We start from the raw sequence: 72,089 nt of genomic DNA, 5'->3' as shown, positions 1-72,089 counted from the left end.
GCAGGGCTTCCACTTGTCCAAGGATCCCGCCAGCTCCATGGAGCATGCAGTCCTGGCAATGCCTCCCTGCTGCTGCCATCACCATGACCTATCAGTCGCTAAGTGAGCAATTCTATCTGATATTTCTTGAAACTCTCCATCTGACTCCATTTTTATTTTGACTGCCCAGACTATCCAGGGTCAACAGCAGTCAAGGCCTCTTTGCCATGGCAGCGACCCATGAGTCAGCCAAGATGAGCAGACAGGCTGCCTGAAGAGCCCACTGGGACAGGGCCTTCTGAGCTCCACTGGGCAAGCAGGTGGCAGCAGGTAAATGATCAAGTGAACTGATTCGTGAACATTAAAATGAAGCAGAAAACACTAGAAGTGTGTGTGTGAATGCATGTGGGTGAGTGTGTGCTTAACTTTAGATCCCAATAGGAACACATGTGCTTTTCAAATGCTTATGACACACACAAATTGACCATAGATTTGGCTGCAAAAAAAAGTTTTTAATAAATTTCCAAAGATAGAAGTCATATAGAGCACAGTGTTTATCGAAATAAATTAAAACTGAAAATGATAACAGAAAATAGAAAAAAAATTCTAAGTACTTAAAAATGAATACCTCTCATAAATATCTTGAGTTTTTAAATATATTCCTTTTATGGCATAACTAGAAATGGATCACTATCATCAAAGGAATGCATTGTATATCACTATTTGTCCAAAGTGGTAAACTGAAGAAAACTTGTAGCCTTAACACTATTTAATTTAAAATTAGAGTGATTTATAAAATGAAACATTCAATCAAGGGGGCTAGAAAAATACCACTAATCATAATGCAAAAAGTGGTGGAAATGAATTAATACATATAAAAGCATGAATTAAATAAATTACAGAAAACCAGTATACTTGATTTAATGAGGAAATATCTACTTCTTTGCAATAACCAATAATTGGCACATCCTGGATAAGTCTACCAAAGGGAGAAAAGAAAAAGAAAGAAAAGAGATGTAAGAAGAGAAAGGAAAAAAAACATAAAATTAAAATAAGGACAAGATGTATAACCACAAATTAAAATAATTTGCTAGGTTCAGCTTGATACTATAACCATTTTATAACAAATAATTTGAAAAAGCTAAATGAAGGAATTGTCTTCCCAACTGTTATAGAGTAATACTTCCCAACATTTTTCACACCATAGAATTCTTGGAAAATGATAATGTTGCATGGCACAGTAGTGTGAAAGAAAAATTTTACCTGTGCCTGGAAGCAACAGCCATTAAAACTCTGGCCATCTCAGCACATCTGTTACCCACTTATGGCAGGCTGGTTGGAAGTTGTATTCTAAAAGTCCTAGTCAAGGCAATATGCCAAGATTAGGGGGAGACAACGAGGAAGAAAATGCTAAAATGAAGAAACAAAATTATCACAATTATGATTTTTGCAGATATTATTATGTAATTAACTTGATAGAGAAAAAATAGGGAAAACCTCAACATAAACTCATAAGCAGAAGAGTTAGGAGTGGAACTCTAAGTTCAGAATCAGTGGATACAAGCAACAGGAAGAAGCATTGGAGATAGTCATCAGAATGATTAAATAAGGTATTGCCAATGGTTGACCAATCCCTTTTCCTATGCTTATGCTGAGCACAAGCTCATTCCCTGTGAAATTAAAGTAGTCAGTGTGGCCCCTAGGAACAGAGACTCAGGGTAATTTTCCAGGTAGGGTGGGCAAACCGAGATGAATGGATTGCACCAACAATCAAAAAAAAATTTTTTAATTATTGACTTACCCACATGGCATGTTCTACTCCTCCAAATGATAAAGGGAAGTTCATCAGAAACCACATACATAGGTAAATACAGAGAAATTATCAATCCAAAGGTGAGATGGCAATCAAAAACCACCAAGCATTTGAGGAAATTTTATGCCTTAAAAGAGAGAAACTGGACAGGTGCAATGGCTCATGCCTGTAATCGCAACACTCTGGGAGGCCAAGGCAGGAGCATCACTTGAGCCCAGGAGTTCCAGACTAGCCTGGGAAACATGACGAGACTCTGTCTCTACAGAAAAAAAAAAATTTTAATTAGCCAGGCATGGTGGTATGAGCCTCGGCTACTCAGGAGGCTGAGGCAGGAGGATCTCTTGGCCCAGCAGGTCGAGGTTACAGTGAACCATGATTGCACCACTGCACTCTAGCCTGGGTGACAGAGTGAGATCCTGTCTCAAAAAAAAGAAAGAAAGAAACAGAGAAACTTAATTTCATTAACAAGAGATAATACCTAATAAAACAGATCACAAAACAAAAAAAAAGTTAAAATTACTTCAATTAATAGAAGCACACATTATTAAGAAGATTACTTATGTACTTTAAATACTTGAAATTGTGATGACTGAAAAATATTTGAAACTTATTAGATAAAAGAATGGGCTGAAAAAGGGAATAGATATGATTGAAGAAGGGACTGATGGACTAGAAAACTAAAATTTCTTTTTACCACCTAAAAGCAGAACAGAAAGAAAAGATTTGGAAAATAAAAAAGTGGACATGCAAAAGGTATATTCAGAAACTCAACCCCTATTTATTTAAATAGAGTTCCAAAAGGGGAAAATAGAATGGAGGAGAGAAAACGGTCAAAGATAACTTTAAGAACATTTTACACAGCTTAAGAAACACAAAAGTCTTCAGATTTAAAAGTCCCATTGAGTGACAAGCATGGTAAATGTTACAGAGCCATAAATCCAGATTCCTCCCATGGTAAGTTTCAGAGCACCAAGAATGGAGTGTAATATTACAAATTTTGGGCGCGGTGGGGGAGAACATAATTTGACTCTAAAGAAATAAAAAGATTAATCCCATGCTTTTCTTTAGCAACAGTTTGTGATAGAATGCAATAGGCTTTCCTCAAAGTTCTAAGAAAAGTTTATTTTGAGCCTAAACTACATTTAGTCAAACTAGCATTGAGATGAAGTACAAAACAAAGCATTTCAAACATGCAAGATTTCAGGAAGTTTATTGCTCTCAGGCTCTCTCTGAAAGAAACCCGGTCTCTACTAAAAATTCAAAAAATTAGCCAGGCGTGGTGGCAGGTGCCTGTAGTCCCAGCTACTTGGGAGGCTGAGGCAGGAGAATCGCTTTAACCTGCGAGGCAGAGCTTGTAGTGAGCCAAGATCGCGCCACTGCACTCCAGCCTGGGCAACAGAGTGAGACTCCATCTCAAAAAAAAAAGAAAAGAAAAGAAAGAAATATTCAAGGATATAGTCCAGTAAAAAAAAAAAAAAAAAAAAAAAAAGAGGATTTCAAGTCAAAGGGAAATCATACACACAGACACAAGTGATGAAGTAAAACTCAAGGAAATCATATAATTAAACACAAACAATTATTGATGCAGGCTGCAAAAAAATGAGTTTGGAAAGAAATCTCAGTGTCAACTAGAGAGATAATAATATAAGGCAAGAGAGTGGGTTTGGGGGAGAAGGAAATAAAAGTGTACTGAAGTTTTGCCTTTTTTTTTTTTTTTTTTGAGACTGAGTCTCACTCTGTTGTCCAGGCTGGACTGCAGTAGCGTAATCTCAGTTCACTGCAACTCCCACCTCCCAAGTTCAAGAAATTCTCATGCCTCAGCCTCTGGAGTAGCTGAGACTACAGACACGAGCCACTACACCCAGCTAATTTTCGTATTTTTAGTAGAGACGGAGTTTCACCATGTTGACCAGGCTGGTCTCAAACTCCTCATCTCAGGTGACCCGCCCGCCTTGGCCTTCCAAAATGTTGGGATTACAGGCATGAGCCACCGCGCCTGACCTGAAGTTTTAATCTTGTTGAGGGAAAAGGATATAGTGAATAGATATATTGATTAATTATATAAATCAACCTAACATATTTAACATTCAAAATTCTTAAAATTAAAATTCCTTAATTGTAATTTTAAAATTCTTTAAAATTGTGTTTCTATTTTAATTTGGTTGTACTTTTTTCTCAATTCTTGAGATAATCACTAAGGATAGATACTTTTACCTCTAGAAATACTCTTTCATTTCATAAGAGATTATTTCAGAAGTTATCTTCAGCCCCCATGGCACCCTCTCACTCCCCTTAACCAATCCATCACTAATGGTCATGCCGGTTTCATCCCAATACCTCCCCAGTCTGTCTGTCTCTTTTGTAACCACCATAGCTCAGCCCATCATACCTCTTACCTGGACAGCCTCAATAGCTAACTGGAATCCCCATATCAATGTCTGTTTCCCATTGCCTACACTGCAACTTCTCAAAGATCTTTTCAAAATGCAAATCTGTTCATGTCTGCTCTTGGCTTAAAACTTTTTGATGTCATTAGGTGTATATAAGAGACTTCAATTATAATCAAGGTCATATTATTTAAAAGCATTATCCAATTATAGCATTATATTTAAGTTAGTAGTAGTTACGTGGATATTTATTACATTATTCTCTGTCATCTATATATGAAACACTTCTCACATGAGAAAAACAGCCAAAAAGTTAAAAACAAACAAAAAATCAAAATCAAAACATAGCAACAGAGATTTTTCAATTGCATCCTTAATGAAGTATTACAGTTTTCTATATCCAATCCTTGCACATGGGCCATGCTAATCTTCTCTGTATCCAATTTTAGCACATGTGCTCCCAAAGCAAACACTATATGTCTAAACCCAAGACCTCCTCAGTTATGATATTAACACTTCTCATACTTCTTTCAGTTCTTTGTCTGAGATTTCTTTTTGCCACAGAGCTTTTGTTGTTTCTGCCCATGGCTCTCTCTCCCACCTACTCTCTACAAACTCCCTGGTTAATTCCTATTTAAAATTCAGATTTAAATGTAAATATCACTTTCTTGGAGATGTCTTTCTTAACCTGTCCAGCCTAGGTCAAGATAGATAGATCAATAGATAGATGATAGATAGATAGATAGATAGTCTTATTGGTTTGCTTTACATATTCCTCCAAACACTTATTGGCTTGTGATGATGCGCTGATTTATGTAATTAGTGTATGTATGTATTTTGCCGTTTACTATAACGGCAGGAACATACAGGCAGGAACAATATCTGTTTTGGTTCCTTATTTTCAAGTCTAGCACGGAGTGACCCCTTGGTAAGTGTGAGTTGAATGAAGAAGAAAAGAGATATGCTGTGCCTAGGATATGGTCAAAACTTAGAACCTCGAGTTAAAGGAAAGGGTAGTCTATTGCCTCTTCTGCCACTTAGCTTTGGACAATGCATTTAAGCCTTCCCAGCTAGGTTTCTTCATGAGTAAAATGAAGGTAATAGTAGTGCCTCTGCTACAGGACCGTTAAGAGCATTAAATGAGAAAGCACAAAGAGCTCAGCAGAGTGCCCGGCTCATAGTAGACACTCAAATCATTATTTATTATATTTTCATACTTCTGTATTTTTCTTTTGTTACAAAATTTTCACACTGAAATGTTCTCCCTCTCTGCTCATGCTCTTCCTACTGTGATATGTTGATCTTTTGTGTCAAACTTGAACTGCTTTCCATTTCAGGCCATCTGTAGAGCATTTGAATGATAGGAGAAGGAGATGATGGTGCTGCCATGTATCTGTCAGATGTGTCACTCTCTGTGAAGGGCTGGGTTAGCCTGGCACAGACCTAAGGTTCCACGGGCTGCAGGGAACCCACCCGAGGTAGAGACTTCTGGGCTGGGACCCTTGTTCTTTCCTTTCACTCTGTCGAATCCTTGGCTTTTATTTTTCTTCAGGGAAAACATGACTGTGTTTTTCTTGTAGATTTGTTTTGTTTTATTTTTACTTCAGATTCATGTGCTTATATTGGACAAGTCTTAAAGCCTCCATGTGTTATCCAGGGAAAAATGTATTGCTTTTTATTGAATTGAGACTGATCAAGCTATCAAAAATTCGTGCTTGGCTGAGGCTGTCTTAAGTTTGGTCAACTTCTCTAGGTTCGGCAAGATTTTGTAACTATTACTGAAGTCTGTGGTGGCAAAGGGGCTCCGTGAAGGGAAACATCTGGATTTAAAGTAGACTTTAATTACATTTCACACCCCTGCTCTAGACCAATGTTTAACCCCAGGGAGAAGCTTAAAAGTGTGACTCCTTTTGAAACTCAGGAGTCATTTTAACCTAATTGCTCCCTTATAGCTTAAAGCTAACACCTAAGCCTTTAAGAATAAACTCATAGTCCCTGATTCCTGACTCTATTTGCCCTGAGTAAGTGCTCCCACAGGATCTGCACACTATCGCTAATTTCAGTAAATGTTTTCATGGTCTTGGCTGTAGAGTTAATGCCTAACAAGTTCCAGAGGAACCAATTTCCTGCTGGAGGAAACTTCCTTACCAAGTTTCCTAATTATTCCCAGTCATTGCCCTGTAGAATCCAACTGGCCAGGGGAGGTTGTTAATAGGCCACAGGTGGCAGCTACAGTTAGGTTACCAAGGAAACAGATCAACCATGCAGAGAGCGATGTTTGACACAAGGAGACCAGAGGCCTGTAAATACATGTATTTCCTGCTGCCTCTTGTTTCCTGAGGTGGGGGGAGTCAGGACATACATCCTTCCTCTCAAAGTCATTGAGAAATCGACTATAGTGAATTCTCCAAGCCAACGTTCTGAAACTTTTCGTCTCAAGACTCCTTTATACTTCTAAAATTTCTAGAAAACCCCAAAGAGTTTTTGTTTATGTAGATTATAGCAATTCATATTTGCTATATTCAATATTAAAGCTAAGACATTTAAAAACGTTTAACTCGTTCAAAAATAATAATAACTCTGTTACATGTTGACAGAAATAACAATTTTTATCAAAAATATTTAAAAGGATGTTATTGTTTTACATTTTTGCAAATCTCTTTAATATCTGGCTAAGAACACAGCTGAATTCTGTCTGTTTCTGCATTCAATCTGTTGTGATATAATGCATCATGTAGCTTCCGGAAAACTCTACTGTACATTCTTGGGCAAATGAGAGATAAAAGGCAAATAATATTTTTAAATTACTATGAAAATAATTTTGATCTCACAGTACTCATACAAGTGTCTCAGGGTCTCCCAGAGGCCCCAAAACCAACTTTGAGGACCACTATTCTAAACAAAACTGCACTAAAAGATGGTCATTGAATAGCTTTATCTGAATGAAACACAAAGCAAAGCAATAGACTGAGAGACAAGTTTGCAATTATGAAGGTGGGAGCATCTGTGCTCTGCTCTTCATATTTCTGCTACTTTCGGCCATCCCGACCTACAAGGACTTCCAACCTCCTGTCCAGACATCCTTATAATGACATCTGGCCCTAACACCAAAAATAGGTTTGCTACAATTTTCTTTTGAAACAGTGACTTGAAATTCTATAAACTGCCAAGTATCAGCAGTCCATAGAGTTTTTTAGCAAAGGCTACAATGTTAGGGAAAAGCAGGTAATATTTGGCAGCAATAATCACAGAGACTGAACGAATTTTCATTTGTAATAAATGCCTGATTTTCCCCACTTTTATAAAGGCATGTCTGAGAAGCCAAAAGATAGGGGAAACACGAACTTTCTAAAAAGAATTGCCCTTATGTACTTCCCAAAAGTGGCTGTATCTTATGCCCAAATTGCATACGATGATGGGATTCTATGGATGCCAAAAGAGTTGCACAAGGACATGTGTGTCAGACCTCTAAGAACATCCAGTATTGATTTGAACAACTCTGCCCACAATCTCTGCTTAAGACCTATTATTCCAGGCATACAGTCTACCCAATCTGGCCACCTCTGTAAGGCTGTTTGAGCCTGGGCTACATATTGGAGACAAGATCTTAGTGCACAGTCACTAACGCAATGCCTGGGGCACTTAAGCCCAACATGGGGGTACTTTCAGTTCCTGTTCTTTTATCACATGAGAGGCAGTAGAATACACCTACTAGTCAAAAGCACACACTCTGAAGTCCAAGAAACCTGTGTTCTAGTCCAACCCTGTCACAAAATAATTTTGAATATTTGGGCAAATTATTTAGTATCTTTCAGCTCCTTTGTCAAATGATATTGTTGTGAAGATTAAATGAGTTCGTACATGTAAGGGACTTAGTAAGGTATAGAGTATTCAATAAACACTGGTTATTTTTTTAAGGGACGGGGTCTCCCTGTGTTGCCCATGCTGGTCTGGAACTCCTGGGCTCAAGAGATCCTCCTGCCTCAAACTCCAAAAGTGCTGGGACCATAGGCATGAGCCACCATGCCCAGCCTATACTAGCTACTATTAAAATACAAATTTTATTTTGTTTTGCCCATGTGTTACATTCTTCAGTGACTCCCTATACCTTTTTAAATTGAGTTGGATCTCTTTTTCTTAAGTCATAACATTTTTATGGTGTGGCATCACTTCCTGCCACCCCCACCACTACCAGCGTTGTATGCAGATGTCACACAATTCTACTCAGAGACGTTAAACTCCCTCATGCTTTCCAAACACCAGCCTTAACATAATGTAGAGTCTTCTTTCTTGTTTTTCCCGTATAACTAACTCTTACTGCTCTTATAAACTGTGACCACAATTGTCCCTATCATGAAGCCTTTCCTGACCCTTGCCTTTTTTTTATTATTTTGGGCAAATTCTTTTTTTTTCAATTTTTAAAATTTATTTTATATTTCAATAGGTTTTGGGGGAACGGGTGGTGTTTGGTTACATGAATAAGTTCTTTAGTGGTGATTTCTGAGATTTTGGTGCACCCATCACCCATGCAGTGTACTCTGTACCCAGTGTGTAGTCTTTTATTCCTCACCCCCCTCCACCCTCTTCCCTGAGTCCCCAATGTCCATTGTATACTTCTTATGCCTTTGTGTCCTCATAGCTTAGCTCCCTCTTATGAGTGAGAACATACAATGTTTGGTTTTCCATTCCTGAGTTACTTCACTTAGAATAATAGTCTCCAATTCCATCCAGATTGCTACGAATACCATTATTTTGTTCCTTTTTGTGGCGAAGTAGTATTCCATGGTATATATATACCAAATTTTCTTTATCCACTCATTGACTGATGGGCATTTGTGCTGGTTCCAAGTTTTTGTAATTGCATTTGCAAATTGCACTGCTATAAACATGCACGTGCAAGTAACTTTTTCATATAATGACTTTTTTCCCTCTAGGTAGATACCTAGTAGTGGGATTGCTGGATCAAATCGTAGGTCTACTTTTCATTATTTAAGGAATCTCCACACTCTTTTTCGTAGTGGTTGTACTAGTTTACATTCCCACCAACAGTGTAAAAGTGTTCCCTTTTCACCACATCCATGCCAACATCCATTAATTTTTTATTATGGTCTTTCTTGTAGGAGTAAGGTGGTATTACATTGTGTTTTGATTTTTATTGCCCTGATCATTAGTAATGTTGACCACTTTTTCATAAATTTGTTGGCCATTTGCATATCTTCTTTTAAGAATTGTCTATTCATGTCCTTAGCCCTCTTTTTGATGGCATTGATTGTTTATTTCTTGCTGATTTGAATTCTTTATAGACTCTGAATATTAGTCCTTTGCCAGATGTATAGATTATGAAGATTTTTCTCCCGCTCTGTGTGTTGTCTGTTAATGCTACTGATTATGTCTTTGCTGTGCAGAAACTTTTTAGTTTAAGTCTCATCTATTTATCTTTGTTTCTGTTACATTTGCTCTTGTGTTCTTGTTTATGAAGTCTTTGCCTAAGCCAATGTCTAGAAGTGCTTTTCCGATGTTATCTTCTGAATTTTTATGGTTTTAGGTCTTAGATTTAAGTCTTTGATTCATCTTGACTTGATTTTTGTATAAGGTGAGAGATGAGGATCCAGTTTGCAAGTTATCACAGCACCATTTGTTGAATAGGGTTTCCTATCCCCACTTTATATTTTTGTTTGCTTTGTTGAAAATCAGTTGACTGTAAGTGTTTGACTTTATTTCTGGGTTCTCTATTCTGTTCCATTGGTCTATGAGCCTGTCTCTTTACCAGTACCATGCTGTTTTGGTGACTATGGCCTTATAGTGTAGTTCAAAGTCATGTAATGTGATGCCTCCAGATTTGTTCTTTTTGCTTAGTCTTGCTTTGGCTATGCATGCTATTTTTTGGTTCCATATGAATTTGAGGATTGTTTTTTCTAGTTCTATGAAAAATGATGGTGATATTTTGATGGGAATTGCATTGAATTTGTAGATTGCTTTTGGCAATGTGGTCATTTTCACATATTACTTCTTCCCGTCCATGAACATGAGAAGTTTTTCCATTTGTTTGTGTCATATATGATGTCTTTCAGCAGTGTTTTGTAGTTCTCCTTGTAGAAGTCTTTCCCCAACTGGTTAGGTATATTCCTAAGTATATTTTTTCAGCTCTTGTAAAAGGGGTTCCCTATTTGATTATCAGCTTGGTCGCTGCTGGTATATAGCAGAACTACTGATTTGTGTACATTAATTTTGTATCCTGACACTTTGCTGAATTTATTTACCAGTTCTAGGAGGTTTTAGGCTGAGTCTTTAGGGTTTTCTAGATATATGATCATATTATCAGCAACAGTCTGACTTTCTCTTTACTGATTTGGGTGTCCTGTATTTCTTTTTCTCTTGTCTGGTTGCTCTGGCTAGGACTTCCAGTACCATGTTGAATAGATGTGGTGAAAATGGACAACCTTGTCTTGTTCCAGTTCTTAGGGGGAATGCTTTCAACTTTTCCCCACTCAGTATAGTATTGGCCATGGGTTTGTCATAGATGGCTTTTATTACCTTAAGGTATGTCCCTTCTATGCCAGTTTTGCTGAGGGTTTTAATCATAAAGGGATACAGGATTTTGTCAAATGCTTTTTCTGCATCTATGGAGATCATCATGTAATTTTTGTTTTTAATTCTGTTTACGTGGTGTATCACATTTATTGACTTGCAGATGTTAAACAATCCATGCATTCCTGGTATGAAACCCACTTAATCATGGTGGATTTTTTTTATATGCTGTTGGATTTGGCTAGCTGGTATTTTTTTGAGGATTTTTGCATGTATGTTATTCAGGGATATTGGTCTGTTGTTTTCTTTTTTTGTTATGTCCTTCTCTGGTTTTGGTATTAGGGTGATACTGGCTTCATAGAATGATTTAGGGAGAATTCCCTTTTTCTCTGTCCTGTGGAAGAGCATCAAGAGAATTGCTACCAATTCTTTGAAGGTCTGATGGAATTCAGCTGTGAATCCGTCTAGTCCTGGACTTTTTTATTGTTGGCAATTTTTTAATTACTATTTCAATCTCGCTGCTTGTTATTGGCCTGTTCAGAGTTTCTATATCTTCCTGGTTTAATCTAGAAGGGTTGTATATTTCTAGGAATTTATCCATCTCCTCTAGGTTTTCTAGTTTATGCACATAAAGGTGTTCAAAGTAGCCTTGAATAATCTTTTGTATTTCTGTAGTATCAGTAGTAATATCTCCTGTTTTGTTTCTAATTGAGCTTATTTGGATCTTCTCTCTTCTTTTCTTGGTTAATCTCACTAATGGTCTATTAATTTTATTTATCTTTGCAGAGAACTAGCTTTTCATTTCATTTATCTTTTGTATTTTTTTTCATTTCAATTTCATTTAGTTCTGCTCTGATCTTCATTATTTCTTTTCTTCTGCTGGGTTTGGGTTTGGCATGTTCTTGTTTTTCCAGCTCCATGAGAGATAACCTTAGATTGTCTATTTGTGCTCTTTCACACTTTTTGATGGAAGCATTTAATGCTATGAACTTTCCTCTTAGCAGTGCTTTTGCTGTATTGCAGAGGTTTTGGTAGGTTGTGTCACTATTATCATTCAGTTCAAATAATTTTTTAATTTCCATCTTGATTTCATTGTTAACCCAATGATCATTCAGGAGCAGGTTATTTAATTTCCATGTATTTGCATGGTTTTGAGGGTTTCTTTTGGAGTTGATTTCCAGTTTTATTCCACTGTGGCCCGAGAGAGTACTTGATATAATTTCGATTTTTTAAAATTTACTGAAACTTGTTTTTGGCATATCATATGGTCTGTCTTGGAGAATGTTCCATGTGTTGATTAATAGAATGTATATTCTGTAGTTGCTGGGTAGAAGTACATTATCTGTAAGTACTGTAATGTTCTGTAAGTACAATATCTGTTAAGTCCATTTATTGCAGGGTATAGTTTGAGTTGCAGGGTATAGTTTAAGTACATCATTTCTTTGTTGATATTCTCTCTTGATGACCTGTCTAGTGCTGTCAGTGGAGTATTAAAATCCCCCACTATTATTGTGTGGCCATCTATCTCATTTCTTAACTCTAGTAGCAATTGTTTTACAAATTTGGGAGCTCCAATTTTAGGTGAATATATATTTACGATTCTGGTATTTTCCTGTTGGACTAGTCTTTTTATCATTATATAATGTCCCTCTTTGTCTTTTTTAACTGCTATTGCTTTAAAGTTTGTTTTTGTCTGATATAAGAATAGCTACTCCTGCTCACTTTTGGTGTCCATTTGCATGGAATATCTTTTTCCACCCCTTTACCTGAAGTTTATATGAGTCCTTATGTGTTAGGTGAGTCTCCTGAAGACAGTAGAAGCTTGGTTGGTGAATTCTTTTTCATTCTGCCATTCTGTATCTTTTTTTTTTTTTTTTGAGATGGAGTCTTGCTCTGTCGCCCAGGCTGGAGTGCAGTGGCGTGATCTCGGCTCACTGCAAGCTCTGCCTCCCAGGTTCACACCATTCTCCTGCCTCAGCCTCCCGAGTAGCTGGGACTACAGGTGCCCACAACCATGCCCAGCTAATTTTTTTGTATTTTTAGTAGAGACAGGGTTTCACCATGTTAGCCAGGATGGTCTCGATCTCCTGACCTCATGATCCGCCCACCTCGGCCTCCCAAAATCATGCTGGGATTACAGGCATGAGCCACCGCACCTGGCTGCCATTCTGTATCTTTTAAGTGGAGGATTTAGGCCATTTACATTCAATGTTAGTATTGAGATGTGAGGTATTATTCTATTTATCATGCTGTTTGTTGCCTGAATACCTTGGTTTTTTTTCATTGTGTTATTGTTATATATTGTCCTGTGAGATCTATGCTTTAAGGAGGTTCTGTTTGGGTGTATTTCAAGGATTTGTTTCAAGTTTAGAGCTCCTTTTACAAGTTCTTGTAGTTCTTGCTTGGTAGTGGTGAATTCTCTCAGCATTTGTTTGTCTGAAAAAGACTGTTTCTTTCCTTCATTTATGAAACTTAGTTTCAATGGATACAAAATTCTTAGCTGATAATTATTTAGCTTAAGGAGGCTAAAACTAGGACCCCAATCCCTTCTAGCCTGTAGGGTTTCTGCTGAGAAATCTGCTGTTACTCTGATAGGTTTTCCTTTGTAGGTTACCTGATGCTTTTGCCTCACAGCTCTTAAGATTCTTTCCTCTGCCTTGACTTTAGATAACCTGATGAATGTGTGCCTAGGTCATGATTTTTTTGCAATGAATTTTCCAGGTGTTCTTTGAGCTTCTTGTTTTTGGATATCTAGATCTCTAGCAAGGCCGGTGAAGTTTTCCTCAATTATTCTCTCAAATACGTTTGCCAAACTTTTAGATTTCTTTTCTTCCTTGGGAACACCAATTATTCTTAGGTTTGGACGCTTAACATAGTCCCAAACTTCTTGGACACTTTGTTCATTTTTTAAAATTCTTTTTTCTTTGTCTTTGATTAAGGGATTAATTCAAAAATCTTGTCTTTGAGCTCTGAAGTTCTTTCATCTGCTTGTTCGATTCTATTGCTGAGACTTTCCAGTGCATTTTGCATTTCTCTGTGTCCTTCATTTCCAAAAGTTGTGATTGTTTTTTATTTATGCTATTTCACTGAGGATTTTTCCTTTCATATCCTTTATCATTTTGTTTGTTTGTTTGTTTCTTTAAGTTGGATTTCACCTTTCTCTGGTGCCTCCTTGATTAGCTTAATAATCAACCTTCTGATTTCTTTTTCTGGCAATTGAGAATATTTCATCTTGGTTTGGATTCATTGCTGGTAAGCTGGTGTGATCTTGGGGGTGTTAAAGAACCTTGTTTTGTTATATTACCAGAATGTTTTTTCTGGTTCCTTCTCATTTTGGTAGACTATGTCAAAGGGAAGATCTGGGACTCAAGGGCTGCTTTCAGATTCTTTTGTCCCATGGGGTGCTCCCCCACTTCCCCTAGGGATGGGGCTTCCTAAAAGCCAAACTGCAGTGATTGTTTTTGCTCTTCTGGGTCTAGCCACCAGCAGAGTTACTGGGCAGCAGGCTGGTACTGGGGAGTGTCTGCAGAGTCCTCCGATGTGATCCATCTTCAGGTCTTCAGCCACGGATACCAGCACCTGCGCCAGTGGAGGTAGCAAGGGAGTGAAGTGGACTTTGTGAGGGTCCTTGCTTGTGTTTTTGTTTAGTGTGCTGGTTTTGTGTTGCTTGACCTCCAGCCAGGAGGTGGCACTTTCAAGAACGCATCAGGTGCAGTACTAGAGGAAGGATGCAAATTGCCCTTGGGTCACGTGGTTAAGTATTCAGATTTCTCAAGCCATGGGCAGGGCCATAAAGCTCCCAAGAGATATGTCCTTTGTCTCTGGCAACCAGGGTGGGTAGAGAAAGACCACCAGGTGGGAGCAGAGTTAGGTGTGTCTGAGGCGCAGCCTCTCCTTGGGTGGGGCTTGCTGTGGCTGCTATGGGGGATGGGAGTGTGGTTCCCAGGCCAATGAAGCTATGTTCCCAGGGGGATTATGGCTGCCTCTGCTGAGTCATACAGGTTGCCAGGGAAGTGGGGGAAAGCCAGCAGTCACAGGCCTCACCCAGCTCCCATGCAGCCCACAGTCCTAAAAGCTAGTCTCACTCCCATCATGCCCCCCCAGTAGCACCAAGTCTATTTCCAGGCAGCTAGTGACCAGGGCTGAGAACTTGCCCCAGACCACCAGCCTCCCTACTTAGAAAGCAAGCTGACTCAGAGTTTTTTAATATCTCAGAGAGCCTGCAGGACCGATCCAGTTCCTTCAAAGGATCTGTGGATTTTCTCAGCTTTCCTGGTATGTTCCTGTGGTAGTTCTTGGAGCAAAAGTTCACAAGGTGAGTCTCCACATGCTGCTCTGTCTGTCTGAGTGGGAGCTGCAAACTAATCCTGCCTCCTATCCCCAAATTCTTTTGACTCCTACCCTTAAGTGATCAATTTGGGAAGTCTCATCACACAAGTGTTAATGACAGTTTTAACACTCAACACAACGCGTTGTAATACTTTCTGTATCTACTTCAGGGATTTAATTGTAAGCTCCTAGAAATGAGTGGTTGTGCCTGATCTTTGTGCCTAACATCTAGCACAGCAACTGGCACATGGTAGGCACCCAATAAGTGGTTTTCAACTTATGAACACATACTCAAATTAGATAACAGACATAATCCATTACTGTGAATGTGTACCATGTGGGGTTTAGGATTTGTAATTATGATCATGGTCATGATATGGGTGGTGCTGGTGGTGGTGGTCATGGTGATATTCATGGTGGTGGTGATGGTGGTGGTGATGGTGATGATGGTGGTGGTGGTGTTGATGGTGGCAGTGGTGATGGTGATAATCGTGATGATGGTGGTGGTGATGGTGATGGTGGTGATGGTGGTGTTGATGGTGGCAGTGGTGATGGTGATAATGGTGATGATGGTGGTGGTGATGGTGATGGTGGTGGTGGTGGTGGTGATGGTGGTGGTGGTGGTGGTGGTGGTGATGGTGATGGTGGCAGTGGTGATGGTGATAATGGTGATGATGGTGGTGTTGATGGTGATGGTGGTGGTGGTGATGGTGATGGTGGTGGTGGTGATGGTGATGGTGGTGGTGGTGGTGGTGATGGTGATGGTGGCAGTGGTGATGGTGATAATGGTGATGATGGTGGTGGTGATGGTGATGGTGGTGGTGGTGATGGTGATGGTGGTGGTGGTGGTTGTGATGGTGATGGTGGTGGTGGTGGTGATGGTGGCAGTTATGATTATGGTGGTGGTGATGTGCTGGTGATGGTGGTGGTGGTGATGATAATGATGGTGGTGATGGCAATGGTGGTAGTGGTTATGGTAATGATGGTGGTGATGGTGGTGGTGATGGTGGCAGTTATAATTATGGTGGTGGTGATGGTAATAATGGTGATAATGGTGGTGGTGATAGTGGCTGTTATGATTATGGTGGTAGTGATGGTGATAGTGGTGGTGGTAATGGTGGTGGCAGTGGCGATCCTGGTGGTGGAGATAGTGGTGATGGGTGGTGGTGGTGGTGGTGGTGGTGGTGGTGATGGTGATGGTGGTGGTAAAAAAAAAAAAAGAGCAATACTGGGACGGTGGGAAGGGAACCTCAGCCCTTCTGCTCCTAAGCCTAACAAAAGATACACCTACACCTATTAGGGACACGAAACTTTCCACTACATTTATCACCTACCCAAATTTGTTGTTCCCAGAATTGATGTCATTGATACTATTGCTTTTTGTGAGCTGATGTGAGAGAAACGTTGGTAAACCATAAGCAAGTTTAATTCCCTGGACTTTCAGCAGTGAGAGTATAGCAATTACACACTTTAGCCATTAGATGGCAGTAAGAATTTAGTCTATCTTTTGGCATAAAGTGCCAACTATTTCCTGGAGCTTTTATTCATCTAGGGCTTGGAGGCTTCACCCTCAAGCTTCTTCTTAGATCCACTTCCTTTGTCCTTGCTACCCTGTCCCTTGGTCTCTTAATTTGAACTGCTTGGTCTCTGAAAGCCCTGTAACATCATGGGTCTCTACTCTTCCCTCTGTTTTGCACATACTACATCCATTTCTGTCTGTCTCTTCCTCAGATACAAACCACATCAGCACAGGGCCTGTGCCACACTGATTCAATCTCTCTATTGGATTTTTTTCATGGGACTTCAAACATTCTGCAATCTCTCCAGCTTAAGAAGATCCTCCCTGGATCAGGCAGCCCTCTCTAGGTATTGCTTTCTAACTCTGTCTCCACAACTCAGACCTCCATTTTGAGCCTGACCTATATACCCCAGCTATCTACTTGACTGATTTCATGCAGGCATCTGAATCTTAGTCATTCAAAACTGGATTTCACCCCCAAAAGCCCTCTCTTCCAGCGATCCATATCTCAACAAATGGAACTCCCATCCACTCTCTCTCCCAACCAGAAAGGTGGGCTTATCCCTGACACCTCTTTCTCCTACCCTCTCCCCACATATAATCCTTACCAAGTCCTGTCAATTTGATTTCTTAAATATGGGTATAAACATTCACATTGCTGCCTTTCCACTGCAGAGGTGTCATGGATAAGCCCACCTTTCTGGTTGGAGCAGAGAGTGGATGGGGGTTCCATTTGTCGAGGTAAGGAACACTGGAAGGGAAGGCTTAGTCCAAGCTAAGCTAAGGTGAAAGTCCCACTCTCAGCTGGGCCACAGCAATTGCCACTGCCTTGCCTATTATCTTCTCAGCAGCCAGAATGATGTTTTAAAATACAAATATGGCCATGTGACTACTCAGTGTTAAACCTTTCCCTGGCCACCTATTGCTAGTAGGTGAAGTTCAAAGTTCTTATTGTACCTACAAGGCTTTGCACAGTCTGCCTTCAGCTTATTGCTCCACCCTACTCCTCCCTCTCCCTTTCCAGCCCTCTCCCGTTCCTGAAGTAGCATCAAGCTACTTCATATTCATACCTTCAAACACTTTATTCCTTCCAGAGGAACTGCTCCCTCCTCCACAGCTGGGCCTGGCTAAGTCCCATCATCCTTTAAAACTCCATTTAAGTGTTACTTTCTCAGGGAGGCCTTCCCTGTCCTCAGCACCACTCCTCTCCCCGCCACCCCTCCAGATTAGATAAGTTCTTCCTATTATAATCTCAAGGTATTTTGGGTTTTTTCTTTATAACAGTTATCACAATTATAATTATGTTTTGTTATGTATTTATCTAATAATCATCTCTCTCATTAGACTATCTTGCTTATCTTTGTGTTCCCAGCACCTGGCACAGTGCCTAGTACATAAAAATCGTTCAACAAACATTGTTGGTTAAAGATTAAATGGCTTTTTTTTTCTCAAACTGGCCATTCTCACTCTCACAGTGTCTTGGCAGAAACTGCTAGAAAGTAACAGCCCAACACACACACACACACACACACACACACACACACACACAGAGAGAGAGAGAAGGAAAGAGAGACATACACCAAATATACTCTCTATACAAATAACACTCATCCTTCACTACTTAATTCAAATGTCACATCAACAATGCAACCATAAGAAAAAACTAAAAATAGACATTGGCTTTGGGATGGGAGAAAGGGCAGAATCAGGAAGCATCTTGAGGATATTGCTGATGAAAGTTTGAAAAGCTTCAAGGAGATTGTTGATGTAGAACTTGCAGACAGTGAGGAAAATGTTATCAGATGCTGGATTAAAGAACACCCAAAAGATGCCTTGGCCAAACAGTTAACAAAATCATCACTGCAGCAATGTAGAAAATAAAAATATATCAATAAAATGGCAAATCTGACTAAGGATATTCCCAGGCAGAATATCATAAGAGCTGATTTCTTTAGCTGCATATAATAAAATACTAGGAGAGAAAAATGAGCTAAAGAACAAACTATTCAGTTTTTTAACAGAATATAGAGAAAATATAAAGGATCCGGAACTTGCTATATTCAAAATAAATATGTCCCTCATTCCCAGTCTCTTCCAGTGAATGATTTTAAAAGAAATAAATGGTTTGGGGGCAAAGATCAAATTCAGGGAGTGGTTGTAAGACCCTTTGTTAAAACCTTAGAAAAACCTTTAACATAAAAGAACTCCATCCTGCCTTATCAACAGAATACTGTGGAAGGAAGTGACATTGCTCCAGTTTCTTGGATCAGACCTTGAGTGACTGGCAGCTTCCAGAACATTCAAACACTCACCATGATACATGTCATTTTTAAAAGGAGGGGTTGGGAGAGTTTGTGTGTAAATTTTCTGTTGATGATCCCCACTAAAGTCTTGCTAGGTCTTCTCAACAGTTCATTACTGTAATGAACAACCAAGTTATTTGCCTCGAGCCTGGTCAGGAGTCTACTGAAATAGCAAAGTTATGTTAATGAAAACAGTGAAATGATAAAGTCATCTTAATGTAGACAATAAGTTATATGGGTTTGGTAGTTTGGGTCCCTAGAGTTTTCATTCTATATGAATTAATATTAAAAGAGCTGTCAAAATAAAAGTTGCACTGGGCAAAGTTGAACAGGAAGAGATAGTTTATTCAGGACTATTGCAACAAGGGACAGAGATTAAACTCAACTCAGCTAAAACAAAAGCCTGGAGAGACTTTAACAGCTGGAGTAGAGGGAATCATAAGACAATGGTGTTCACCAATTGGCCGTACCCAAAGCAAGCTTTCTCTGCTTATAACAGGAGGTACTTGTATAACTTGGAGCAAAATGTCTACTGAAGTTAGGCTCCTACCCTCCCATGGAAACTGGAAGATAAGGAGCTATTTCTTTTGATGTTTACATTTAAAACTAGTAAGAGGCTTCTAAGCAGATTTACATACATTTCAAAGGAGGCAGAGAAAAAATTTTCAATTACAAGTTTTCTCCAGTGATTTAAGAAAAGGGAGGTCAGGGACCTAAAGTCAGGAAAAAAAAAAAAAATACACCTGTCTTAAGTTTACTTAAGCTGAGGGGAATGTTGAAGGCCATCTCGATCAAAGCATTCCTGTTATTTAAGTTGAAGGAATTTCTCTATTTCTGCACTGTATTATTTGGGCTACATTGTGCTGTTGTCCTTATTGCACAAGCTTTTGGTGAGTTAGTTTGAATAATGTGTCTATATGTAATTTGAGTTGGGAAATAGGTGGAAACAGCCCAGTAAAGAAATGTCAAGTAATGCCTTCACTTAATTAATTCTGAGCTCTTTCAGATGCTCCTTTTCCCAAGAAGATGTAAAAGTATAGTAATAGACACTAGGGCTGGGCATGGTGGCTCACACCTATAATCCTAGCACTTTAGGAAGCCAAGGTGGGAGGATTGCTTGAGCCCAGTAGTTCAAGACCAACTTGGGCAACATAGAGAGACTCTGTCTCTACAAAAAATAAAAAATCAACTGGGTGTGGTGATGCATGCCTGTAATTCCACCTACGCAGGAGGATTGCTTGAGCCTAGGAGGTCAAGGCTACAGTGGTACCACTGCACTCCAGCCTGGGCAACAGAGTCAGACTCTGTCTCAAAAAAAAGAAAAAGAAAATAGATACTGGGAGCATGGCCAGTTGTAACTATGCAAGGGAAAGGACACGCCTATTAGCTGTTAGCAGTGAGCAAATCAAGGGACTTCAGAAACCCAAAAGACTCCTTGTGTGAAGAAGTTGGCTGCAGAATTTGACCCCAGCCTTCACATGTCACAGGCTAAATTAGTTTGCTATGGCTGCTATAGCAAAATATCACAGACTTGTGGCTTAAACAGAAATTTATTTCTCATAGTTCTGGATGCTAGAAGCCCAAGATTAAAGAGTCAATAGATTTTGTTTCACCTGAGGCCTTTTTCATTGGCTTTGTTGACCTAAAGGAAGAAACTGAGGCAAAGTAAATATAAGCAGAGAGTTTATTTGGGGCCAAGTTTGAGGATTGCAACCCAGAAAACACAGATTCAAGTTGCCCTGTATATGTGCTCTGGCTAACAGCATTCATAAGTTATACATACACGTTTTCATATACCTTTTTGTATGTATGCTATATTTTCAAAATAAAAATAAAGACATGACCTGCAGAGTGTAATCATAGGCACAAGGAAGAGTGGGGGGCTTTGATAGAGATGTTAGGTCAGTGGCAATGAAAATCACACCAATGTATATTCTATGGTCAAGTTATTAATCCACAAAGTATGGATTTAATTAGTTAAACTCCCAAATGACAGTCTTTCCCTTCTTAACAAGTTCTTGGGAGCCACCTTTTTAATCCTCCATTCTGATTACATTTCATTAGGATAAGCATTTGAGACATCTTTGCTGGCTTTTTACCACATGAGACATTCAAACAAAGTATAGGTTTTTTATTATATCCTTTGGAAATAATTATGACAGACAATAAGTTTCACATACCATTAATAAATTATGTGGCCCTGGGCCAGGTGTGGTGGCTCATGCCCGTAATCCCAGCACTTTGGGAGGCCAAGGCAGGCAGATCATAAGGTCAGGAGATTGAGACCATCTGGCTAACATGGTGAAACCCTGTCTCTACTAAAAATACAAAAAAATTAGCTTGGCATGGTGTTGGGCACCTGTAGTCCCAGGTACTGGGGAGGCTGAGGCAGGAGAATGGTGTGAACCCAGGAGGCGGAGCTTGCAGTGAGCCAAGATTGCACCATTGCACTCCAGCCTGGGCAACAGAGTGAGACTCCATCTAAAAAAAAAAAAAAAAAAAAAAAAAAAAAAAAAAAAAAAAAAAAAATTATGTGGCCCTGAAGAATTTACTTAATTTGAGTGACCCCATTTCCTCATCTGCAATTAATAGCAGTGTGGCAAAGACATTTATTGCTATTGATGATAACCTTGCCTTTAAATGATTAATTCCTGACATGGGTGTGAGGGGCATGACTGAAGACTCACTCATGTCTGTCTGGGCCTGATAAACTTTGCATACATCCCATTCTTCAAACTGCTATAAGCTACTTTTCTCAGCTAGCAGATAGCCATCTTCTCACTGTGTCCTTACGTGGCCGTCCTTCAGTCTGTGTAATGTCTGCATTCTAATCTCCTCTTCTTATGAGGATACCAGATTTTTTGGATTAAGGCCGGCCCTAGTGACCTTATTTTATCTTAATTACCACTGTAAAGGCGCTAGCTCTAAATATAGTCACATTCTGAAAGTTAGGACTTCAACATATGAATGTCAGGGGACACAGTTCAGCCCATAATGCAGAACATGACTAAAAGTGAGACTTGACTGTCACTCATGTTTGAAATGCTTGTTCCCTGGTGTCACAAAGAAATAGCACTTGAACATACATTTGATTTTCTCAGCAAGGCCATTTTTATTCTCTACAGAAAGGGTACACTCACCAGCAGTTTTGCCATAAGAGTACACCAAACAAAGGAGACAGGGTTATTTATAACCTGACGCATCCACCCTACTGCTGTGTCTGGTTTCCATTGGCTGGAACGGGACCTCACTGTAACCCACATGGACCTAGGGGGACTGAACAAAGGGGGCAAACGTGGGAATAAAACACAAGAGACAAAAGAGTACATTTGGAAGAAGGGGTCAGAGGGCACCTTGCCTCTAGTGGACAAGGGCCCTGAGCTTTACACAGCCCTCCGTATTTATTAGGCAATAGAGATAGCAAGAAGGGGGAAGTGGTTGTTGGCCAGCACTTTATTCACAGCAGCCTGGCAAGACTGCATGCTTAGAACACTATGCACTAGATCTCTCAATAGGTAACTTCAGGGAGCCTGGCACCAGGGAGTGAGGCCCTCAGCAAACCATTTGGTGGCAGGGCAGTGTGAGTTTGGCCACATCCTGCATTCATGATAAACAGTTTGCTTTTTAATCATATAGCCTCCAGCAGAATACTAAGTTGGTCATGTCCCATGGGCTTCAGCTCCCTGCATATCCCACTTTTTGTTTATGTATTAATTGAAAGAATGTAAGGACAGACTGGGTAGCTCTCATTCTCTGATTGGGGGTCCATCCAATTTTACAGAAAACATAGCATTAGAACAGTGTTGTGACTCTGGCCGGCATTCTCTCTGTCTTTGCACTCAGGCTCAGCTGTCTCATGGCTCGTACCAGAAGGACCGGGCCCATGGTTGGCCACGCTGGGTTCCTCCAGTCTCCCAGTCCATGGTCACACGCATCTTGAGGGCACCCACAGGGTTTGTCCATCTGTAAAAACACAAGTATATCCTCTTCCCCATGTCAGTAAATCCACTGAACCTTTACATTTTCCTTCTTCCGGGGATTTCCATAACACTTTTGAATAAACTTTCCTCTTTTCCTCTAACATTTGCCAATGTCTTTCTAGTGGAGTCTTACCATCCATACTGGGAGTCAAAAAATTTAAAGTAGAGGCTGGGCACGGTGGCTAATGCCTGTAATCCCAGCACTTTGGGAGGCCAAGGCAGGCAGATCACAAGGTCAGGAGATCGAGACCATCCTGGCAAACACAGTGAAACCCCGTCTCTACTAAAAATACAAAAATATTAGCCAGGCATGGTGGTGGGCACCTGTAGTCCCAGCTACTCAGGTGGCTGAGGCAGAAGAATGGCATGAACCCGGGGGGTGGAGCTTGCAGTGAGCGGAGATCATGCCACTGCACTCCAGCCTGGACAACAGAGCGAGACTCTGTCTAAAAAAAAAAAATTTTAAACAAGGCTAAATGTGATTTTGATTGAGGTGGTAGTTGGCCTCCTATACCCCCTTTTTGTTTTTTCAACATGCATTGTAATGTTTGATGTGCCCACTCTATAATGCCTTGTCCTCTAGCATTATAAGGAATTCCTCTTTTATGGGTTATAGCCCAAAGCTGTAAGAAATTTTGAAAAGCATGACTAGTATAAATGGGTCCATTATCAGTTTTTAATTGTTTAAGTATCCCCATATGAGCAAATGATGACAGACAATGTCACCATACATGACCAGCTGTCTCATCTGTTTGGTGTGTAGCATGCAGCATCTATAGTCACATGAACATAGCTAAGCTTACCAAAGGTAACTGTGTGTGTAACATCCATTTGCCAAATTTCATTTGGAGCCAAACCTCATGAGTTACAGCCTTCTACAGGTGTGGCTTCAGGGACATGCTGGCAAGTAGGACAGGCTTGTATTATAGCCCTAGCTTGGCTGCAAGATAAATGGAACATGCAAGTAAGGGTGGAAGTATTTTGGTGCAGAAGCACATGAGATGCTTGAGCTTGCTGAAACACAGAACAAATCAATTTATCTACTTTATCATTCCCTAGGGATAATGGTCCAGGAAGTTGTGTGTGAGAATGAATATGAGAAATATGAAAAGGAGCTGCATGAGAATGAGTAACTTGTTGAAGTCTTAAAAATAAACAGATCTGGGTCTAGTGTACTTTTAATTGTAGCAGTTTCTATGTGACTGGCTGCATTTACAACATAAGCTGAATCACAGACAATATTGATAGGATCTGAAGCTGTGAGCTGTAAAACCTGAATGACTGCAATTAGCTCTGAGCATTGAGCTGCAGCCCCAGAGGTCATTATTATTTGAGTATGTTTAGGTCCATAGATAGCAGCATGACCTCTGGAAGAGCCATCAGTAAAATAAGTCTGTCCACCTGGAATAGGCTTGTGATGAGTAATCACAGAAAGAATGAAAGAATGGATTTTATAAAACTATAAAATTTTGTCTGAGGGGTAGTGATTATCTATAGCACCCGTGAAATCTGCAAAAGCAGTTTGCGAGGCATTTGACATTTCCCAAGCTGTGGCTTGTTGCTGGGAGTCCAAAGGAACAATAATTTTGTCAGGGTCATATCCCGTAAGCATTTTTGACCTATGCCTGCCCATAGTCACAATTTGTGTAATTAAAGAAAGATAAACTTGCAAGGTTTTGACTGTTTGATTAGGTAGAAAAAGCCATTCTATTACTGTTGCAGACTTGTCTATGAACTGGCCCAAAAGTCCTGTTGGAGAGTGGGGGGTAGGAAGAATAAACAAAAGCAAAGGTTTTTGCAGTTGTAGCTGTGAGTCATGTCTCTGCTGTAACATTTTCTCTGCAAGCCGTAATTCGGCTTCTGCCTCTTTAGTTAGTTGCTGCGGGAAATTTAAAGTAGAATCTCCTTGCAGGGTTTGGTAAAGATGTGTAAGTTGATAGGTAGCAATACCTAACATCGGCTGTAGCCCATTAATATCTCCTAATAATTGTTGAAAATCATTTAAAGTCTGTAACCTGTCTTTACAGAGAACTACTTTCTGAGGCCGTACACTTCTCGCCATAAAAATAATTCCTAAGTATTGGTATGGGGAAGTTGTTTGTACCTCTTCTGGAGCTATTTTGAGATTCCATTTAGTCAAAGCCTGCTTTGTTTCTCTGAATAACTGATGTAGGATTTGATCTATAGGAGCGGCCAAAAGAATATCATCCATAAAATGAATGATGTAAGCAGTAGGAAACATATTCTGAGACTCCTTTAATGCCGGTCCTACAAAATGTTGACATAGCATAGGACTGTTAAGCATGACTTGGGGGTAAAAATCTCCATTGATAACAAGAAACAGGTTCTCTTTGATTAATAGAAGGCACAGAGAAGGTGAATCAAGGCTTATCCTTCTCGTGTAAGGATATAGTGAAGAAACAATCCTTAAGATCTATTAATACAAGAGGCCAGACTCTTGGAATAGCCACTGGAGATGGTAAACCTTTTTGTAAGGCATCCATCCATTTTATATGTGTATTAATAGTTCTTAAATCATGTAGCAGTCACCATCTTCTGGACTTTGTTGGAATAACAAACACTGGAGAATTCCAGGAGCTAACTGACTCCTCTATGTGTCCAGCATCCCACTGATCTTTTACTAGCTTTTGAAGTTTTGTGTCAGCTTCTCCTGAGATAGGGCCCATTGATCCACCCATACAGGTTTGTCACTGAGCCATTCTAATGGTAAGGCAGTGGGCAGAGGAGAAATATCAATGACCTCCATCAGAAATCCTGATGTCCTAGCCCTTTGCTATCTGTTTTTCCAGTTACTGCTATTGGGTTAGGATTTCCCTGAAGAAATTTTCCTAAACCTTTTCCCTTCTAATATCCCATGTTCTTTAACATTTTAAGTTCTGGGTTATCAAAGGTTTCATTTGTAAGTCTCATATCTCATGCTGTAAGTAAGTCTCGACCCCATAATTTGATGGCTATACTTGCAACATAAGGCTGAAAAGTACATGACTGTCCATCCAGACCAAGACAAGATAAAATCTCAGCATGCTGTTGAACACTTTGAGCTGTTCCTACTCCCACTAGGGATGTAGAAGTTAATTGTAAGGGCCAGGATGGGGGCCAATTGTCTTTACATATTGCTGATACATCAGCTCCCATATCCATAGGCCCATAAAATGTCTGTCCTTTAATTTGCACTACACAGGTGGGTCTATTAGAGGCTATGGGTTGGGATAGATAGATTTCCCCTGTAGTTGTGCTCCCAAACCCTTTATTTCCTCATTTCTCCTTTCATGGAGAAGGGTGTAATTTGCAGGGAATAAGCAATAATTGAGCAATATATTCTCCCGGTTCAAAAACCCAAAGATCTTGTGACATTAAAACTACTTGAATTTCTCCTTCATAATTGGAGCCAATCACTACAGTAATGCCTTGCAAGTTAAGGCAGCTTTTGCCTAAAATTAGTCTCATATATCCTGCTGGTAAAACTCCCCAAATGCCAGTGGGAACTTTGATAGTTTTGTCTCCACCAACTAACGTGATTCTTTCTTTGGCAGGTAGATCTAATCCTGCACTTCCTGGTGTTCCTGGGGTGAGGGGATCAATGTGCCTCTGGGAACCGACCTCTGAAATGGGGTTGAGGTCTGGAATGGGAATGCCCTTATTGTTTGTGGGGTCCGGGTCCAGGCCCCCATCTCGTTTCCCAGCAGGGGAGTGCCATTCTGATGAAATTTTGAGTGGCACTGATTAGCCCAGTGATTTGCTTTGATACAGTGAGGACAGAATCCTGGTGTTTATTCCACTGGGTGGGGCACTGCATTGTAAGGTCCTTTCTGTCCTGAGATCTGGCAGCATTCCTTTTTAAAATGTCCAGTTTTTCCACAATTATAACATTTTCCCGTTTTGGGGTTTGACCCTTGGCTCCTTTTAGATTTGTTAACTGATAAATTAGCTATTGCTTGTGCTAACATTGCAGAGTGATGAAGCTCAGTTCCTACATCTTGACAAGCTCTGAGAAAATTTCCCAAGTTTTTTGTACACCTCACCAGTGCCAGTGCACATTTACAATCGGTGTTTGCATTCTCAAAAGCTAGAGTTAAGGTTAGCATTTCTGCAGCCGCAGTATGAGGAATCTGATGCTTCACTGCCTCTTGTAATCATGTAAGAAATTGCGCATAGGGTTCCTGCAACCCTTGCATGATATGTAAAAAGGATTGTACTGGGACTCCTTCTTCAGGAATTGTGGCCCAGGTGCATTTAGTGGCCTGTGCACACTGCTGATAAGCAACATCTGGGAGTCCCATTTGAGGTTCCAGGTCTGAATAAGGGCCATTACCTAATAGCATATCCTCTGGGATGTCTCCATTTCCAGCAGCACGGTTCTGTGTAGGCTGGTCTGCACACATTTCTTGCCAATTTAAATTCCATGTCAGATATGCACTAGCCGACAAGCAAGTTCACGCCAAGTGTTTCACATCAAAGGGTAAAAGATGCATAGCACCAAACACAGATTCTAGCAATCCTAAGGTGAATGGGCTCTGTATGCCATTATTTACCACACTCGCTTTTAATTCCTTTAACAAGTTAAAATCTAGTGGAGTGTGTTCATGAATAACCTGCTGTGCATTGTTAGGATCAGGCCTTATGGAAATAGGAAGAATGTGAGGTCCTAAGGGCTCTCCAGCTATGGAAGCAGAGCATAAAATTCTTTGTATTGGGGTCTCTATTTCTGCCACCAAAGGAGGTGGTACAGATGTTTCTGCAACTGCAGGAGGCAGTATAGGCCAACTTTTATCCTCCCTCTCCTGTTTTTTATTTTCAATTGGAGCTGTGGGTGGGACAACAGATTCTTTCAGATTTTTAGATTCAGCCTGCTGTCCCACAGAATAATGAGATAACAGCAGAAGTACAGTACAAACTAAACTCCAAGTGGAGAAAACAGAAGAATCAACTTTAAGACCTTTTTGATGAGCCTGTTTTAATTCTTCTCCTGCTCTATCCCAATTTTCCACATCAAGAGTGCCTGCCTGTGGAAACCATGAGTTATGCATAATAACTTTTTGTGGCTTCTGCAGGTTAGTTAGTGTCTGAGAATTAACCTGAGCTCCAGACTGTCTCAACAGAACTTTAAGCAACTACACATAATGTTTTTCTTCAACAGACAAGTTATTCCCCTTGTTACCCTGATTCAGAAAGCTTCCCATTCCCAGTACTTCTATAAAGCACTGCTCCCAGTACCTCTTTAGGACACTGACCTTATATATGCTGCTGGCAGACTCATCCTGGGGTCCCTGTTTGCCTTGTCAATTTCAGTTTCTCTGCTCCAGCAGACCTTTTTTGTTCACATCCTCCAAGTCCCGTGTTCGGACACCACTTGTTGACATCCTTGGAGTCCTTGTTCTGGGTCACCACTTGTTGAGAACCCAATTCTGTCACTGTTTGGGGCACCACTATGTAACCCACACGGACCTAGGGGGACTGAACAAAAGGGGCAAACACGGGAATAAAAGACAAGAGGCGAAAGAGTATATTTGGAAGAAGGGGTCAGAGGGCACCTTGTCTCTAGTGGACAAGGGCTCTGAGCTTTACACTGCCCTCCATATTTATTAGGCAATAGAGATAGCAAGAAGGTGGGGGGTAGTTGTTGGCCAGCAGCTTGATTCACAGCAGGCTTGCAAGACTGCATTCTTAGGTGCTAGACTTCTCAATAGATAACTTCAAGGAGCCCAGCACCAGGGAGTGAGGCCCTCAGCAAACCTTTTGGTGGCAGGGCAGTGTGAGTTTGCCCACATCCTGCATTCATGATAAACAGTTTGCTGTTTGATCATATAGCCTCGTGAAATGCTGAGTTGGTCACATTCCAGGGGCCTTCAGCTCCCTGCACCTCACATTCTGTATTTGTCCTGATTACCTAGCAAGTTAGAACTTTTTAAAAGAGGCAAAGGCAAAGGAGAACAAAGGAGGAAGTAACTTATGGAACGCTGAGAAAGGTAAAAACACCTCCAAATGAGGAAGAGGAAGAGACTATGACTTAATGCTTGCTTGGACCAGTGTAAGCATGCCAGGGCAAATATTTAGGCTAAATTGTGGGAGCTAAGAACACAAAGTACATTGATTTCTTTATTATAGCTAGCAGATATCTAAGAATGTTTGCACGGGTCTTTGAATAAATTTTGTTTCTGAGAGAAGTTACTATTTATTCCTAATTAGATGGGGAGGAAAGTCTCTTTGAAGAGGAACCTCTATTTTACTTTTTACAATCGGAAGTCCAGGCAGCTCTGCTGGTAGTGCAGGGAGGCAGCTCTACTGGGGGTGCAGGGAGGCAGCTCTGCTGGGGGTGTGGGGAGGCAGCCAGGCTTTTATTGCACTTCTATCTACTGGCAGCACACATGGAAAGGAAATGCTCCCAGTGGCTAGATTCCACCCATTGTATCATTGGACTGAGTGAAAATATTCAGAACTCTAATTTAAAAAATGAATGCGTTCATGAAGATTACTAACCTAACATCCAGCTGAATAATAATTAAATATATGGGGCTAGCCTGACAGAGGATGGAAATGCTTTCTTTAACTTTTCTGTTTGAAACATTGCTGATTATTTTATGTTTTGTTTTCTAGAGTCAAGAAAATGTCTCTTTTTAGCTAATTATAGCTTACAGCAACTGGGTAACCTTTTGTGAGCAAAATTAAAACATCTGCCTTTGTCTCTACCTGATTTCTCTAAAATTTGGAAACTATTCATGAGTATTTTATTTTGTGGCAATATAGTTATTTGCATAAGATCAATAAGAATCTGTTTTCTTTTGTAACAGAACACATTGGACACACTGGTTATTTTACCAAGGCTTTGGCTGGAATGTTACATTTTTGAATGTGACCAAACTGCTTTGAGGAATTGAGGCTGACTTTATAAAGCCAATAGACATGGGAAAGACTGGCCTCATGCCTTGCCCACATGGTTCCCTTACAAGGTTCCTCAGCTTGTGGTAAGTAAAGACTATCATTTTCTGATGCAACCAGGAACCACAAGATATTTTGGGTCATTGAGAAGATAGGAATTCACTCAATTTTTACATATGTTGCAAGCAGTCCCATGGTGAATCCCTGGCTTGGCTTACTAGTCTTGAGAGGTTTTAAAAGTATAATCTGAGATTTCTTATGAAAAAGTTCTGCAAAGTCAGTGGAAAAGAGCCTATATGGCCAATCATTCTTCTAGTTGCACATTTTGCAAACAATCAGGCCAAGTATAATTCTAAAACTTATTTAGCCAATAAATTTGTCCTACTAACATTTATATTTGGTAGGAATGGGGAACTGGGAAGAGAAAAAATTGTTTTAGAAGGAAACTATACCATCCATCTTATAAGATTCTAGCCTTGACCATTGTTTTTTAGTTGTTTTTTTAGTTTTTACTATTTTTCTACAATTTAGACTGAATTCTGAATAATTTCCCAGCTCTAACAATCCTCCAAAGAGGAAATTGGACTTAATTTCCTTCATGATATTTTTAGTTGACTCCCCAGTAGAATAGGTTTTGTTGTTGTTGTTCTGATATACAAATTCTTTTTTTAATTATAATTCCTACGTGCATTACATATATCTCTTGTTTTACTTCTTCCACAAAGACTAAACTCATGATATTCTGAAGACTAACAATGATTCAACAAGCAACAGCAACTACATACTTGACTGAGGTGCCATTTTTGCCACCTGTGATGCCATCTCAATTTGGCTTTTGACAGTCTTAAAATTCCTCATCGAAACATTTCCTCACCTCTCCTTCCCATGTGAGACAGCACCATCATGAGCCTTCTCAAACTGAAGGAGGAAGGATATTGATCACTCTAACCTAAGCAGAAATTGATCATTAATGCTTCCATGGAAATATTTTTGATCAACAGGTGGGAAATGAGAAAAAAAAATTGCTCAGAGCCATCTAAGTTATGTGGAGCATACAAAATTTGTCAGGCCCAGAGAGATGTGAGTATGGCTATGGGACCTCAATCACACCTCTCACACCCATATCCAGGGCCAACTGTTTAAAGACATTTTGTTCCTGACTAGCTGCTTTGCCCATTATCTTCATGTTCCTGGAATTTGTGATACAAAGAACAATGTATAACCAATCAATAGCTTATGTTATTTTAGTGTAAATTCTTGGTAAACAACTTGGGAACTGCCTCTTTGTTTCCTTTAAAAACCCACTTGTAACTGCTGCTCATAGTGGTGTATATTCAGAGCAACTTGCATCTACGCTGCTGAGTTGCAGTGTTCAAGCTTGGTCCAAATGAACTCTCTACTTATACTGTTTGACTCAATTTTTTTTCTTCTTTCAGTTGACATATCAATGCAAGGGACTGGAGCAAATGTGCCTAGACTGAAACAGATTAAATGCAAGAAAGAGAAGAAAACTTGAAAATATGCATTATCATTGTAGAGAGACTCAGTGATTTTTAAAAGAGCATATTCTCAAGAAAAAAAGATCAATTTTAAAACAATATAGGGGAAATCTTAAAATGGTTTTAAAAATAACTCTGTGGAGAAATGGAGTAACAAAATAGATAACACTGAATACCAAATGATGAGTTAGAAATTCACAGAATGAATTTGATTGAAATTCACATAAAATTAATGACAAGTAAAAATTATCATGAAATAGATAGGAGACATGGAGAATTGATCTGATAGCTCCAATACTCATAGGAGTTTAGATTAAGAAAGCAGAAGTGGGGTGGAAACTATACACAAAAATAAAAAGGAGCAGAAATAAAAGCGAATCTCATTTTTGCTACACTGGAACTAGAAAACAGTGAAATAATGTCAGAGTTTCTTTTTTCTTCTTTTTTTTTTTTTTTTTGACAAAGTCTCCCTCTTGTCCCCCAGGCTGTAGTGCAATGGTGCGATCTCAGCTCACCACAACCTCTGCCTCCTGGGTTCAAGTGATTCTCCTGCCTTGGCCTCCTGAGTAGTTGGGATTACAGGTGCCTGCCACCATGCCCAGCTAATTTTTGTATTTTTAGTAGAGACAGCTTTCACCATGTTGGCCAGGCTGGTCTAGAACTCCTGACCTCGGGTGATCCACTCGGCCTCCCAAAGTGCTGGGATTACAGGCATGAGCCACTGATCCCAGCCTGTTGAGAGTTTCTTAAAGCATAACTATTGAAACCTGGGAATTGTATAGCCAACCAAACCTGTGGCATATAGAAAAATTATTTTAAAATAAAAGCTTTAGGCAAAATAAATTTAACAGAATTTATTTGAGCAAAGAACAATTCATGAATCAGGTATTGGGGCTCAGGAAGTGTTGCCCCAAAGACTGGCACTTTGATATGCTGAGAGGCCTAGAAGCTGCCTCAGAATCAAGGTCCCTCTAACCTTGTCTTACCCCCTGACACATGCCTGCAGTGCAGGAAGGGGCTGTCTCTGGGATTTTCTTATCTGTCCCAGAAAGCTTCTTTCCAAAAATAATGCAATTGCCTTTCTTCTCCTTTCTGAAATATCATTACATATCACAAAAAAAGGAGACAGGAATGCAACCTCACCTGAAAGGACTTTTTCATAAGAAAATTACCATCTCTCAGGTTCATTCAAATTCCAAAAAGAATCATTTACAAGTTAATTTCTGTGCATTTGCTTCCCCTAATAATCATTTGCTACCCCTCAAAAGAATTGTCTACATTCCCCATCTCCCTCCCCTCCTATGAAAAGGGTATATAAGTTTCTGTGTCCCATTGGGTTATTGGGTAATCATTCTCCTGCAATTCCCCCAGGCTATACACGTTAAAATAACATTTTGCATGCCTTTTCTCCTATTGATTTGCCTTGTGAGTTGATTTTCAGCAAACCTTCAGAGAGGGCTACTGGTTGCCCATTTTTATGGTTATTTCTTGATTATATGCTAAACAAGGGGTGGATTATTCATGAGTTTTCCGGGAAAGGAGTGGACAATTCCTGGAACTAAGGGTTAATCCCCTTTTTAGACCAAATAGAGTAATTTCCTGACATTGCCATGACATATGTAAACTTTCATGGCACTAGTGGGAGTGTCTTTCAGCATGCTAATGAATGATAATTAGCATATAATGAGCTGTGAGGATGCCCAGAAGTCACTCTCCTTGCCATCTTGGTTTTGGTGAGTTTTGACCAGCTTCTTTACTGTAACCTATTTTATCTGCCAGGTATTTATGACCTGTATCTCCTGCCAATCTCTTATCTCATGCTGTGACTAAGAATGCCTTAACCTCCTGGGAATGCAGCCCAGTAAGTTCCATCCTTATTTTACGCTACCTCTATACAAGATGGAGTCACTCTGGTTTAAATGCCTCTGACAACTCCATTTTGGTTTGCTCTATTAGGGCACAATGCAGGAGCTCAGTCTAAATCAATAGCCTCCTGTAAATTTTATTTAACAAAGACAAATGGAAAACCGTTTTAGACATGCAAGGATGCAGAATGTATAACAATTATACAACGTTTGAAAAATAATAACTATTGGAGAAACTGAAACCAAATAAAAGTTCATCTGATAAAAACAGCTGAAGAAAAGGGAACATGTAGAATACAAAAATGATTAGCCATTTTTAAATCAGAAAATCTTATAGTTCAATTTTAAAATAATTTGAGTCATGTATAACAACATATAATGCAATAATAAATGAAAGGCTATGAAAAGAGGTATAATAGAAAAAAATAACAACAGTATTATGCTAAAATATCTGATTATTTTCACAAACTTGGGAATGATAGCTGGGGAAAACAAGAAAATGTTTGCTTAAAGCCTTACCAATTAAAGGAATTACGTAAAGGTTCTGCTCTCCAACCCAGACAAACCACAAAATAGCAAATGTTAAAACTCAACATTTGTTAAGTGATTATCATATGCCAGGCATAGCTCTAAGTACTTTACATTTATTATTAAATAACTCCTTCAATAAGTCTCAAATATTTAAACTGTCCTGTAGGACAGGGTTACTGCAAGTGTAATTCTGGATCAGCAAGACCTAAGAGCTTGTTAGAAATGCACGTTTTTGGGCCCCACCCCAGACCAACTGAATCCAAATCTCTGGGGAGATGTCCATGAATCTGTGTTTTAATCAGCTCTCCAGGTGATGCTTTTGCACCCTAAAATTTGAGAAGCACACATCTCCTCAGTTAACGTGCTAGGATGAACTGGTATATTTCAAATGCATTAAAAGTTTACCAGGAGATATTGATCTACTTAGACTTCTGAGAGCCCAGGCAATACCTGAAGCAACAAGAGTCCCAGAACACTGTCACTGGTCTCTCTGTGGGCTTCTCAGAAACTGGCTGAAACAGATGTGTGTCTGATGGGACCCTCTGTTCCCCACAGACAGTGAGCACTTTAAGTGATGTCTGACATCACCACTCTGCCGGAAGCCACTGAGTGAAGGCTAGGAGATGCTTTAAACAATGTGCTGCTGCCTTGGTGGCTAAGAGGTTCCAGGTGCCCAGAGGAATGCAGCATACACGCAATAATGTAGCTCATTCAGAGAATCAGAGTGGGCAGTTATCAGGTAGGGGCCTCTTGTGGGCACAGCTCTACAAGGTGGCCCCAAATCTCTGCCTTTACATAGTCTTATGCTCATTTCCATCTTAACTACCTGGTAGTAACTGCTCTTTCTTTGCATGTGCGTGCTGCAGAATAGCACTTCCTTATGATGAAAGAAAAACTTAAGTACATTTCAACTTTTAAGAGTTTATCAGAACGTTCAGAGATTCAAGAATGGGGGCAGCACCAGACCACAAGGGGCTATCACTCCATCAGGAAAGGCAAGAGCGGAAACTTTATAAAGTTTCTGCAGAAGCAAGACAAAGAAAATAATTTTGATTGGTTAGAAATTAGTTGGTGGTTTGTGATTGGTGCTGTTTCTAGTTTCAATTTACTGATTACACTGGACTCTGGTTGGTTCACATACGAATTTAGAGTGCCAAAGCCACCTTAGTCTAATGGCCTCCCAATTAGATTCTTTTAACAATTATCATTTTGAAATATTCAACATGAAAAACATTGAAATAGTTATGAAATCCATTCTCACTATCACAATAAATTGTAACATTGCACTTGCCAGTGAAAAAAAAAGAAAGTGTTAGATTTTTAAGTTTCATTGGTGCTGTTTCTAGTTTCAATTTACTGATTACACTGGACTCTGGTTGGTTCACATAGGAATTTAGAGTGCCAAAGCCACCTTAGTCTAATGGCCTCCCAATTAGATTCTTTTAACAATTATCGTTTTGAAATATTCAACATGAAAAACATTGAAATAGTTATGAAATCCATTCTCATTATCACAATAAATTATAACATTACACTTGCCAATGGAAAAAAAAGAAAGTGTTAGATTTTTAAGTTTCATAAACCAAAAATAAAATTCTAAGGCCCCAACCTACTAATGGACTCCCCTCTCAGCCACTGGCATTCCAAAGTAAACCTGAAAAACTAGTTCAGACCATGACGGGAAGAGGTAGGTTAGACATGTGTCATTATAACTTCCTCCTTTTGGAATTCAGACGTAGTTGACCAGCACTACCATTAAAACAGAGATCTTAAGACAGAAACAGACTCTTTGTAACAGTAAGATACCAAATTCAAACCTGATTCTAGTATGGTGATTCATGACAGATAGTAGGTCCTGAAAGAAATTGAAATTTTTTTCCCCAAAATATATTTCTTTGACATGTTCTTAAATGGCATGGCCCTGCAAAGCTGTCTCTTGTGTGGAAAATCCACATTCTGTAGAGAATCGTCTTCCCTTTCCATATCTTTTCCCTGATCCAGGAGAGAATTAACTAAAAGTATGGAACATTTTTAGGTCTGATAAGAGCTCTGAAGACTGGTACCTGGGGGCTCCATCTGCATAATAAAAATCTTGGTCTCCACAACTTCTTATCTTAACCCAAACACTCCTTTCTATTGATTCCAGGCTTTAGATAATAACTCAATCAATTGCTAATCAGAAAATCTTTGAATCTACCTGTGACCTGGAAGCTCCCACTTCAAGTTATCCCATGTTTCTGCAGAGAAACACTGTACACCTCCTTACACATATTGATTGACATTTGCCTGTAACTTTAATGTATAAAATCAAGCCATAAACCAACTACCTTGGGCACATGTTCTCAGGACCTTCTGGGGCTGTGTTATAGGTCATGGTCATCACATTTGGCTCACAATAAATCTCTGCAAATATTTTACAGAGTTTGACCCTTTTCATCAGCACTTTTTATCAACTACCTTGTCAGAATGGTTTGTTTTGTTTTGTTTCAGAGACAGGGTCTCACTCTGTCACCCAGGCTGGAGTACAGTGGCAAGATCACAGCTCACCCACTGCCTTGGCCTCCCAGGCTCAAGTGATCCTCCTGCCTCAGCCTCCCAAGTAGCTGGAACCACAGGCACATGCCACCATGCCTGGCTAGTTTTTTATTTTTATTTTTGTAGAAACGGGGTCTCCTTACGTTGCCCAGGCTGGTCTCATATTCTTTGGCTTAAGTGACCCTTCCAGCCCAGTCTCCCAAAGTGCTGGCATTACAGGCATGAGCCACCATGCCTGGCCATTTTTGTATAAATGACAACTATCAAAACTGTAAAGGGAACATCCCTAAGATGTCTTGATCAGAAATTGCATGTTGCAGTTTCAAGCATAGAAACTGATATTAGAAAACTTTACTTGTGGAAACAACCTCAAATTTCTTCTCCTAATTTCTGAAAACACCTTATTAGAAGTATACAAATTTAATATTTAATGTCTTATCTAATACTTTGTTAATCTTATAATTATGGCATATAAAATAAAATACTTTTTTCATCATAAAGATGTCCCCAAATGCCTTCTTGTTTACTTATCTCTGTGTGCCATGAATTGAACAGTTTTGAATATTGTTTATGCTTTTGATTGCACTGAAAGCTGGTGTTTTTACTTACTTCTGTATTTATGTAAAATTTTAAAATAAGCATGTATACTTTTGTGATTAAAACTTATAAATATTTAAAGTAAATTAAAATAAATAGTAAAGTAATATAGCATAATAGCATTTAAAAATGCATAATCAGCAATATTTTCTTTAAAAATAAATAATATTTCTAGCTTTCTTTTGATTAGTGAAAAATGAAAAAATGCAAATTTAAAAAAGAAAAAGTAAATAATACTAGATTACAGGTCACAAAACAGATATTCTGGAATGCTATGGTAGAGCAGGTCAAACAATACAACCTTCCTTATTGGCAATTTGACAACACGCATCAAACATCTGAACGATGCTCAAAACCTTCAACCCAACAATCCTTTTTCCAAAATCTAGTCTAAAGGAATTAAACAGTTAAATAATTTTACTGCAGAAAATTTTTAAATAATTTTTTTGCAAGAAAAATGCTGTGCATGTAAATAGCAGTGCTTTTTATGCCTTGATAAAATTCAAAACACCTTAAACATCCAAAAATAGGGAATGAGCAAATAATTTTCCATGTTCTGATGAAAAATTATGTTTATGAAAACTGTGATAACATAAACAATGTGTAAGTCACTAACTTAAATAAAACAAATAAAATACACACTTGAATAATCCTATGATCCAAGTTATATAAAAAGCAAGATATATCTTCAAGAAAAAAAAACACTTGGAACTCAATAAAATTAGGTGCAGCTTTTCATGGTAGAAACTTTTTTTTTCTGCTTATTTTCTTTGAGAAGCATATATTGGAAAAAAGTATTAACTTTTATATTTGAAACAAGCTTGTGTGATTTGCTTTCTGTTTCAAGTTTACTTGGAACATCAGCCACCTCTAAGCATCTTTAGTGAAGGGGGTTATAAAACCTTTAAATTTGTCCATATTATTGGTTGCTGTTTGCCTGGATTTTCTGGAAGAAAACCGTAACTCTATTTCACTTCTAGGATATTATTTTTCTTGTCAAACTTTATTCATGACTACCAGTATTACAGCTCCATAATTTCTTTTTCAGATCTAAACAGAAAAAAATATAATTTAAAATTTTCTAACCTTAAGCTTAAATATGTAGTGGAGAAAAATGCCAAATTATCCACTACATGTAAGTTTTCCTAAATCTATTTTTTTTGTAACAATAACAGTCTGGATTGGGTTATGCTGTAACAGAAAACCTAGCAAATACTGGATTAAACAAAGACAAGGTTTATTTGTCTGAAGTAACAGTCAGTAAAGAAATAGGCAGGAGAGGAATGTTAAGGTCACTATGTAATGCCGTCATAGACCCAGGGGCCCTCTAGCTTTCCACTTGGCCTCTGTAGGGCCTGGCTTTTCTAGCCATGCTTTAACTCTCATTGCAAGATAGCTGCTCTATCTCTAGCCTCAAGGCTGGTTTCAGGTAGAAGGAAGGAGGAGGTTGAAGAGCAAAAAGTCCTTATTAACTAAGTCACATTTTTAAAGAGTTTTCATAGACACCCTACTCAAGGATGTCCACCTATATATCACTAGTCAGAACTATGTCACAAACCACACTTGTTCAAAAGAGAAACTGGGAAATTGGTTACTAACTGGATACATTACTGCCCTTAAGAAACTTGTTTTTTTTTTCTACTTAAAGAACAAAAATGGGGTTTTCTCTATTAAAGAAAAAGGAGAATGGGCATAAACTAGACAACTAGCAGCAGTAGTAGCCACGGTGACTATAACTAAAAATCACCATGAAGAATAGTATGCCGAAATGATATGATTAGGCTATTATGTGTGAAGCATACTAACAATTTCTATTCATCAGAATAACATAAAAATTTTAAACTATGACTAAATTTACTAGTGATTATTTCTATCTCCTCACATAACATCACAAATGTATAAATTCCCAGCATATACTTCGATTCACACACACATACACATGCACATGTACAAATTTAGAATTAGAGTGACCTAATTTCTTATTGTAATTTCATAAACATCTTGCCAATCCAGGCTTTTATTTATCACAAAGGCAATGAAAGAAGAAAGCATTGAATATAGTAACCTTCCAGCATCTAATGACCAGTACACTGTAAATCCTTCAAGAGCAGAGACTATTTCCTGAGATTTAGCTCTCTTAAGACATTTTTATAAAGAATTTTTTAAAGAAAAAAATTGGTTTACAGAATCAATGTACAAAATGAACTAAAGAATGGCTAAAAAGACTTTCTGTATTTAGCTTCCTTTGTTTGCTTCTTTGCTGATTTGTTCGTTTTACATAAGCCTTACTTAATTGGTTCTTTTAAAAGCTATCAGAAGGAAATTTCAGGATATCAAGAGATGGGATCCAATCAAAGACTTTTGCTGAGGGCTGTTTGGTGCCCAGATGAAAACAGTATTATACAACATTCAGATATTACCGATAGGGACAGGAGGCAGCCAAATGCCTAGGCAGATGGGGTGGGTTCCTGGTGAAACCCCACCTCTAAACAAAAGACAGTTTAAAGCCTGAAAGCCAAGCTGCAAGTTAAACCCTAGGACCGGATTGAGAACTTATCTTCCCATTTCGCATACTTTCCTCTGATTGGTCCCCAATCTTCACCTATTTTACATATACCTACCCTTTCCTAATTGGTTTTTCTACACTGTCATGCCCACCTTTGAGTGGTGTCTTCACTTTAACCTTTTTTCATACTCACAAACCAGCATGTACTTCCCATTTTGAGTCCCTAAAAGGTCCTGGACCCAGCCACCATGGTGGGGCTTTCCTGCCTTCCAGTAGAGGAACCACCCCCCACATCCCCTCTCTGCTGACAGTTGTTCTGTCCTTCAGTAAAATTCTTCTCCACCATCCTTACCCTTAAATGTCCAGCATATCCTCATTCTTCCTGGGTGTGGTACAAAAGCTTGGGAACTGCTGAATGCAGGTACAAGCTATAACACAGGCGAGCTGGGGCATGCCAGGTGGGCTGTTGCCGGGGTCCCCAGCTTCCAAAGTGACTGAGAAGAAAAATCCTGCATCATTACCCACAAGGTTCCAGCCTTCTTCTCATGAAATTTCTCTCTTTTTGAAATTCAAATAGATTGGCACCTTCACCTTTGTTTTTGGCAGAAGTAGTAGTGAAGAAAAAAAGGGTTTTCCATCAAATGAATGATTGCTTTGTAGAAGTGTTCTAACCGCTTTATTACCCCACCTCCACCCCCAGAGCAGAAAAGAAGGGTGTTGTCAACTCCTTTGATATGGATTTAATGAGTAGAACCCTTTCTATTTATTATAGCAATATTAAAATAGGAAGCAAGAATGAAATGTTATATTTCAATGTTGCAATGTGTCTAATTATTCATCTTTATATATAACTAGAAAGACTATTACATGATTATTTTATATTGGAAAGATGCACATAAATATTAATATGACCCAAGGATAATAGAAAATGGGCAGAATGAGGTAATCATATTTATGTCCCACAACAAAAATACACAATCATTCATTGTTTGGCCTGTATGAGGTGCATTTTTGCCTTATGAAAGAAATTTGACCAAGTTTCAAAAAATATAGTTTATAAGTGGAAAGGACAGCCGTACTTTAAATGACCTTCAAAAATGATCACATGATGTTCTCTACTCAAAACACTGGATGAATATATATTCTAAAATAACCAGAAGATATCTAGTTTTAAATTATAGCCTCTCTGGGTCCCTGAGTAGAGACATTGTGTTCCTCTCAATAAATAACTGCTCTTTCCTACTTATTTATGGAACAGATTTTCACTACAGAAGCAAAAAGTCTCATCTTGTTATTGTAGGCTTCTTGGCATTCAACATAGTCAGTGGGATAGGATGGGTGCTCAGGTCAATCTGAAGTTGTTAAAATCATTTAGAAAAGTAAGTCAGTAATATCTGTGAAAACTTGCAAACTCACATTTGTTTTGACCCTTCAAACCTACTTTGTGAAAGCTATTCTGTAAAAATTAAAGCACCAGAATTTATGAATATATAAAAACTGGTTGTTTTAGTATTATCTATTGTGACAAAAAAAATAACCATTAGTAGGGCTACTGCTAAACAAATTGTTGAAATTGTGTTATATTCTTCACAGAATTGGAAAAAACTACTTTAAAGTTCATATGGAACCAAAAAAGAGCCCGCATCGCCAAGTCAATCCTAAGCCAAAAGAACAAAGCTGGAGGCATCACGCTACCTGACTTCAAACTATACTACAAGGCTACAGTAACCAAAACAGCATGGTACTGGTACCAAAACAGAGATATAGATCAATGGAACAGAACAGAGCCCTCAGAAATAACGCCACATATCTACAACTATCTGATCTTTGACAAACCTGACAAAAACAAGAAATGGGGAAAGGATTCCCTATTTAATAAATGGTGCTGGGAAAACTGGCTAGCCATATGTAGAAAGCTGAAACTGGACCCCTTCCTTACACCTTATACAAAAATTAATTCAAGATGGATTAAAGACTTAAATGTTAGACCTAAAACCATAAAAACCCTAGAAGAAAACCTAGGCAATACCATTCAGGACATAGGCATGGGCAAGGACTTCATGTCTAAAACTCCAAAAGCAATGGCAACAAAAGCCAAAATTGACAAATGGGATCTAATTAAACTAAAGAGCTTCTGCACAGCAAAGGAAACTACCATCAGAGTGAACAGGCAACCTACAAAATGGGAGAAAATTTTTGCAACCTACTCATCTGACAAAGGGCTAATATCCAGAATCTACAATGAACTCCAACAAATTTACAAGAAAAAAACAAACAACCCCATCAAAAAGTGGGCAAAGGACATGAACAGACACTTCTCAAAAGAAGACATTTATGCAGCCAAAAAACACATGAAAAAATGCTCACCATCACTGGCCATCAGAGAAATGCAAATCAAAACCACAATGAGATACCATCTCACACCAGTTAGAATGGCAATCATTAAAAAGTCAGGAAACAACGGGTGCTGGAGAGGATGTGGAGAAATAGGAACACTTTTACACTGTTGGTGGGACTGTAAACTAGTTCAACCCTTGTGGAAGTCAGTGTGGCGATTCCTCAGGGATCTAGAACTAGAAATTCCATTCGACCCAGCCATCCCATTACTGGGTATATACCCAAAGGACTATAAATCATGCTGCTATAAAGACACATGCACACGTATGTTTATTGCGGCATTATTCACAATAGCAAAGACTTGGAACCAACCCAAATGTCCAACAATGATAGACTGGATGAAGAAAATGTGGCACATATACACCATGGAATACTATGCAGCCATAAAAAATGATGAGTTCACGTCCTTTGTAGGGACATGGATGAAATTGGAAATCATCATTCTCAGTAAACTATCGCAAGAACAAAAAACCAAACACCGCATATTCTCACTCACAGGTGGGAATTGAACAATGAGAACACATGGACACAGGAAGGGGAACATCACACTTCGGGGACTGTTGTGGGGTGGGGGGAGGGGGGAGGGATAGCATTGGGAGATATACCTAATGCTAGATGACGAGTTGGTGGGTGCAGCGCACCAGCATGGCACATGTATACATATGTAACTTACCTGCACGTTGCGCACATGTACCATAGAGCCTAAAGTATAATAATAATAATAATAATAATAATAATAATAATAAAAAAATCAAAAAAAAAAAAAGAAATAGTATGCATTGGTGAAAAAGCTAAAAACATTAATATATAAAGATGCTCCTGATATACAATCAAACTTGGAGAACACAATAAATTAGTCATACTCATGCCAAAAAATGCAAACTTAATAAATCTAAATTTATTAAATTTAGATTGAATACAGTCATGCAGTGACTAAATCTTACATGGCTTCTCAACACAGTCAGATTGTGTGTAAAACCACTCGCCTTCGCCATAATTTCATCAAAGCCCTCTTCATCTCACTATTTCGCAAACTGTAGATGAGCGGATTCAGCAGAGGTGTCAGAAGTGAGTAAGACAGCGACATCAGTTTCTTGGTTTCTGGTGAGTAGCCAGATTTGGGTTGTAAATAAGTCATACTGGCTGTGCCATAGAACAGGGTCACAGATGTGAGGTGAGAGGCACAGGTGGAAAAGGCCTTTTGTCTCCCAGTGGTTGATGGCATCTTCAGGATGGCAAACAGAACTCGAATGTAAGACAAGAGGATCAACAAGAAAGGAACCAAAATAATCAAAAAGGTGCCTGTGAAGGCATAGATTTCAAACGAAAACGTGTCTGCACATGCAAGTTCTAACACTGCTGGGATTTCACAAGATATGTGGTTAATTTCATTAAGGCCACAAAAGGGAAAACTAGATACCCATGATGTTTGAACAGTACCTAACATAAAACCTAAGGCCCATGAAAATATAATTAATTTCATAAAAACTCCTTTATTCATAATCATTTGGTAGTTGAGAGGATGGCAAATTGCAGCAAATCGGTCATAAGCCATTGCTCCCAGGAGAAAACATTCAGCCCCACCTAAAAGAAGGATGAAATACATCTGTGCAAAACAGCCCCCAAACGAAATGGTAGTTTTTTCAGTAGAGAGGACCACCAGCATTTCAGGCATAATAACTGCACTGAAACTCAGGTCCACCACAGATAAGTTCAGGAGAAACAGGTACATGGGAATGTGGAGGCTCTGGTCTAGGGAGATGATGACTATAATGATGGCATTTCCTATCAGGGTCACCAGATAAATAACCAGGAAAGCCCCAAAGAGCTGCCCCTGGAGCTCAGGATAGTTAGAAAAGCCCAGGAGGATGAATTCAACCACACAGCTTTGATTTTGTCTTTCCATTTTCAGTAACGAAGTCATGCATTGATTTTATGGACATAGTATATAAAGAATAAAGCCACAGTCCATTAGCTAAGAGTTCCAGTCTGCATTCACCCCAGAAATTCTGGCAGAAGGCGAAAAGAGGAGCCTATCCTGACAGAAATTTTCTTTGGCAATTTTAGACAATGACCAAATACTTGGATTATACTCCAAATATAAAAAATAGAAATGAAGAATTCTGGCTCAGAGATCTTGTCTAAAAAGTATGAAATAATATCAAATTAAACATAGTCTTAAAAGAAATATAAATACTTTGTACCTTAGGTTCCAATCCCATAACATTGCTGCAAGTATTCTTTATTTAACTGAATTTTACATAAATGCAAAACTTAAGACCACAAAAAATAAAATATAAAAAAGTAGATAGATTGAAAAAGATATCCCAACAAATTTGATAATAGCCTAACAATCCAATGTTACAGCAAATTTGATATAAACTTATTTAAAATATTAATTAGATTCAAAGTACCTATGTATGACTTGGAGAAAGAAAACAACATTCTGTAGAAACATAGAGGGGATTTGAATTTTCAACACAACCATATTAGGTGACCTATAGACTATGTGAATTGGCTTCAAGCTTACAGATTTCCGCCCATCCTGGATCTGGCCAATTATATTGGGATTTACCTGGATGTGAAGTTTTTGGGGCCATATCTCCAAGGTCTATCATTCTGACCATGATGACTTAAGAAAAAAACCATTTGGGGGATCATTGTGTAATTTAAAAGATTTCACTCTCTCTCTCTCTCTCTCCTTTTCTCTCTTCTCTCTTCCCACTATACGCGTCATCAAAAAATTCACTCAATCATTAATTATTCAACAAGAACTGATTAACCGCTACCATTTTCTAGGCTCTGCAACCTTAGGAATACATGTGAATCCAGAGCTCAACAGAGAGCTAAGCACACTACATAAAATAGCTTCTAACCCCTTAACCAGTATGCTGCATAAACTAGTACCTCCCAGTACCGCATACCACAGGACTTTTTCTTTCTCTCTCTCTCTCTCTCTATATATATATATATATACACACATGCACACATATATATACACAACTGAGTGATTCAGTGCATTGATTTTGTAACATTATATGGCATAGAATATAATATATTCTCTATATATCCTTTTTTGAGAAATATGTGTAAAATATATTTTTATATATTTATATAAATATAAATGGATTAATATTTTATATATTATATATATATAAGCTCTAGTGAGGTGTATATATATATAAAATCCCACACTAGAGCTTAGCTCCCAGAGGGCAAAGATTTTGTTTGTTTCTTTGCTCTACACACAGTGCCTACAACACTCCCTGGCTCATAATAGGTGTTAAACCAACATTTTTGAATAAATGAATTTTAAAATAAGAAAAACCTAGACTCTATTTTTAAGGAATAGAGTGCCTAAGAGAAGTCAGCACACAACACAATTGGAAATTAATAACACGTGCTGTAGAAATTTAAGTGAGAGAATGACGACATTTGAAAGGGGAGGGAGGATGAACAAACACAGTCACAGGATGTCATGAATGGAAGGCCATTAGGTGGGAGGAGGATGGCGAGAGGAGGAAAACTGACTTGCTCAAGTCAGGAGGCACTTGATGACACCATAAAACTAGAATGGAGGCCTACTGCCTTTTGTGTGATGTTTTGAAAACCAAAAGAAATTCACTGTGAGAGATGAGGAAGCCAGGAAGACAGATGGACACGGCAAGTTGATGGCGTACAGTGCTGTCTTGAGTGCAGACCTGTAGGACATTAGCAGACAGGAGAAGACAAGTTACTTTATTTCTGAATTTGTCCATAGTCATGTATTAAAATCAAATGACTGTATTTAACCACAAAAATTGTACTGTATTTTGGATGTCAAAAAACCTCCTACAATTATTAAGACCAGACTCTGTGAGGCCAAATATTTAAAATGCATTTCTAATGGCAAAAAAAAGAACAATGTGTATTCAGTTCCAACTACATAAAAGTAGATTGGTTTTAAAAATTAGAAAATTTATAGAATGTTATAAAAAATAGAAAATCTTTATAGTGTAGAAGACCCTCATGGTGTCTTGGATAGATCACTGACAAGTAATACTTATGCAGATCCTTCCCTTCCCAAGGCTGCCAATGGAAAGAGGTAAGTGTTGGACTTACTGACCAAGTTCTCTTCTAGTTGTAAACTCCAGAATATGATGATTTATGCACGCAAAGCACTTACACTTCTACTTATTGCCTGAACTTTTCTCTGAAAAGAAAAAGAAATTGACTGGCATCGAACCAAAAAGTCTACTGATTCAAATGTTTCAGCTGAGCCTAGTGACTCCTGAGCACTGAGCCATCACTTCAACAGCATCTCCAACTATCAAAGAGGACAACTATAAACAGAAGTCCCACCAAAACGCACAGGAGCAGAATGTGCACTTTCTTACCTGTTGACTCTGTCTCTTTAATTTTCATACTACTTTATCAGAAGATTCACCTGTAGTCAAAAGCCACCTATTCATAAACACAACTGAGTGATTCAGAGCATTGATTCCATAATGTTATATGGCATAGAATTATACGCCCTGGAGAATTCCTCCCTGGAGAACATGAAATCACTTTATAGAGACCTTCCTGTATTTTTGTGTGATAACTAAAGAGGTTTAAAGTTGGCCCCTCAGGTGAAAAAGCTCAGGAGCACAAACGTGGAGCAGCACTCCTTCTTATGTCTATGGGGAATGAGCACCTCTTCCCACAAGAGACTCAATTCCACTGTGACACCTCCCAGTAGGAGGCAAGAGCAGAGGCTGAATGAATGTTGTCGATAGGGAAAGAAAGGAGGGGTGGAGTGAGGGTGTGAGCAAAGGCAGGTGACCTAGGGCTAGAGGATTTGCATGGACATGATGCACAGTTTGTGCAACCATTGGAGACACAACAAGTAGATTAAAGATGCATTGTAGAAAGCCTGGATGCCACCCCCAACCTGAGAACTTTTATCTTTTTGAGAAAAACCATAGAGTCACTGAAATTTTTGAAGAAAAAATGCCATTACAGTTAATTTCATACATGGAGCTTTTTAACTTGGAGTCAAAATATCCTGACTGGCTTGTATAACTTTGAGCACATCACTCAACTTTCTGGATCTATTACTTTCTCTGTAAAATAAAGATAATGATATTAATCTCATAGGGTGTATATGAGAAGCAGGAGTCTCAGAGCTCAGTCTAAACAGCTTGAACAATGAAAAAGACTGTAGGCTCTGTCATAGCAGAGAAAATAGAGGAATGACTCTACAAGCTTGGCTTTATCCAGAATATGTGCTCAAATGGAGGCTCCTCTTTTCTTCTCATCTCTGCTTTCATAGAGTAGGTTCTGTTCTCAAGAAAGCTTGCTCTTCCTGGCAACAATAAAGCTGCCAACAACACTGAGGGATACATTCTCCCCAATCAATGTCCAGTGGGAAATGTCCCAGCAATCCTGAGGAAAGGAGTGTCTCATTCACAAAATCTAATCCAAGAACTTCTCCCATATCAGTCACCATGGTGGGATTGCATGCTCATTCATGAATCAGCCCTGTGGCCCAGAGATGGGAAAAGCTGCCTAATATGTGCTATTTCATGACATCCCATGGGGGCTTCTGTTGTACTGGGCAGTTCTATGTGGTGATGTCAGCAATTGTGTCACAGGTGATGTATAGTTTATGAAAAGTCATCGAGATGTAGAGCCATCATTTGTACACTTTTTGTGTTTTAGATTTCTATAAAAAATACTTGCAAACTATATGTCTGACAAGGGACTAATATCCAAAATATGTAAAGAAATCAAACAACTTAGCCAAAAAAACAAATGACCTGATTTAAAAATGGTCAAATGACCAGAACACACATTTCTGAAGACTTATGAGTGGCCAACAGATACATGAAAACAATGTGCAACATCTCTAATCTTCAGAGAAATGCAAATTAAAACCACAATGAGATATCACCCAATACCTATTAGAATGGCTGTTATCAATAGGACAAATTATAACAAGTATTGGTGAGGATATGGAGAAAATGAGACTTGTACACTGTTAGTGGGAATGTAAATTAGTACAGCCATTTTAGAAAATAGTATGAGGATTTCACAGAAAACTAAAAATAGAATTACCATGTGATCTGGCATGGCTATATATATAGAAAAGAATTAAAATCAGTGTATCAAAGAGATATCTACATATCTCTTTGAAGAATGTAGAGATATCTACATTCCCACATTCATTCATAGTTCACTGTAGTATTATTCATGATAGGCAAGACATGAAAGCAACATGTGTCTATCAATAGATGAATGGATAAAGAAAAATGTGATACAGTAGTCCCCACTTATCTAATGGGTATACATTCTAAGACCCCAGTAAATGCCTGAAACCATAGATAGTACTAAACCCTATATATACTATTTTATCCTACACATACATACCTACGATAAAATTTAATTTATAAGTTGGGCACAGTAGAGATTAACAACAAAAACTAATAATAAATAGAGAAATTATAACAATATACTATAATGAAAGTTGTGTGAATGTGGTCTCTCTCTCAAAATATCTTATTGTACTGTATTCCCCCTTCTTCTAGTGATGATGTGAGATGTTAAAATGCCTATGTGATGGGATGAAATGATGGAGCAGGAAGGTGCAAGATTTTATCATGCTACTCAGAATAGCACTCAATTTAAAACTTATAAATTATTTATTTCTGGAATTTTCCATTCATTGCATGCAGACTGGTTCACCACAGGTAACTGAAACCTCAGAAAACAAAACTGCAGATAATGGGAGAGTACACAATGCATACATATGTACCTACAATGTATACACAATACATATGTATACACAAAGAAATACAATATGGCCTTTAAAAAGAAGGAAATCCTGTCATTTGTGATGACATGGATGAACCTGGAGAAGATTACGTTAAGTACAATAATCCAGGCACAGAAAGACAAATACCGTATGATCTCATTTACATGTAATATCTAAAAAAATTGATCTCATAGAAACAGAGTAGAAAGGTTGTTATTAGAGATTGAAAGGGGTGCATGGAGGGAAGATGTAAAGGGGAGATGTTGATCAAAGGGCAACAGAGTGAGGCTCTGTCTCAAAAAAAAAAAGAAAAAAGAAATATACAATAAATTATTGTTAAAGACTTCAGATAACAACCTAATCATATACCTTAAAGAACTAGGAAAGCAAGAACAAACCAAACTCAAAATTAGCAGAAGGAAGGGTATTGGGGAGGGGGAAATTCAGATTTTTAAATGGCAAGGTAAAGATGGCATTATCCTCATAGAAATTACACCAAAACAATAAAACTAATAAGAAACATAAACCTAAACTTCATATGCAAAAAACAAACCCATTTTCTGAGGAGAAATTCAAGCCAGCTTTAGAAATTTGCATAAGTAACAAGGAGCCAAATGTTAATCGCCAACACAAGGGGGAAAATGTCTCCAACGCATGTCAGAGAGTTTTGTGGCAGCCCCTTCCATCACAGACCTGAAGGCCTAGGAGGAAAAAATGGTTTCGTGGGCTGGGCCCAGGGCCGCCTGCTGTGTACAGTCTAGGGACTTGGTGCCCTGCATCCCAGCCATTCTAGCCATGTCTAAAAGGGACCAAGGTACAGCTTGGGCCATGACTTCAGAGGGTGAAAACCCCAAGCCTTGGCAGCTTCCACATGGTGTTGAGCTTGTGGGTACACAGAAGTCAAGAATTGAGGTTTGGGAACCTCCACCTAGATTTCAGAGAATGTATAGAAATGCCTGGATGTCCAGGCATTTTGCTGCAGGGGTGGGGCCTTCATGGAGAACATCTGCTAGGGCAAAGCAGAAGGGAAATGTGGGGTGGGAGCCTCACTAGGTAGGGTGCTACCTAGTGGAGCTGTGAGGAGAGGGCCACCATCCTCCAGACCCCAGAATGATAGATCCACTGATAGCTTGCACTGTGCACCTGGAAAAGCTGCAGACATTCAATGCCAGCCCATGAAAGCAGGGCTGTGCCCCACAAAGCCACAGGGGTGGAGCTGCCCAAGTCCTTGGGAGCCCACCTCTTGCATCAGTATGACCTGGATGTGAGACATGGAGTCAAAGGAGATCATTTTGGAACTTTAAGTTTTAATGACTGCCCTATTGGATTTTGGACTTGCATGGAGCCTATAGCCCCTTTGTTTTGGCCAATTTCTCCCATTTGGAATGGGTGGTTTTACCCAATGCCTGTATCCCCCTTGTATATAGGAAGTAACCAACTTGATTTTGATTTTGCAGGCTCATAGGTGAAAGGGACTTGTCTTGCCTCAAATGAGACTTTGGACTTAGACTTTTGGGTTAATGCTGGAATGAGCTAAGAATTTGGGGGACTGTTCAAAGGGCATGATTGTGTTTTGAAATGTGAGGACATGAGATTTGGGAGGGGCCAGGGGCAGAATGATACAGTTTGGCTCTGTGTCCCCACCCAAATCTCACCTTGAATTGTAATCCTCATAATCTCCACATGTCAAGGGCAGGACCAGGTGGAGGTAATTGGATCATGGGGGCAGTTTCCCCCATGCTGTTCTCGTGAGAGTGAGTGAGTGAGTCTCATGCGATCTGATGGTTTTATAAGCATCTGGTATTTCCCTGCCGGCACACCTTCTCCTTCCTGCACTGTTAAGAAGGTGCCTTTCTTCCCCTTCACCTTCTGCCAGGATTGTAAGTTTCCTGAGTCCTTCCAAGCCATGTGGAACTGTGAGTCAATTAAACCTTTTTTCTTTATACCAGTCTCAGGTATTTCCTAATAGCAATATGAGAATGCACTAATACAGACATATCTTAACCTAAATTAGGTTATGGGAAAAGGACTGCCAAATATAGTGAGGTTAAAAGAAGATGTATGTTGACTCAGAGGGGATGAGGCAGGGGCAGTTCAGATGACGCAGAGCTTCATCTAGAGCTGTGGCTCCCAATGTGTGGTCCCTGGATCAGCAGCATCAGAACCACCAGGGAAATTCCTAGAAATGAAAATTATTAGGCTCCTCCACAGATGTACTGAAATGGACAATCTTTGTGTGGAGCTCAACAATATGTGTTTTAATTATCTGTACAGGTTTCAGACACACACTAAACTTTTAGAATGATTGAAAGGGGCACACCCTGGAAAGAAAACCCATAATCTTCTTGTTTGCAATGGGGAGAACTGGATGGGTTTGTTGATGGTAAAGGCATCCCTGGACCTGCTTTCACATGGGGAGAAATGGATAGGTATGGATGAGCAAGGGTCACTCAAATGTACCATTGTTTCAGGAAGCTATCTGTGAGTAGTAGAATCTGGGGTAATGTGAGCTCCAGTTTTCTGATGGCAAGAGAGCAGTACAGTAAAAATAACTCATCTTCATGATGTAGATTAAGCTGTGTTATACAGCAATGCTTCCCAAACTTTAAAGTATATTCAAGCCACCTGGGGATCTTATTAAAATGCAAATTGGAATTCGCTAAGTTCAGGTTGAGACCTGAGATTCTATACTTTTAACCTACCACGTGAAGCCTATGTGTCAGGCCCACAGTTGAATAGCAAGTTTATAACAAATGTTACTGGGTCATACCTGCTGACTTGAGACATGCCCCAGAGCCATGTCATAGAGCAGATAAATATTATGACCAAAAACATCGGAAGAAGTTTTTGTTTTGTTTTTCTGAGACGGGGTCTTGCTCTGTCTCCCAGGCTGGAGTACAATAGCATGATCTTGGCTCATTGTAACCTCTGCCTCCTGGGTTCAAGCAATTCTCCTGCCTCAGCCTCCCGGGTAGCTGTGATTACAGGTACATGCTACCAAGCCCAGCTAATTTTTGTATTTTTATTAGAGACGGGGTTTCACCATGTTGGCCAAGCTGGTCTCGAACTCCTGACCTGGTGATCCACCCTTCTCGGCCTCCCAAAGTGCTGGGATTACAGGCGTGAGCCCCTACACCCTGCCAGAAGAAGTTTTTAAATTCATGAAGTAACAGCCTCTATAGAAGAAAAGCACAGAGGAAAAAAAATGTATGTTCAGGGAAGACATAGCAAAACAAAAGAAACTTACTAAACAACTATAACTGGCAGAGTTTGGGGAAGGTAGTGAGTGGAAAAAATCATGAATATGATGTTATGTTGGAAGCATGGAAAAAGAAAATTCAATGCTGCTGGTTCAATTAGTTCAAGCCCAGCTGCTCACTGCTCAGAAGCTGAAAACACGAGAAGCAAGCTGTGGTGAAAGGAAAACAACTTTACTGATCAAGTGCTAGCAGATGGAAGATGGCTAGGCTTCTGTCTCAAAGAAGCCATCTCCTTTTGAGCTGAGCGAAGAGATTTTAATGAAAAGGTGTGGGAAATACACGGGAGTGGCGCAGGAGGGCTCGGGTCTGCCTGTCTTGTTCCCATGGTTATCTTTAATAGTCATCCATCCAGAGGTCCAGTTTGTGTCACCCTGACTGCAGCCAGGTACTGGTGGGCTGTTTGTAACACCCCCTAAGTGGGAGGGTTCTGCAGCTGGGTCTCTCTGCCTGGGTCATTTCAAAATTGGAATGGAATTTCTAAGCAAGCCCATAATTAGATAAGAGAGCACTAGTCACAGAAGTGTCTGGTAGGAGAGGGAGAAACAGAGTTTCAAAGTATGTCTCAAGGCTGAAAGCAAGAAAGGAAAAAAAAAGTTTTAAAATGCATTTGGAGGCTGGGATACTTGGTTACAATTCCCCACTGTCAAGTTCCATTCTACTACTATGGAAAGTGGGCAAAACAGTCAATCTGGCTACTTTCTGCTAAAAAGTGGTATAGTTAGGGGGTATCAGAATGGAATCTATTTACCTGGAAATGGAAATATTCCTGAATTCAGACTCACATCAGGAACTTGCTGAAGCATTGTGGTGCAAAGAAATGCTTTTGAGAAAGTCTGTCCTGCATCCTATACAAAGGGTATAACAGTAATAATAAAGTCCACAGGAGCCAAAGAGAATAATGACCTGCATATCAAACATACTGTATATGATGTATTAGGAAGTTGGCTGAATCATCCTGTTACAGGGTCCTGGGGAAGGGTATCTATAGCAGAATTATGGGTGTCCAATGCATGCATAGCTTGGGTTATACTGTGAGAATAATCTGGTAGATGTGTACACAACATTCAGTATTTTGCACAAGGCCCCCTTGGGCTTCAGTCAGCATATCTAAGGCCATACAGTTCTGTAGGACCACTTATCTAATCTGCAAGGTTTCTTCAGTGAGAAGGGTGATGGCATGATGGCTGTTATTAAAGGTGGTGGCCATGTTTTTTGTTTCTTTGAGACGGAGTCTCGCTCTGTCGCCCAGGCTAGAGTGCAGTGGCGCAATCTCAGCTCACTGCAAGCTCTGCCTCCCAGGTTCACACCATTCTCCTGCCTCAGCCTCCCGAGTAGCTGGGACTACAGGCGCCCGGTGGTGGCTATATGTTTAGCCAAAGCCTCTACTTGTAATTCTTTATCTTTGGCTGCTGCCTGGGGGGTAAAAACCGGCTAAAGGATTAAACCACCATGATGCCTGTTTTTTAAGAGTGGTTTCAAGCCTTTATGTTTTCCCAGTTGTCAGCGAGAGAGTCTAGATGGAACAGGATACATTCTGGTAGGTAAGGGAACCCCAAAGTACATCTTCTAATCCAATTATAAGGTAAGTAAGGCCAACCGTGAGTGTCACAGGCCCATAACTAACCCTAGTAGGAAGGGTAGGTTCTGCTATGGAAGATATTCTGATTGTGTCATCCTATCCACATATTATCAGTCAGCCAAAGGGTTTGGCCATATTGTTGAAGAGGTAACCATCCTATATCATGAGAGATAGCATGGAGTATACTGTTGTTGTGTTTTTTGATGCATAGAGGTGCTTGACCCATTACCTGGATTTTCTTCACCATCAACAATTCTATCCCATCAGTTATGGCATATCCTATGCAGGGATGGCATTAACCTGCTTATAAACCAGATAGAAAATATGCTTCTAGATTTCTTCAAAGGTGGGGAACTCATTGTGAATGGTACTATAATCATAGAAAAGAAACGACTGAGTACTCTTACCCCAAGTATAAGAATGACTCCAAGTGCTCAGGTTAGCAGTTGTATGCACCAGGACAAGCCTGCAGTAGAAGAAAAGGGTAGTTCCTCTCAAACCCAACAGTCTGTTTTATTTTGGAAGGAAGTCTACATCTTCGCCCATTCAACAAAAAGGTTAGTTTTAGCAAAAATAAAGAAGGTAATTATGACTGTAAAATTCATTAAGAACTTAATGTTAACAGAAGAGTATTACTTATCAATATAATTTCTCTTTAATAAGAGCTTTAGATCCTCTCTTGATTTACATAACCAAACTGGCTGGTCACCTGATGTATCAGGTTGGGAGGGGCTGCCTTCACCCAAGTGCGATGTGTCCAGGGCCTAAGTCCAGTCAATTTGACAGATGAATGTATTAGCAGCACATCATGAGGTCCTGTCTACTTTTTGACTAGCTCTTGGTCCAGCCCTTGGTTTCTCCAGGACTTTAATAGCACCTTATCTCCTGGGTAGAAAGGGTGAAGGGACTCATCCATGGGGTATGAGGACCTGGAAAGAGAAAATCATTCATAAACTTTCAGAAGGAAGAGTTCTTCCTTTTCTTCTTTTGACTTGAAAAGCAAGTCTCATTCCAACAGAGAAATTGGACATTCTGGCATATAGAGAAAATTGTGTCTTAATCCCAAGTCCCCCAGCTGACATTCCAAAAGTTGTAAAAAAAAAAGAAAAAAACAACAACAACAACAAAAACACCTTTTGCTGCATTCCTTTTGCAACCCCTGTCATGGGTAGTCATTTTAGTATTCTTTGGTTTTGGAGAACTAAGGGACTGAATAAGTAGCCCTAGCATCAACTAAGAAATCAATTAGATTGTTCCCCACTCTCAATTGTACCAAAGATTCCTGTAGAGATATGACAACAGGATGACTAAACATACATATTTAACTAGCTATAGGAGGGGCTATGAATATTTATGAAGTGATCTTGACACATGTATATTGAACAAACATGCATGCAAAATATGGTTCTGTGTACCTTGGAGTGGAGACAACTCTTGCTTAGCATGGTCTTGGGTCCTGTTTATAATTTGGTAACTTATTGCTGTAAAGAGTCTATTCTGTCAGTCTTATGATCTCTATTTCAATGTTAATGCTGGTCAGTTGTGCCTAAATTCCAAAGGAGGGGACAGTATAGTGAGGTGTGTCTGACCTCCCCGCTTTCCCGTTATGGACTGAACTTGTTTTTCAGGTTTTCTTTTAATTCCCTTGGGCCAAGAGGGGTATTCATTCAGTCTGTTGGGGGACTTCAAATTTCATATTTTAGTCTATAGTCCCCCGTTTTTGTCAAAGTAAGCCAGAGACAGTATTGATGGCCAAGGTTTTATTTTGTTCCATATCAATGCTGGGGTGGTATGCTACCTGCACTGGGTCCATCATGTCCCTCAATGGGACCCCTGTGGCCAAGTGTCACAAAGTCAAAAGACTTATAGCCAATTAAACATTTTAGGTCAGATTGGAATGGAGGTGAGCAGGCACTCACTGACCCTTAAAACCCCTTTTAAGTAATATAAGAGCCAAAAACCAAAGCCAAAAGACAAGGTTACAAAATTGACTTATCTGTACATTCTATGCACTAAGCTACTATAATCTTGGCTTGTATCAATTAGCTATATAAAACATAAGCATTTTGTTTAGCTGTTGAGGCATCTGTCTACCCATCCTTGATTTTGAGGGTCTGAGTAATTTTATCCCTCAAAACCAGCCCTAACAATCTCACACAATAGTTCCAGTGCCTGGAGGGATTGAATCGTTTCATCTGGAGGTAAAACAAAACATAAAGAATTAGCAATTTTCAAATGAAAATGTGACAAGCCCTCCCTAATTTTGAGAATGAAAGAAAAATAAGCTCACAAATAGTTAATTATTTAAATTATTTAATATAAAGGCATAAAATAAATTCTATTAATTCAGATAAAGGCAAAATTATTAAATGAATCTTAATGTTTTTGAATACAGGCCTGTCCCTGTATCTCACGAAAGCAGTTTACTTTGATTGTCATCTTTGCCCAGGTCTAAAGACAAGGCTTTTGTTTAACTTGAGTTTGGTGTCAAATACTGGCAGGAATTGGTGCCTTCTTTAGATGTGATATGTGTACCCCAGAGTCAAAGCCCTGCAACTTAACAGCACAAGGATTAATTAATAGTACCCAATAAGGACTTTTTTAAGGGGCTGGAGGTAGTGTTACTGGAGTCCATGACCTGAGTAGAAGCTGTAAAAGATTTTACAACCTTATGGTGATTAATTTTTATAGCTTTGATACGCCCCAGAAATAAGTCAGGGACTTCATTTAGGATTCAATTTTAAGGATGTTTGTCAAAGAGGCTGAAAGGCTCAAAACATTAGATCAAAACAATCACTGTAAAAATAATAGTTACTCATTTAACCAAAGTAATAGTTAAGACTTTAAAATCAATATTGAGAGTTACATGGTTGTAAAAACCTTGACTCTTTTAAAACTCAATTTTTCTAAGCAAGCAAAAATCTAATAAAGACAACATAAGAATTCTCTTATGTAAATGTAAAATGTTGTATCTTAAACTAGTTACCAAAAAGGCAAAGAGAAACCTTCTGCAGTGTGACTGCTTCTCCTTTTGAGAAACCCATTAAGATAACCTGGGAGTTAAATTTGATTTAAAAAGTGCTTTAATTAAATCACAAGGTAGGAGACCAGAAGGACTTGTTTTCTGGTCACAACCCTACTGAACAAAACAGGATCTTATCTGAACAGGATAAAGTGAAGAAATTAGCAGAGACTAAAGTGATTCCTGACTGCCTTTATTGTTCATTGGCATAAGACACTTGCATGAGCACCATGACACTTTACAAATGCTGTGGCAATGACCCAAGAGTTACCATCCCTTCCCATGGCAATGACCCAGAAGTTGCCACCTCTTTCCTAAAAAGTTCTAAATAACCAACCCTTAAATTTACATTGGCTTATTCCCTAATTTGCTTAAAATTAAAATTGGGTTTACATGAGTATAAACACAATTGCCAAGAGCTCATTAGTGAATGCTTTAAGTTCCCTGTCACCTCAGGTTTACCTATCCTGAGAAAGTGTTGCAAAATCGGTACCCAGGATGCTCAGACAAGAGCCCCCAACTTGCTGGCCCTGGGGCAGAATCAATATGCCTACTATAAACAAAAGGGTCATTGACAATGAGAATGTCGTAACTGTCTCCAGTGAGAAATGGAAAAGCTCCCCATCAATAATAGAACTATCTTTCTTCCAGTAGCCCCAGTGAACTGCCTGGCTCACTGGGACTTGACAGTTCAAGTTTACTGGGGATCTCTGACAGAGCACAGAGATACTTATAAACCCCTAAAGGACTTAAAGCTATTATTTCACAAATACATAGATAAATAACATGATGCTGTAGATAGGAATAAGAACATGAAATATTCTATTCCTCCTAATTGTAATTTTTCCTCCTAGTAATGTTTATATATTTTAGATTCTACATAAAGACAATGCTGGCACAAGGCTTCCAACCCATCCTATCTTCTGACCCCAAAATTAAATACATCCTGTCATTGGGCTTCTTGAATCATGTAACCAGAGGTTTTTACTCCTTCAATGCTGCGCAGAGCCTATGCCCATAAAATCAGCAAGAAGCAATGGACCTCTGCCCTTCTTCAGCCCCCTTGAGATAAAAGAAGAATATCTAATCTCCAAGGTGGAAATAAGACAGAATACAGGTATGACTTGATTTCTGGTCACAAACCTGCCGACCAAAACAGGATCTGGTCCACGCAGGATAAAGTGATAAAACCAGCAGGAACCAGCAGATGTAACAAAAGCAATCCCTAGATCCCCTTATTGCTCATTGACATAAGACACTTCCACCAGCACTATGACACTTTACAAATTCCATGGCAATGACACAAAAGCTACCACCCCGTTCCACGACAACAATATGGAAGTTACCACCCCTTTCCCTGGCAATGACCCAGAAGTTACCACCCCTTTCATAGAAAGGTATAAATAACCCACCCCTTAATTTGCATTGACCTACTCCTTAATTTTCATGTAATTGAAAGTGGGTATAAGTGAGTATAAATACAGTTTCTAAGAGCTCATATATTGACCACTCTGGGCACACTGTCTATGAGTTAGCCCTGCTCCACAAGTAATGCCGTTCAATAAAAGATTGCTAACATCACTGACTCACCCTTGATTTCTTTCCTGGGTGAAGCCAAGAACTCTCTTGGGCTAAGCCCCAATTTGGGGGCTTGCCTCTCCTGCAACAATCGGACACAGGAAGAGTGTATTCAAGGTTATAAGTATGGCAGGGGAATATATGAATCTTAGGAACAGCCTAAGAAGTTTCCTGATTACATTTAACATTTTAGACATGTCAAGAAAAGCCAAGAATACAGAATCAAGTCATACTGGAAGAAAACATTAATTTTTTTTTACCTTCAAGATAAAACATTTCAGCATTAGGCCATAACAACTGTTAGAACTGGAGGAAAAGTTTATAGGAGCTGATGAAAAAGCTGAAGGAGAGTTATTATCTCAGGCCTTTTCGAAGGGAGAGAAAGCTGAAAACGTCAAGATACAACAAAAGTTGATCTTCTGAGATGTCAATCTGAGAAGTTTTCAAAAGAAACATTACAGAATTAAAAACAAAATTTCTTGTAATATCATTAAGAACAAATCACTACCTTAAAAATCTTATTTTAACATAGGAGATCAATCCTAGAAAGACTATCATAAATAATTTCATTTTAACTATAGTCATCACATACAAAATTCTTTTCTTAAAGTCCCCTTCATGAACTTTATCATGACATACACAGACCATCTATGACATGCTTGGACTTTATGACTTGTGGTATACTTCCCTCCTTTCTAAGTAGTCAGTCATTTTACTTTAGGACAAAAATTTATCATACAAGATCCTTTTTCACACAAAATTATTCTCTTTTCTCTATAAATTTCCCCACCAAAAATATATCTTCATATTCATAACTTTTTTTCACATCATTCTTCCCTACTTACTGGTTTCTTTTTACTTTTTAAATAAATAACTTTCAAGTAACCTCCAAATTGCATAAAATTATTTTGTTCTCAAGAAAATAATTTACAGAATTATATACTAATTAGAATTATTAGTTACCTTACATTTTAGTGAAAACTTAGGAAACAAGAAATCCTGAACTCTATATCAGATGTTAGCATTTTATAAGTAAAACTATTCCACAGTTTTGGAAACATGTTTTCACATGCCATAATCTTTTTTTAATTGGAAATGACCCAGACACCAAATGAATATCAATTATTCCATTTAAAATAATTTTAAGATTTTAAATTACATGAAAAGACCACTTACAAGTATTTACCTCATTTACATGTATTCAAATTTTTATTTTTAGAAATTTTTCTAAGTTACTTTTGAAAACTGAGGCATTATACAAAGCTAATCATTATTTAAAGTTATTTCCATACTAGTCATTTTTTAAGTCTGACTATTAGGTGAATAGCTAAGCAAGAACCTTAAAGTTAAACACGTGGGCATTTTGCTGATAACTCACAAGATTCAGCTGTTTTATTGAACCAACAATCTTAAATTAGTTTTATTTGTCAAAAAAAAGTATCACACAAATAAAGATTACTCTGCTTTCGGCTGGGTTTACAGTCTCACAACCTTTGTGCCTGACTCTGACACCTGAAAACATCTAGCAGAGGCAGATATAAAACTCATTTACCCAGACACAAATGTGTCCTGATGATTCTGAAGACATTTTTGTTTTTATTTAACCACTGATTTTTAAACCGGTTTATTTATTAAAGATTTACTTGAATTTGAAAAGCATTTGGATTTAATTTATGAGTACTCATTTACTTATAAGTAAATTTGGTAGCATGCCGACACAACATGGAAGATAATACATGTACATCATACAAACATATCTAAATATGTCTAAACACATGCACAAATGAAGATCCAATAGCTTTTCCCTCAGAACTCTAGCCATAAGATAGCAATATAAATTCACCAATCTGTAAAAGATAGCTGGATCCAAGTTATGTCTGATGACATTGGAACTTGTTTACATGGCTAAACTTTGTTTGCCCCAATAGATAACTCACAGAAAGCTGAGGGACAGATTTTGAGTAAAGTAGTTTTCTAGCAGTTTTGATTTTAAAGACCTCCTCTAGCTTTTTTTTTTTTTCCTTCAGTTTCAAATTAGTTTCTAATGTTCCTATTTTAGCCGGAATTGACTAAACTTTAAAAGATTTTTTAAAAATCTTTAAGTAACCTTAAAATAGTCAGTTTTATCTCAACACCAGTAGCTTAATAACAGCAGATTCAAAGCAAGCAGAAAAGAGAAGAGAGAAATAGAGAGAGAGCTTTAGAAGACTCTGCTGAACTTTATAATTGCAGCTTAACCACTTGAGCTCTGAATTTTCCTTACTGTAATTTGCCCATCCATTTAAAATGTGCACCAAAATGGGCCATCATATGTAACCAGCTGGAGTCCCAGACAGTCTAGAAAAGAGTTCACATGCTTTTTTTCCCCCATCAAGCTTGACACAAGTGCAGGAAATACTCTAGAATCCCAAAGAGGATGACAAAATCAGGGACCATAATGTTGAAAATCATCTCTCCCTTAGCAGGAGGGGAGCAGTTTATCTTGCAGGTTTCTGACAGTAAGACGGACCTGGTCTTCGATGGAGGCCATGCTAATGCACCACTGGAGGGAGGAGTAACACTAAACAGAGACACAAACACAGATCCGATGCAGATGGAGTGCAGATTTTTCCAACTCTGGCTCCAGCTTTGGCTTAACATACCTCCCTTGAGTAAACATGCAGGTGTCACTGAAGTTCAGCCACTGTGACTTACTGAACTCTAACTGTTCTTCAGCTTTTTCTGCTTGCGCATTGCGAGAGATGAGGATCTCTTCATGAATTACTGAAAGACTCTCTGGCTCTCACCATTTTGTTTTCAATGGTTTGCAAATTGTACACATCTTTTGTTATCTATCTGAAGATCAATGGAATATAGTAGCACCAATATAATTCCATTTTCCTTATGACTATCATCCCTCATTGCTCCCAGACATTTCAATTCATGAATGATTGCATTGGCCACTGCATTTATCTCCATGGTACATAATTCCAAGTCACCATTCCTGAAATATAATGTTTCTCTATGTCCTCAAAAGACATTACAAATCGATGAATAGCCAAAATACAAATACACCTATATACATTTAGAATTAACATAATCTTATTTCTTATTGTAATTTATTAAACATAAATTCAATTTATTTGATATGAATCTAATACCAATAAGCAATTCAAGTGTTTAAGCCAAATTTAATATGTAATAAAGACTAAGGAAAAAAAATAAGCTGGTGTGTGTTAAACCATCACAAAATTTTTTTTAAAGTCTCGTTATCACAAGGTTACATGCATGTATGGCATATTCTTAAATAATATACAAAAATTATAAGACCTCCCCTGCATTTAGCAGAATACGTATACCTAATCTTAATTAATATCACACTATCTTTTACTCAAAGTATTTTTTGAAGCTGTCACAAAAATTGGAATAATTGCCTTACTCAACAATAACATAAAAACTTAATTAAAATTTGTTCCCACCAGTTTTCCTACTAAATATGACTGTTAAAGTCTTAAAATGAATCAGTGGTGTTCCTTCCCAAGCTAGGTTGCACAATAAATTATAACAAAAACTTAAAGGACTAAAAAACACAGAATCCCCATTTTGCCAATAAGCCTCTTCTTTTGAGACAGAGTCTTGCTCCGTTGCCCAGTCTGGAGTGCAATAGCACGATCTCAGCTCACTGCAACCTCCACTTCCTGGGGTCAAGTGATTCTCCTGCCTCAGCTTCCTGAGTAGCTGGGATTACAGGCACACGCCACCACAGCTGGCTAATTTTTGTATTTTTAGTAGAGACAGGGATTCACCATTTTGGCCAGGCTGGTCTCGAGCTCCTGACCTCAGGTGATTCACCAGCCTCAGGCTCCCAAGGTGCTGGGATTACAAGTGTGAGCCACCGCACCCAGTCATAAACCTCTTAATGAACAAGGTGATATCCCTCAAAAATTAACTCTAAGTCATCTACTTGCTCATATTTGAAAAGTAAATAGCACAAACAAGTTTAAAAACATGGAACCACCACCAAATACCTAAACCACAATAAGCCCACCACCATCATTCAACCCAGGAGTTAGATGTAGTGTTGTATCATAAACACAGTTTTAAGACTTGGAAGTTTGACCAACAAAAACGGCTTATGTTATATTTATATTGAATGAAATTGTATATATATTATCTATTTATAGATATAGATAGATGTAGGTAGATACAGAGAGGTAAGATATGCATATAGATAGAGAGAGATATGGCTAAATAGAACTGCAGGATAACAAGTTTCTTTCACAAAAGTCACCGATCTCATATTTTCAGTTGACTATCAACCTGGGGACTATCTAAGGACTATGGATCATCACTTCACTTCAAATGCAAAGAGAATGTGAGCCGGGTGTGGTGGCTCATGCCTGTAATCCCAATGTTTTGGGAGGCCAAGGCAGGTAGATCACTTGAGGCCAGAAGTTAGAGACCAGCCTGGTCAACATGGCAAAACCCCATCTCTACTAAAATACAAAAATTAGCCAGACATGGTGGCACATGCCTGTAATCCCAGCTGCTCAGGAGGCTGAGGCATCAGAATGGCTTGAACCCAGGAGGCAGAGTTTGCAGTGAGCCAAGATTGTGCCACTGCACTCCAGCCTGTGTGACAGAACAAGACTCTTTCTCAAAATAATATAAAATAAAATAATAAAGTAAAAGAGAATGTGGACAGCACTCCTGACCTTGGGAAGTGGTGCTTAGGACTACCTCAAAAGTCAAAGACCTCTCATCTGGAGAAGAATTCAATAAGATTTTAAACTACTGGTTACTGTGTTTCTTACAGGAAGAATCAAACATTAGATGTTCCCTGAAATACTACTTTTACTCCTAACCCTGAGATACTGGAAATTCATTATGAATATATTATATTCGGACTCACAAAAAAGGGAACATCCCTTGTAACTGACTATACCAACATGTAAAGAGGTACCCAACTCTTGGAATCCAACTGGTCAAACCACTTATTGAGACTGGGCAGATAATCTGAAGGGTGCATGCAACAAACAGAGCACTAAAGTAACTTAGGCATACACACAAGAATCAATCGATTAAACCACCATTTCCACCCACTTCTTTTCAGAACCCTCCTAAGGCTTCCACATGAGCACTGTTCCATTACCAGTTCTCTCTGTTTCAGTCTTGTGCCTAACTCACCCTGAATCTGCTCCAAATCTTGAAGCCAACGTCTTGCCTCAGACTGTCTTCTTTTTATTAATTCAAAAATTTTTCTAAAGCACGTACTCTGTCCCTGGCACAGTATTAGGCAGATGATGCACAGCGGTGAACAAATTAATATAGTTACTGTCCTCCTAGGGCTTATTATCAAATATGGCAACCAAATATTAAACAGATCACATATTAAAATATATGAGGAAAGCTTACGGTAATAAGCTGCCTATATGAAACAGGGAGAGATTGGGGTCTACAGAGTGTAGCTAATACTAACAAGGCAAATATAAATTCAGAATCACAAAACAGTCAGCACAGTCTTATATTTTAGTCTCAAGTTCTATATTTCAAACTGACACACAGTTCATAGTGGGGAAGACTCAGCAGCAGCTCCTTTCATGTTTCTAAGCCATGTGCATGAGGTCTTGAGCTTAGAGTCAAGAAACACTTCATGGCCAACTCCTTGATTGGCAGGGGAACTCACTGGACTCTCTCCCACAAGGTCCTATTTCAATTTAGGTGCTTGTCTTCATTCTCCCTCTGTTCTATTCTGAAAGCATGAAATATTCCAAAGGTAGCAACATGTGAAATTTTACATTCTGAGAAAAGCCACACCATTAGTAATATAATTCACATATGATAGAAAATAAGCACAATTAATTAATTAATTACATTGGATTTCCACAATGAACAACAACAACAAAAAAATACATGAGTCATTGTTTCTAAACAAAGTGTCTGGGGGCTTTATAGGAAATTTTGTAGGACATTTTCCATTTCCTACAAGTGGAAATTTAACAAAAGTCCCTGAAAACAGTATTCTGCAAGTAAAAAAGATACTATCAAGTAAGAACTCAGAAAACTTCCCAGGTAGCTCTCTGGTGACCAATATTGGATAAATATTTGGAAAACTATCAAAAGAAATATACTTTTGGATTATAAGCTCAGTGAGTCTATGAAGTATAGAACCATTTGGGTCCCCCAAAATAGATGCACTTTTTTTTACTCATCCATGGAAGAAATTTTCAATCCAAAAATAAAAACCTCACCAATCTATTGTTGGTCCCTTGAAGCTCTACCCTGTTAACAAAGCACAGTGAGCTTTCAGGCCAGTCTGAAGAACTATAAGCATTTTGAAAAGTAATTCTGCAACAGCTAGTAAAATTTACAAGCACATACACTCTTCATCCCATCAGTCCCACTTAAACAAATCTATCAAACAGATATATAGACATCAGTACATGTGAGCATATGGAACAAGGTGTTTAAAGCATTGTCTTAATGACAATAATTCAGTAGCTACCTGGATGTTCATAATAGAAAAATGGATGAATAAACTGTTGTATCACATGTTATGAAAACATATGTATCTATTAAAAACAAGTGACAGCAGTTCTTTATTGAAAGAGAGAGATTCCCTGATACATTTTCAAATGTTAAAAATTGAACAAATTGGCCAGGCGCGGTGGCTCACGCCTGTAATCCCAGCACTTTGGGAGGCCAAGGCGGGTGCATCACAAGGTCAGGAGATCAAGACCATCCTGGCTAACACGGTGAAACCCCGTCTCTACTAAAAATACAAAAAATTAGCCAGGCGTGGTAGCAGCACCTGTAGTCCCAGCTACTCGGGAGGCTGAGGCAGGAGAATGGCGTGAACCCGGGAGACAGAGCTTGCAGTGAGCCGAGATCGCGCCACTGCACTCTAGCCTGGGTGACAGAGTGAGACTCCGTCTCCCAAAAAAAAAAAAAAAAAAAAAAATTGAACAAATTGGCTGAGTGCAGTGGGTCACACCTGTAATCCTAGCACTTTGGGAGGCCAAGGCAGGCGGATTGTTTGAGCCCAGGAGTTAAAGACTGGCCTAGGCAACATAGCGAAACCCCTTCTCTACAAAAAATACAAAAATCAGCCAGGCATGGTGGTGCATGCCTGTAGTCCCAGCTACTCAGGAGGGTGAAGTGGGAGAATCACTTGAGCCCGGGAGGTGGAGGTTGCAGTGAGGAGAGACTGCATCACTGCACTCCAGCCTGGGTGACAGAGTAAGACCCTGCCTCAAAAAAAAAAAAAAAAAAAAGGAATTTAATGTATTCATACCAAGAAATGCAATCTGTTTTCACCCTTTATTAAATTTAAATGAAGTGCAATAGGGTAGTGGCCAAATATCACATGGCTTGTCAGCACAGTCAGACTGTGTGTAAAACAACATTTCTTTGCCATAATTTTATCAAAGCCCTTTTCATGTCACTATTTCGCAAGGTGTAAATGAGTGGATTCAGGAGAGGGGTAAGCAGTGAGTAAGACAGCGACATCAGTTTCTTGGTTTCTGGTGAGTAGCCAGATTTGGGTTGTAAATAAGTCATACTGGCTGTGCCATAGAACAGGGTCACAGATGTGAGGTGAGAGGCACAGGTGGAAAAGGCCTTTTGTCTCCCAGTAGTCGATGGCATCTTCAGAATGGCAAACAGAACTCGAGTGTAAGACAAGAGGATCAACAAGAAAGGAACCATAACAATCAAAATGGTGCCTGTGAAGGCATAGATTTCAAATAAGAAGGTGTCTGCACATACAAGCTCTAACACTGCTGGGGTTTCACAAGACAGATGATTAATTTCATTAGGGCCACAAAACAGAAAACTAAATACCCAAGTGGTCTGCACGGTAGCCACCATGATCCCTGAGATCCATGAGAATATTACTAATTTCATAAAAACCCCTCTGTTCATAATCACTGGGTAGTTCAGAGGATGGCAAATTGCAGCAAATCGGTCATAAGCCATTGCTCCCAGGAGAAAACATTCAGTCCCACCAAAAAGAAGGATGAAATACATCTGTGCAAAACAGCCCACAAAAGAAATCGTAGTTTTCTCAGTGGAGAGGACCACCAGCATTTCAGGCATAATGACTGCACTGAAACTCACCTCTACCACAGATAAGTTCAGGAGGAACAGGTACATGGGAACGTGGAGGCTCTGGTTTAAGGAGATGACTACTATAATGATGGCATTTCCCATCAGGGTCACCACATAAATAACCAGGAAAATCCCAAAGAGCCGCTCCTGGAGTTGAGGAAAGTTAGAAAAGCCCAGGAGGATGAATTCAACCACAGAGCTTTGATTTTGTCTCTTCATTTTCAGTAGTGGATCCCTATGATATTTTTCTGGATGTAGTATGTAAAGTATAAAGTCGCAGTCCATAGCAGAGAGTTCCAGTCTGCCTTCACCCCAGAAATTCTTGGCAGAAGATGAGAAGAGGAGCCCATCCTGTCAGAAATTTATTTCGGCAATTTTGGAGAGTGGCAAAATCTTGTAATAATAAATATTTCAAATATAAAGGGAGAAGTGATATTCTGGCTCAGAAATATCTGAAGAAAACTAAATAATACCACAGTTCTATTTCATCTTGCATATTATATAGTTTGAGACTGGATTAAGAAAATGTGGCACATATACACCATGGAATACTATGCAGCAATAAAAAATGATGAGTTCATGTCCTTTGTACGGACATGGATAAAGTTGGAAATCATCATTCTCAGTAAACTATCACAAGAACAAAAAACCAATAACCACATACTCTCACTCATAGGTGGAAATTGAACAATGAGAACACATGGACACAGGAAGGGGAACATCACACTCTGGGGACTGTTGTGGGGTGGGGGGAGGGGGGAGGGATAGCATTGGGAGATATACCTAATGCTAGATGACGAGTTAGTGGGTGCAGCGCACCAGCCTGGCACATGTATACGTATGTAACTAACCTGCACATTGTGCACATGTACCCTAAAACTTAAAGTATAATAATAATAAATAAATAAATAAAAAGAAAATTAAACATAGCCTTAAAGCAAATATAAATATTTTATAACTTAGATTCTATTTTCATGACATATAAATGGCATCCATTTTTCTCAATTTTAAATAAATATGAAATTTCAAACCTCAAAAAATAAAATGTTAAAGAATAGATTGCAAAAAATACTCCAACAATTTTGGTGATGTCCAAAAAATTCAAAATTACTGCAGAATTGATATATATTTATTTAAAATATTTATCATAAATATCAGGTTTAAATGTCTGTATGTGACTTGGTTAAAGGTGACAGGACTCTGTAGAAACACACAAAGGGCAGTGTGGTTTAGATGTATCTATCTTAAATGATCTGTAGACATGTGAATTTTGCTCCAGGTTCACTGATTTCTGCCCACCCTGGATTTGGACAATTATGTTCAAATTGGCCTGGATGGGAAAGTTTTGAAGGCCAGTTCTCCATGGCCCCCCCTTGTGACCATGATGACATAAGAAAAAGCCTACTTTTTTGGTCACTGTGAATCTGTAACTTAAAAGTTCACACTCTCTCCCTCTGTCTCCCTCTTCTCTCTGTCCCCACTCTCTTTCTCATCAAGTTCATTTAATCATTAATTATGCAACAAGCACTGATTGAGCACCTACCATTTTCTAGGCTCTGTGCCTAGGAACACATTTGAGCCCAGCCCTCCAGAGAGGCTCACCACGCTACACAAAATAGCTTCTGACCTCTTAACCAGTAAGTTCTTTTGAAGTCCTACTGCTTATACCTTGCTCTACTTTTTTTTCCATTATCACCAACTGAAATTAAATATACATATAATTCTAAATCTCTCACTAAAATATAAACCTGTGGTGGACAAAAATTTACTTTGGTTCTTTGTTAGATACACAATGCATACAAACATCCAAGGCCATTAATAGATGCTAAATCAGTATTTGTTGAATAAATGAATAAAGATATGTGGAAAATCAAGACTCTACCTTTAAAGGAGTGTCTGAAAGAAAAGAACACAACATAATTGGGAAGCAGGAGTAATAACGAGTGCTTTAGAAATTTAAATGAGAGAAAGATTACTTCTGGAAAATAAGCGAGGGGAATAAGCACAATCACAGGATGTCATGGGTGGAAGGCCGTTAGGTGGAAAAAGAAAGGCAGAAGGAGGAAGGCTGTCTTGCCCAAGTTAAAAGGAACTTGACATCTTAGTACTAGAATGGAGGCCTGCTAGCTTTGTCTGATATTTTGAAAACAAGAGAAAATTTACTGTGGGAAATGAGGAACCCAGAGGACAGAGGACACATCTGAAGACATCCAATGCTGTCCTCAGTGCAGATCTGTGCAGATTTGTAGGACATTCACAGAAAGTAGAAAACAAGTTGATTTATTCATGAGTTTGACCATAGACATGTATTAAAATTAAATGCATGGATTAACCACAATAATTACATTTTGTATGCAAAAAAGTCTAAAATTAGTAAAATAGGTTCTGTAGGATCAAATATTTCAAAGCCATTTCTGCTGGGGAATAAAAACCAATATGATTTCAGTTCCCAAATATATGAAAGTAGATGGGTTTTGAATATTAGAAAATTTGGAGTATCATATAAAAAACAGAAAACCTTAACAGGACTGGTTAACAACATGTAATGGATCAAAAGTGTCATGAGTGGTAAAGAACAATTGACCGGCTGGGCACAGTGGCTCATGTCTGTAATCCCAGTACTTTGGGAGGCCAAGGTGGGAGAACTGCTTGAGCCCAAGAGTTTGAGGTTGCAGTGAGCTATGATTGTACCACTGCGTTCCAGCCTGGGTGACAGAGGAAGAGCATGTCTCCAAAAAAAAAAAAAAAGAACAATTTACCATGAATGTTCCATCTTTTTTTATACCTCAGAAGACCCTCATGGTGTCTTGGACAAGTCACTAACAAGTAATATTTACACTAACAAGTAATATTTATGCAGATCATTCCCTTCCCTAGGCTTCAGCCTGCCAATGGAAACAGGTAAGTGTTGGACTTACTGACCAAGTTTCCTTCCAGTTGAAAACTTCCAGGATTTGATGATTAGGGCATTCAAAGTACTTACTACCTCTATTTATTGCCTGAACTTTTCTCTGAAAAGAAAAAGAAATTGACTGGCATCAGACCAAAAAGTCTGCTGATTCAAATGTTTCAGCTCAGCCTAGTGACTCCTGAGCACTGAGACATTACTTCAACAGCATCTCCAACTATCAAGGAGGACAACTACAAACAGAAGCCCCACTAAAATGCACAGGAGCAGAATCTGCACTTTCTTACCTGTTGACTCTGTCTCTTCAATTTTCATGCTACTTTATTAGAAGGTTCACTTGTAGTCAAAATTTACCTATTCATAAATAGAACTAAGTGATTCAGAGGGCACTGATTCTATAACATTATATGGCATAGAATCATATGACCTGGAGAATACCTGCCTGGTGAACATGAAATCACTTCATAGAGACCTTCCTTTATTTTTGTGTGATAACTAAAGAGGCTTAAACTTGGCCCCTCGGGTGAGAAACCTCAAGAGCACAAACATGGAGCAGCACTCCTTCTTATGTCTATGGGGAATGAGCACTTCTTCCCACAAGAGACTCAATTCCACCGTGACACCTCCCACTAGGAGGTGAGAGCACAGGCTGAATGAACATTGTCAATAGGGAAAGAAGGGAGGGGTGGAGTGAAGGTGCGAGCAAAGGCAGGTGACCTAGGGCTAAAGGATTCGCGTGGACACAATGCACAGTTTGTGCAGCGGTGGGAAACATGGCAAATAGATTAAAAGTGCTTTGTAGAAAGCCTGAATGCTCCCCCCGACTCAAGAACTTTTTAACATGGAGTCAAAATATCCTGACTGGCTTGTATAACTTTGAGCACATCACTCAACTTTCTGGTTCTATTACTTTCTCTGTAAAATAAAGATAATGATATTAATCTCATAGGATGTATATAGGAATGAGGACTCAGGATTTAGTCTAAACTGGCTTAAGCAATAAAGGAGGCCATAGGCTCTGTCCCAGGAGACTGTAGAGATTAATGAATCTGCAGGCTTGGCTTTATCCAGAAGGCAGATGATGTGCTCACGCCGAGGCTCCACTTCTCTTTTTCTCATCTATATTTTTGTGTGGTAGGTTCTATTCTCAAGAAAGCACTCTCGTCCTTGCAGCAATAAGGCTGCCAACAACACATAGGGATATTCTCCCTAATCCGTCTCCAGTGGGAAATGTCCCAGTGACGCTGAGGAAAGGGGGTTCTCAAAGAAGCAGTCCAGGGACGCCTCCCATATTAGTCCCCATGGTGGGATTATATGCCGATTCATGAACTAGTCCGGTGCCCCAAAGATGGGAAAATCTGCCTAATAGGTACTTTTCATAATTCCTACCCCATGACATCCCATGCGGGCTTCTGTTGTACTAATATGCTCTATAGCCTGATGTCAGTGACTGTATCACAGGTGATGTACAATTTGTGAAAAGTCATCAAGATGTAAAGTCATGAATTGTACACTTTACATATGTTAGATTTCAACAAAAAGTGTATAAAAAAATTTCAGACATATTTAAAAGGGTAAGGGGAGAATAATAGTAATGTTAATCTCCAATTTAAAGCCAATACGTTATGTATATAACAATAATCAAAATGTGGAGATTTTAACACATTTTCTCAAAGTTTGAGAGAGCAGACAACAAAAAATACAAAATGGAAAGATTTGAATAATAAAATGTTGATTTAACAGATGGTAATGAGAGTAAATATGATATAGAAGAACACTTTCATCTCATTAACTTTATATTTTTATCCCAAAGTATCTATATAATATTTACAAAAATTGACTGTGTTTTGTCAAAAAGAAAATCTCAATAAATTCCAAAATCTTGGCAGTCATATATATACAGCATTCCTTGTAATAAAACTGCAGAAAAAGCCCAAAATAGAAAAGAAAAACTAGTCTTAGAAACAAACTAACAACACACTTTAAAAAACTAGATGTAAAAACTCTTATGTTCATTTTATAGAAATTATATGTATATATGTGTGTTTTATATACATAGGAAGAATCAGAAAAAAATAGACATGAAATAATTTAGATTGGCTACTTTTAGGAATGATGGAATTGGGGGATGAGAATAGAAGTATTTTTGAGAGACACTTTTGTGTTTTTATTTTATAAACCTACTGCTTGAATTTAAAAGAAATAAATTAATTTTGTAATAAATAAAAGCAAGGTTTTTAAAAATAGAAAGTGAAGTTCAGCCATAAGGTCTTTGCCCATGCCTGTGTCCTGAATGGTATTGACTAGGTTTTCTTCTAGAGTTTTTATGGTTTTAGATATTACGTTTAAGTCTTTAATCCATCTTGAGTTAATCTTTGTATAAGGTGTAAGGAAGGAGTCCAGTTTCAGTTTGCTGCATATGGCTAGCCAGTTTTCCCAACACCATTTATTAAATAGGGAATCCTTTCCTCATTGCTTGTTTCTGTCAGATTTGTCAAAGGTCAGATGATTGTAGACGTGTAGCATTATTTCTGAAGCCTCTATTCTGTTCCATTGATCTATATATCTGTTTTGGTACCAGTACCATGCTGTTTTGGTTACTGTAGGCTTAGAGTATAGTTTGAAGTCAGGTAGCATGATGCTTCCAGCTTTGATCTTTTTGCTTAGGACTGTCTTGGCTATGCAAGCTCTTTTTTGGTTCCATATGAAATTTAAAGTAGTTTTTTTCTAATTCTGTGAAGAAAGTCAGTGGTAGCCTGATGGGGATAGCATGGAATCTATAAATTACTTTGGGCAGCATGGCCATTTTCATGATATTGATTCTTCCTATCCATGAGCATGTAAATGTTTTTCCATTTGTTTGTGTCCTCTCTTATCTCCTTGAGCAGTGGTTTGTAGTTCTCCTTGAAGATGTCCTTCACATCCCTTGTAAGTTGGATTCCTAGGTATTTTATTCTCTTTGTAGCAATTGTGAATGAGAGTTCACTCATGATTTGGCTCTGTTTGTCTATTATTGGTGTATAGGAATGTTTGTAATTTTTGCATATTGATTTTGTATGCTGAGACTTTGCTGAAGTTCTTAGCTTAAGGAAATTTGGGGCTGAGACGATGGGGTTTTCTAAATATATAATCATGTCATCTGCAGAGACAATTTGACTTCCTCTCTTCCTATTTGAATATCCTTCTCTTGCTTGATTTCCCTGGCCAGAACTTC

At 38.8% G+C, this 72,089-nt stretch overlaps 2 protein-coding genes and 1 pseudogene across 2 annotated transcripts; all 3 read right to left on the bottom strand.

Annotated features, from left to right (window-relative positions):
- Positions 1-4,554: 4,554 nt before the first annotated feature.
- On the bottom strand, positions 4,555-4,652 carry LOC129009106 (U6 spliceosomal RNA; annotated as a pseudogene).
- A 37,974-nt stretch (positions 4,653-42,626) lies between these two features.
- Positions 42,627-43,571, bottom strand: LOC129008908 (olfactory receptor 10A6). The gene has a single exon (XM_054441386.1). It carries the CDS (start codon positions 43,569-43,571, stop codon positions 42,627-42,629), a length of 945 nt encoding a protein of 314 aa, XP_054297361.1.
- Positions 43,572-65,241: 21,670 nt separating this feature from the next.
- LOC129008906 (olfactory receptor 10A3-like) lies at positions 65,242-66,186 on the bottom strand. Its single transcript, XM_054441384.2, has one exon. It carries the CDS (start codon positions 66,184-66,186, stop codon positions 65,242-65,244), a length of 945 nt encoding a protein of 314 aa, XP_054297359.2.
- Positions 66,187-72,089: the final 5,903 nt, after the last annotated feature.

This window comes from Pongo pygmaeus, chromosome 9 (genome assembly GCF_028885625.2).
Source record: "Pongo pygmaeus isolate AG05252 chromosome 9, NHGRI_mPonPyg2-v2.0_pri, whole genome shotgun sequence".
Classification (NCBI taxonomy): domain Eukaryota; kingdom Metazoa; phylum Chordata; class Mammalia; order Primates; family Hominidae; genus Pongo; species Pongo pygmaeus.
The sequence above is the reverse complement of the archived record's forward strand: the minus strand, read 5'-3'. Positions and strand labels throughout refer to the sequence as shown.

Bases quoted from the DNA above. Each gene is read 5' to 3' on its own strand.
- LOC129008908 (XM_054441386.1), bottom strand. From the start codon at position 43,571: ATGGAAAGACAAAATCAAAGCTGTGTGGTTGAATTCATCCTCCTGGGC.
- LOC129008906 (XM_054441384.2), bottom strand. From the start codon at position 66,186: ATGAAGAGACAAAATCAAAGCTCTGTGGTTGAATTCATCCTCCTGGGC.